This window comes from Gymnodraco acuticeps, unplaced genomic scaffold (assembly GCF_902827175.1).
Source record: "Gymnodraco acuticeps unplaced genomic scaffold, fGymAcu1.1, whole genome shotgun sequence".
NCBI lineage: Eukaryota > Metazoa > Chordata > Actinopteri > Perciformes > Bathydraconidae > Gymnodraco > Gymnodraco acuticeps.
The window spans coordinates 7,097-77,683 of NW_022990743.1; the positions used below are offsets into that span (position 1 = coordinate 7,097).

The window sequence follows — 70,587 nt, forward strand, 5'->3', positions numbered from 1 at the left end:
TTTTGGTCTCTCCACTGTACATTTGAAGGCTTAATTATAACCTGAGGAATCGGGTGTCAAAAGGAGATTTCTATCTTGGCCGGTTCTTCCTGTGAATGCTGCTGGGGCAAGTGCCAACAAAAGCAAGCACAGCTCATGTATAAACAATAAGAATATTTGGGGCTAATAAATAACCTCGGAACATCGACTTTTAACGATTTCCGCTGTGTGTGGTTTCTAGAATTAAATTACTGGACAATCACAACTGCAAATATTCGGAGAGACCTTAAGGAAAGCATCAGCAAGGTGGAACCTCTGTTTTTTTTAAAAAAAAGCAATGTGAGGATTTGTAATTGAAACAAATTGCCGAATTCTGGAGATTTCAACGGGTTAAAGGTAAATCAGACCTATCCGTTTTCGGGTGTCTGCTCAGGCTGCACGAGGGAGGGCGAATTCCCTCCCCCCCTGTGGTGAGCGGCACACGAGGAATGTTTAAGAACACAGACTTGTATTTTCTGTTAATCACACCATAAGCTCAAGAACTAAATTGAGCTATTAATGGAATGGGTCGTGGGCAGAATATTACGTTCACACTGTGTTTAATAAACTAACGGATTATGGAATTGGCTGTTGTTTAAAAAAAAAAAAAAAAAAAAAAGCACTGAATTAATTAAAACAATCGCTGCTCTCGGTCGGTTGAGCAGTTTTACCACTACATTTGCATAGTGGTTTTGATTGAGATAAGGTAGTTATTGCTCATCAATAGATTGAATATGGCTGAGAAGAGCCCATATTAAACAGATATTTCAGTGCTCCCGTTGACGTTTTCCGTAATTCTCGGACTAAATTAAACTGGATGATTTTTTGGCCAGGGCACTGATTTTGTTGCGAGTACATGTTTGTTTGTCTAATTGCAGTGTTTGTTTTTATTGTACTAACCGTTAAACATGGGTAATACTGCCTCCACAAACGATTCAGTTGGTAAGAGGAAAGCCATTTCACACACAAAGACACTTAAAAAAACCCGATTGCAGAAAACCACTACACGCATTTGTTTTCTCCTAACATGCCGTGGAATTGTCGGAAGAACTTTGGATTGGTCTAAAGTTATGCCGTTTACATCGTTACTTTGCGAACACTCACAACAGATTAATCAGAAAGGATTGATTCGATTTGATTGGCCTCTGACAGGTAGTTTTGATATGGCCGTGTTGTGGCAAGCATTTAAACTGGTGGAAGATAATTCAAATTGTTCATGGGATCAAGGATACATGACAGAATGTGTGAAAGCCTGGATGACTTTGGCAGAAAAGCGGGGTTATGAAGAAGAAAAAAATGCAAAATCTGTTGGCAGCGAGCGAGGCTCCATTGAGCTCAAGGCGCTTATTGTAAAGTTTCGCAATGTGCAAAAAGTTTTCATTTGCTTAGCCTAGAGGCTGTTTTTGATGTGAGATCAGAAAACATGTCCAGATTCAGGGAAAGACACGGTGAGAATGTTCCAGACATTGCAAAATCCATAATTTATGATTGGATTAAAAGACAAGGTAAAACTCCAACCCCATCTCAGCTCATTTGTATTTTGACAGACGCAGGGCTGTTGGACGGAGAGCAGGCTGTATCTCTCTGTACGAAAATAATTCCCGCGACAGAACTCTCAAATCCCGTTGCGAGAAACTCCGATGATGATCTGTTAATAACAGCTGCAGCTATCATGAATGAAAATAAGTTGAGATATCAGATAGGACAACATGGAGAATTAGAATCGGCACACGCCGAGCAGAGGGCAGCAGCGGGGGAGGGGAATGTTTCACATGGCAGTCCGCGATTGACCCCCGTCATCGCACTCAGCCACTCCTTTTACGAGATTACCCAGTTTCGCCGTACGGCAGCAGTTTTCCAAGTATGTCCAGCGTAAAATGTACACGACAAAGCAAACATCTCAGGATAATAATTCTGAAGAAAGTGTGCGCCCCGAAAATTCTGATAGGAGATGTTCCAGTTTGCAAACCCTGGACACCCGCTGAGGTCATTGATGTCACTAACCACGCTCCCAGTCCCACTAAAAGTCCAGATGAGTATCTGTCATGGTTGAAATTGGTTCAGTTTATAACTGTTTGGTTCATGATGTTAAACAGCTGATAATCTTAACATACAAGGCAGATTGGCCCACGTGCAGAGACGAGTTTAAATTTCCTGAGTGTACAGCCGCAGGGGACTGGCCACGACACAGACGCGAGACATGTGGATACAAAACGTCGCCGCATTGGCTATCAGAGCATGCGCTAAAACTCACACAGATTTCTCACAAGTGACGGCATGTGTACAAGACCCAGCGGAAAATGTCCCAGAATGTATCCAGCGTTTCATGACAGTGTGGGATAATAATGCGGGAATTAAAAGAGACTGTAATGATTTGTTTGCCATACAGACCTTGTTAATAATTTAATCCCAGAAACGGCTCAGGCCTACATGATGTCGACTCCCGAATGGCAAATTAAATCTTGGAAAGCGACTATCGCCACAATGCGTGCGTTGCATAGGAGCCAAATATTTCTTACTCCCAGAATTTCACAACTGCTTCAACAATTGCCTCAAAACACCCAGGCTTATCAAACGCAGGGACAAAACCACACACAGCAGTATCAAAATCAGGGGAGATCACAGGATTATCATAATAAGAGCAGACAGAAGCAGAACAAAAATCCCAAAAAGTTGATGCCATGTCATGTTTGTGCGGAGAAACCGATCACTGGGCAGGACAATGTGGTAAGCGGTGGGGGGTCCAGCAGCACACACAGCCCCCCCTCACCCAGCCCCCCTTCTCCCAGCCCGCACTTCCCCCCAACCTTCCCCAGCAGTCCGGACATCTGGCATTAATGCAGTCTCCACGTTATGACGGACAGAACCAGGGGCAGAACGCTCAACAAAGTGGATTAATAGAAGATAGTGGTGCCAAGAAGATATAGGGTCAGAATCACAGCATGTACCCATTCAAGCAACAACAATTCGCCTTTCCAATAACCCGCGTGAAGATCCAATATGCCCGTTGATTTTAGTGGTACGGCTGTAGATATTTTGATTGACAGCGGAGAGCCACCTTGTCTGCCGTGCGTACTAAGGAGAAAGTGTGTGAAGCAACCAATACATTTGTCACAACCATCGTGTGTTGCTGGAATTTCTATGTCCGAACCCATTTCAGAGAACACTAATGTTTCAATTAATGGATCAAACGTGGAAACACTCTTTCATTATTTCAGATGGAAGTCCTATTAATTTAATGGGCAGGGACTTACTATGTAAATTACAGGCAACAATACATTGCACTTCAGACGGATTGTTTTGACAATTCCTGACAGTAAGGTCTATCAGGCAGTCCAATTCATTCAATCATCGCGAGACAACCTGTATTGTTGGTCATTTTCCAGATTTCAATATGATTTCTGTTTTCTCCACAACAGGGATTCAGAAGATTGCTAGCATTTCTCCGGTTTGTGCGTCTTTAATGTCTCTTATGCGACCTGTGTTGAATTGTCATTGCACAGCAGCCTTTAATCCGTCAGATGACTACGCGCAATCAGTAAGAGGTTTTTGCAACAAATCAGATCGGTTGACAAGTGAACAAATATTGTTCACTTGCCGACAAGGATGTGTTTTACACCCCAGCAGGTTCTCCATGTTGAAGAAAGCCTTCCCTACATAACGGTGGCTTTACGCCAGGAGTAACCCAAAAGAGGTGGGGGCCATGGCAGCCCGCTGCCAGGCCCAGCTAGAAGCCTCACTTTTTTCACACACACACACACCACACGCCTAACGTAATTAACTTTGGAGGGGAGCATTTCCTGCTGCGTCTCGCGGAGCCAATTGCTCTTCCACAATGCACTTTCCTTCATTTACAACCAAACCCCCCCACAGAGTATGGCCCCCCCCTCAGATTTTTCAGAAGTACCGGCTGCATTATGGGCAAAACACAAGAACCATGTTGGTTTTGTTGCCTCAGCGCCTCCACATCGAGTAACACTTAAAGCCAATGCCAGATTGCCAGCTATCAGACAGTACAATTTGCCCCATAGAGCCATTTGGGGATTGAAGGAGTCATCCAATCTTTGCTTGATCAGGGCGTGTTAATTTACACAACTAGTCCCTGTAATACTCCAATTCTACCCATACCTAAACACAATCGCCCTGATGAGTGGCGCTTTGTCCAAGATTTGCAAGCTATTAATGCTATTGTCATTCCGACAGCTCCAATGTGCCGGACACCAATTCGATTTTAGCTTCTCTGCCCCCGGACTCTAAGTACTACACAGTGATTGATTTATGTTCAGCATTTTTCTCTGTTCCTCTGCATCCAGACAGCCAGTATCTGTTTGCATTTACTTTTAAAGGTAAACAAATCACATACACGCGCCTCCCACAGGGGTTTGTTGAGTCGCCTACTGTGTACGCAGCAGCTGGTGAGGAGAGATCTGGACACTTTGGTCCTGACAGGAGGTAGTACCTTGCTTCAGTACGCAGATGACCTGTTGTTAGCTTCTCCCAATAAAGACGCCTGTCGCATCGACTCCATTCTGCTCATGAAAAGACTTTCTGAATGCGGACACAGAGCATCCCTGGCCAAGTTGCAATACTGCCAGACTGAGGTCACGTATTTGGGTCACATTCTGAGGGATGGACACCGTCTCCTCTCGCCAGCAAGGATTTGTCTGTTGAACAAAGTACCACCACCTCGCACAAAGAAGGACATGCTTTCCTTCTTGGGCATGGCAAATTATTGCAGACACTGGATTTTTGAGTATGCTGCGATGGATTCTGTCCTGCGTGCTGCCACTCTGCAGGCTGCCCCTAACATTGTTCAGTGGTCTGAGGACATGCACACTGCCTTTCAGGACTTAAAGCAGGCCCTCACATCTGCTCCTGCCCTGGGGCTCCCTGACGTTTCACCTGCACGTCCATGAGAAAGGGGGCTTTGCAACGGGCATCTTGGTGCAGAAGCATGGCTCTAATTCCGGCCTGTTGCATACTACTCATCTCGACTTCCCCTGTGGTGCTTGGTATGCCTTCATGCCTGCGGGCTTGGCCGCAGTGGCGATAGTGTAAAACAATCCTCTCCCATTGTACTGGCCAGTGACTGTGTAGTACATGTCCCACATGCAGTTTTGCATATTCTGAACACCTCTGCTACTCAGCATATGACGGCAGCAAGGCGATCTGGTTATGAAGCAGTAATTCTTTCAAGTCCACACATCACTCTTAAACGTTCCCCCCCCCTAAACCCAGCTACACTGGTGCCAATTCCAGATTTTGAAATAACACATGACTGCGTCACAACGATTGACATGTCTTCCTCCCCCAGAGCTGATATGTTGCAAACCCCTATCCCTAATTCAGATATGATTCTGTACACAGACGGGTCTGCGAGCAGGCCGTCTGACACAGTACACTTAGCAGGCTACGCTGTTGTGAATGACTGGGAGAATTTAGAAAGCCGAGCCTTGCCAAATGGCACGTCTGCTCAGGCTGCAGAGTTGTATGCTCTGCTCAGGGCGTGCATTTTGGCTGAAGGTAGAGTTGCAACCATTTTCACAGACTCCAGGTATGCATTTGGTGTGTGCCATGATTTTGGTTGTCTTGTGGAAAATGCGCGGTTCTTAACATCGGCTGGTAAGCCTATTCAACATCATGCGTTAGTAGCTGAGCTATTAGACGCTATCCTGCTCCCTGCACAGCTAGCAGTAGTTAAATGTGCTGCTCACACAAATTCTAATGATCCTATTTCGCGTGGAAATGCGTTAGCGACACGCGGTAAACAAGCAGCAGTTTCCTCCTCTTCTATGGTGCTCCAATGCCCCTCGACACAACCCGCAGAAACCATTTGTTTGCCTTCCTTTAATGATGTCGCGGTTATGCAAGCCCGCGCTGATGTTAGGGAGAAAGATTTATGGCTAAGACGAGGTTGTACACTTGACGCTGAGTCCAGCTTGTGGCTCCACCCAGACGGCCGGATGGTCTGTCCCCGTTCATTCCTCCATGTTTTGGCACATGTTGCACATGGCAAATCACATGTAGGAAAAGGAGGGATGAATGGGATTATAAAGTCACAATGGTTTGCTCCAGGCATTACACTAGCTACACAGACCCTTGTAGATAGATGCATGATATGCCAGCAGACAGAAGAAGAGAAAAGGTCCAGTTCAGCATGAACATTTACCGCCCCCCTCGGGGCCCTTTGTAAATATGCAAATTGACTTTTCGCACATGCCACCATGCCAAGGATTCAAATATCTTTTGGTAATAGTGTGCCAGTTCTCCAAATGGGTAGAGGCCTACCCTACCACAGAAAAGAAGACGCCAGAACAGTTGTAAAGTGTCTTCTCAAAGATGTGTCCCTAGATTTGGTTGTTCCAGCAGGGATTAACAGTGACAGAGGTCCAGCATTCATTTCTAAGATAACCCAGAGTCTAGCTACAGTGTTAGGGTTCAAATGGCAATTGCATGTCCCTATCATCCACAGAGCTCAGGCCAGGTTGAGAGAATGAACTTGACTATAAAGGAAAAAACTCACTAAAACAATGTTGACCACAGGACTAAAATGGGTAGACGCGCTGCCGCTAGTTCTGTGCTCAATCAGAAACTCACCAAATGCAACGACAGGGCTTAGCCCACACGAAGTATTGATGGGAAGGCCAATGTTCACAGGATCTAGTCCTCCAGTAATGCCCCACAGACTCACTCTTTTGTGGACAGAGGATTACATGACTAACTATGTCAAATATCTAACTGACATGTTGAGAAGTTTCACAGGCAGGTGGCTGACAGGCTCCCCCAGCCTGGTGAGGAGCCCACCCACCCTTTTTCAGATTGGTGATAATGTACTAATCAAATCGCTTGAAAAAGATTCTTTGTCTCCCAGGTGGAAAGGTCCTTTCCAGGTATTAATAGTGACCAGAACAGCCCTGAGAGTACAAGGTAGAGCGGAGTGGATTCACGCTTCAAGATGTCGTCTCTCTCCTCTACCGGATGCTGGGTCGTGTGAAGGCAGTCACCATCATCGTCATTCTGGGTTTACTGTACCTGGCCAAGAACGCCCTGCTAGATGAAGCTGTGACAATCCCAACGACAGGTGGCGGAGGGACCTCGCCCATCTGAGGGAGAAAATAAGGTGCTCTTATCTAAGAGCGCAGACGACTTGACCACTCAGGGTCCAGGCCCTGAGGGCAAAACAACACCAACGGGCAAAGAAGTGCCTAGCGACAAGGACAGGTTGTATCCAAACACCACACAGACACTCAGTATGGTGCAAGAGACACAAGAGAGAGAGAGAAAGGAGGGGAGAGATAAGGAGGATTGTCTCCCTCCCTGATCATAAGTCAGAGACTATTGCCGTTAACTGCCCAAGTTCAATATGTGACTCATCTAACTGTATTATTGTGTTTCCTGTGTTCTCAGTTTACCAACATGGGAGTTATATCCAGAAAACCAGTACTCTTGGTTCAGGGTCGCACCAGAGGGGGTAAGAATGGTTCTTAACACCATCGAGAAATGCCCCCAGAACTGTGGTGTAGCACGATAGAACAGTTCGAGGCACTGATAAGGAAGGAGGTAAAATGTACAGTGCGGAAGCCAGATTACCGCATTCCCAATCTAGGTGATACTGCATGCACAGTTACTGGACCAAATAGCAAAACAAATGTTCCATCTACTCCACTTAAACAATCAGGAGGCGAGGTAGATTCTTCAAAAAAGGCCTTAATTACTCCTTATAAACAAACTAAAACTAATTCTGCAGTAAGTTAATGTTAGACTATGCACATGAACGTAATGTTAGCAACTGTTGGTTGTGCCAAAATATGCCAGAATCAATGCATTCTCCTATGTTTAGCCCAATTCCTTTCACAAAAGCTGATTACGGTTTAGTAAACTGGAATGACATAGCATCTAGAATTAGCGATGAGGCTGGGGATTGCTACACTCCTTCTTACCCAATAGACTCTGAAAACCTTTACAGTACAAGGGCTTAGTCTCTCTCATTGTTGATACAGTAAATAAAGATTACCTGCCTGACGGTTTCAAACGTTGATGTTTTTAAAATTAATATATATGAAGAAATACGTTAACCTAGCTTTTGAATATAGATTCCAGTTAGCTCTAGCTCAGACTAATTGTTCAGCTAACTTTACAAGTCCAACATGTACAATGCAACCACACACCCGCTTTGTTAGTGGAAGCGTTGGTAACAGTGGTGCCCTGGTTCGGCTCTAGGACAGTGGACTCCGTTGAGGTTAAAATACATGACTGTACGCAGCCAATACCCTTAGGCAAGCCCCCTACACGTGACTGCTCAGTATATGTTCCCCCAATTGTTGTGCATGAATGGAAGAATGTGTCCATCTGTTTCCAGAATGCAGTAGGATCTCACACCTCTCCTGATGTGGGACACAGCGACTGTAATGCCATAGTGAGAGTACATATAGCCAAAATTCCCGTCCCACAGAGAGTTTACTTAGTTTGTGGGGACCGGGCCTATGGATGTGTGCCATATGATGTTTTTATGGTACCTGTTATCTAGCCTACCTAATCCCTTTAATCCGTAAAGTAGAGGCTACTGAGATTGCAGCAATACTTCCCTCTCTACACAGGAACAGCAGGTCAATTACACAAGGACAACAGATAGCTAGCCTATTCTTGCCTTGGTACGGTATTTATGTTACTCAGCAGGAAATTGTCGCATTGTCTAAAGTGGTAGAATATCATTTAAATGTATCCAACACAGCGATGTTAGCTGAACACAAAGAATTGCAGGAAGTTAGGACAGTAGCACTACAGAATCGTATGGCGCTTGACCTCCTCTTAGCTGCCCAAGGAGGAACATGCAAGGTGATAGGAAGTGAGTGCTGTTCTTTCATATCTGATGCCACACCTGAAGTTATGGACATGGCTCATGATACTGCCAGGGGAATAAAATAATTGCATGAAACTCATGGGTTTACATTTGGGGAATTAAGTGGAACTTTTGGATCTTGGGGAGCGGGGCTGGTTAAATTTGTTGTTACTGTTTCAGTGTTTATCTTGGTTGTGCTAATCCTAGTGATCTGTTTGATCACTGTAGTTAAATTAGCCATACGAAGGGTTGCCAAGACCGCCCTCCAGGCCCCACAAAGGCTAGTTGGACATTCAACTGTACAGGACACAATATTAATGTACAATGCCGAGCTTCCGGACCCCTGGGTCTCCATCGTGATCTCCGACCCGTGGGTACCTCCATTCAGCGATTGAGATGTTGTTTAAAGTTGATATTCTGAATAAAGAACAGATGTTTTGATAAATGATTACAGTTGATACACTGGATTAAAGGACAAATGTCTGATTTGTCCTTTGCAGGTTGTGATACAAATAAAATGTCTGATTTTCCTTTTCAGATTTTGAACAAGTGTATTTGAATGAAATAAATGTATTACTAAGTGCCTTACTCTTGAATAAAGCGTAATGAAGTAAACGTAAAGTAATGTTAAAGATTGAGGACACTGTAACTTTACAGTTTACAGATTGATCGATTCATCACTGCGAATTTATACCTTAAACTAGGAACCTTAGCTGGATCTCTCATGATTCTGATTTATACCTCAATTGGATTTCTTATAATCCTAATTGTGTTTTTTAATAAGTAATTGCCTTAAAGTAAATCTTTAAGATGTAAGCTGATTTAGAATCTGTGTTTGATGAATGAGATTAACTGAGTGATAAATGATAAAAGATCTTATTTTTGAAACATATATTTTGCTATAATATTTTGTATCCCATGTGTTTATTATTGTACCTTTTGACAAAAATGCCAAGCACTGAAGAGAGATGATTTTTATTATGATTGACTGTGTTTAATCATGGTGATTTAAGTGTTTTTCAATCTTGTTCTATTTTTAATGTAATGAATGTATCTGAGCCCACCCAACTCTGAGGACGCCTATTGATTTTAAGTATTGACTGAAATATTCTTAGACTAATGTTAATTGGTTATCAATAGATTGATAAAAAGAGTGAATCTGTAAGAGAATATTTTCATCTGATCTGTTTATAGAGTCTTTTATGGTTCCTTAGAGTCTGTGATACTGCAAACATCTGCTTGTAGTCAGTCAGAGACTTCTCTGTAGGTTGAGGTCACAGGTCAAACGCTTCTCCGATATCCGTGGGGGGGGTTTGAGATCTAGCAGCATCTCTTTGAGACAAGCAGATCATTGTCTTGCATCGGCTATTGATTATACGCGGGCTTTCTGGAAGCCCGCCTCTCCTCGTGTTGGTTAGATGTTTTGTGTCTTTTGGTTCAGAGATCGCTGGTGGAGCACTGGGCATGTGTGAAACTTAGATGATCTCCCCGGCCGTATGTAATTAATGTACTGTGATCAATAAACTCTTCAGTGCTTTTGGCTAACAACGGTTCCAGACTCCTTCATTCTACCTCAACATTGCAACAACAGAAGAAGTTTACCTTCACACTACCTATGTTGCAAATGTATTATCTTTTCAATTTACACACGGCATCTATTGCACGTCTGTCCGTCCTGGGAGAGGGATCCCTCCTCTGTTGCTCTCCCTGAGGTTTCTCCCATTTTTCCCTTTAAACTGTGGGTTTTCTTCGGAAGTTTTTCCTTGTACGATGTGAGGGTCTAAGGACAGAGGGTGTCGTATTGTCATACTGATATTTTGTACAAACTGTAAAGTCCACTGAGACAAATGTAACATTTGTGATATTGGGCTATATAAATAAACATTGATTGATTGATTGATTGATAGGGGGGTCCGGGGGCATGCACCCCCGGGAAGACTTTTTTTTTTTAATATTGAAGTTAAAAGCATCAATCTGGTGCACTTTGAGAGCAACATTAGGAGATCTATGGACACCTCTCAACACGATATGAAACAGAACTGTAAGTAGATTTTCTTTTTCTTTATGGATACTTTACAAATCACTCCCCTTTCAAACTGTATTCTTGTTTATTAATAAGAACTTTTTTGTACTGTCATATAGTATTTTATACCTGTTTTTCACCTATTCTCTTATTTTTTTATAACTATAATGATCATATAAAGGTGTGCCTTTACTCACTGAGCTGAGGTTATCAGAGCCTCTCAGTCTTTCACGGGAGAGGCTCTCTAAAGCTCCTCCCCCCCGCGGCCGCTTACACAGTAAATTCCAATGTTAATAAAAGCACACTGTGTAGGTTTTTTGGGAGTTTGATTTATTTTAAATTAACACTAATAAAAAATTAAAACCTATAATTGCACACTACCATTATTTAAAAAAAATAAACATTTCACATAAACCTCTGGTTTTTACTGGGGCTGGGGCAGTTCAACTTGATTTGGGGGGGGGGGGTGCCATAGTTTATGGGCGCTGTACGCAATATAGGCGTAGCTCTGTTAGTATAAGATAATAAGATGTACTTTGTTGATCCAAAATCGGGAAATTGTGTTGTTATGACATTTAAAAAAATATTTTTTTTAAATTTCTAACTTTTTTTTTTTTTTCTCCCCAATTTTCGGCACCCACTATGGGTTGATGCCCCCTTAGCATTCGCCTATACTGCCTATGCCGAGGGCCGGCCCTGGCTGGGGGGGTATATACGAAGGTCGACCTATGAGGGGTCTCTGGAGCAGAGACCTCCAACGGTCACACATAAATGATCTGGAGTTTTTAGCGGTGTTCCTCACCCTGAAACGCTTTCTGCCTTTTCTCAGAGGACATCATGTCCTCGTGAGGACAGACAACACGACCACAATATCATATATAAACGGCCAAGGGGGTTTGCGTTCTCTCCAGTTACACATGCTGGCACGCAAACTGATCTTATGGAGCTGCGGGACGTCTCCTCTCTCTGAGAGCGACGCACGTACCAGCCTGCAGACTGGACTCTACATCATAATTGTGAGTCAGCTGTGGGTGCGTTACAGCCGGGCCGCGGTTGGATCTGTTCGCATCAAAAGAAACGCTCAATGTCAGCTGTTCTTTTCAATGCACGATTTTTAAACGCACCGTTAGGCGTGGACACGCTCGCGCACGCTTGGCCTCCGGTCCTTCTGTACGCGTTCCCACCCCTGGCTCTGATACCCCCAACTCTGGCCAGAGTGAGAGAACAACGCCACACACTGATCCTAATAGCTCCACACTGGCCTGCATGTACTGGCTGGCGGAGATATATCAGCTGCTGTGCGGGCAGCCGTGGCAGCTCCCGCTATGCAGGGACATACTGTCTCGGGCGGGGGGGACGATTTTTTCACCCACACCCAGAGCGCTTGGCACTATGGGCCTGGCCCGTGAGTGGTATAACCTGAATACAGTGGGACTGCCTCAGAAGGTGATAAACACTATTCAGAGTGCAAAAGCTTCCTCCACCAGGTCCCTCTATGACTGTAAGTGGAGGGTGTTTTGAGGAGTGGTGCCTTCAAAAAAGGACACATCTCTTTTCAATGTCCTGTCGGGGTGATTCTATCATTTCTACAGGACCTGATTGATAAACACAGAGCTTTCTCTACGATCAAAGTGTACCTGGCTGCTATTGCTTGCATGCCATGTGGGGCTTTGAGGGAAAGACGGCTATCCAACATCCCTTGGTCTGCCGTTTATGAAAGGCGCTCGCAGGCTCCTCCCTGTTTCCAGGTCACTGGTGCCCTTATGGGACTTGCAGTGGTTTTAGATGGGCTCACTCGACCTCCATTTGAACCCCTGGAAGAAGCTGACATGAAACACCTGTCACTGAAGACAGTGTTGCTACTGGCTCTGGCATCTGCCAAGCGAGTCAGTGACATTCATGCGCTCTCTGTACATCCTTCATGCACTCAGTTTGCCCCGGGGCAAACGAGAGTGTTGCTGAAGCCCAACCCTGCCTTTGTACCTAAGATGGTTGGCTCATGTACCCCCATTGACATTGAGGCATTTCCTCCGCCACTGTGTTCCTCTGAGGAACAGCGGCCGAATTTGCTGTGCCCAGTCCGTGCTTTACGCACCTATATGGACAGGTCAAAAGAGTTTCGATGCAATGACCAACTCTTTGTATCCTGGGCTAACCCTCATAAGGGCAAGCCCGTTACCAGGCAACGGCTCTCCCACTGGATTGTGGAAGCGATTGTTCTGGCTTATACGAGCCAGGGTTTGCAGGCACCAACGGGCCTGCGTGCTCATACTCGTGGACTGGCTACATCCTGGGCTTTGTTCAAGGGTGTTTCCATCCAAGATATTTGTGCAGCAGCGAGCTGGTCCTCACCGCTCACTTTTGTCCGCTTTTACAGGCTAGATGTCTCTGCTCCAAGTGTGGCCCGCGCAGTGCTGGGCTCCGTGTTGAGACAGGGTTCTACCTGTTAAGTTCTGGTTGTTTTGGTGATTTTCAAGATAAGCATGTCTAGCAATACGGGAGTTTCAATATCCCATAGTGAGACATCGAACGGAGTGTTATGAATGAGAACTATAGGTTACTTACGTAACCCCAGTTCTCAGAGCAACATGAAGTGAGATGTCTCACCAGACGGCCCTTCTTGCTAAGGCGAAGCGAGAAGAGGTGCTTATTTTGAATGACGTCAAGATCACCAGCCAATCAGGATTGGCGTAATGAGATTGATGCTTCTGTTTGCATACGCGTTGAGGCGCATCCCATAGTGAGACATCTCACTTCATGTTACTCTGAGAACTGGGGTTATGTAAGTAACCTATAGTTTTGAGTCGGTTTCTTACCCTAATGTTTGCCAGTAGACAGCCAAATCAAACAATTGTTTAAGCTAGTTTACAAACACTTTGGTGGCTAACACATAAGAGGCTTCTCAATACTCAAATTTCCCCTCCTCGACTCCCCTCCTCGGTTCCCCTCCTCGAGAGTTAGACCCGCCCACAGGAGATGCGAGCGGAGGACCGAGGAGGGGAAGCAGCAGACGTTTAAAGAAATGAGAACTCCTCTCCTCTGAGCGGTCATTTTAAAGAGAGGTCCGTTCATTATAGAGGCTTCTCAATACTCAAATGTCCCCTCCTCGACTGCTCGACTCCTCGGTCCTCCGGTAGTGACCCGGAAATGAATTTCAGAGCGCCATTTTGAAGGACGTCTCATTTCTCTAAATGCACACCGAGGACCGAGCATCGAGCGTCGAGGAGGCGGATGCATTTCCGGGAACGGTGGAGGCGTGACGCACGGCCGGACTTATCTCAGCCAATGACAGCTATGCATGCATCCCCTGGATATTATTTTAGAAACTGCTTTCATCGCGTCGCGATGTTTCCAGAGAGAACAGCTGTGAGGTCCGTGCAGAAAGCAGAGCAGTGTGTATAATATATATCACTCAGTATAACAGGCCTACTCTCTTTATTTGCTTTAGTTTAGTAGATATCTACAAACAAAGAGTCGATATTTTTCCAAGACCATTGCTTCACATAATAAAATACACAACGGCTTATGCTTTAGGAGCTGTAGGTGTGTGTGGTACAGTGTGTAGGTATGTGTGTGGTACAGTGTGTAGGTGTGTGTTGTACAGTGCGTAAATGCGGCGGACAGACGGGTCTCAGTTGGTTTGGTGTCCTCTGCTTACTTTTAATACTTGTAAATACAACTTTTGGCCCGTAATTTCAATTCCCCATGTCAGCGACCAGAGAGAGGGGGGGATATATCCAGTCTCTGATTGTGTTACGTTATTATGAGAGTGCTCTCATACTTTAAATTGTATATATTTATATAAATATATTTGTGTGTGTGTGTCCGCATCTGTAGCCTGTTATTGTCTCATATACCGCACTCTCAATGAATTCAAAGTAAATATGTGGGGGAACAATGTTCAGCTGATCTAACAGAGATACAGCACTATGCCAAAACACTCGACAGCTGATGCAGCTGTTGCCACGTAATAATGAACGGACGTCTCTTTAAAATGACCGCTCAGAGGAGAGGAGTTCTCATTTCTTTAAACGTCTGCTGCTTCCCCTCCTCGGTCCTCCGCTCGCATCTCCTGTGGACGGGTCTAAGTCTCGAGGAGGGGAACCGAGGAGGGGAGTCGAGGAGGGGACATTTGAGTATTGAGAAGCCTCTTATTACGTGGCTGCATCAGCTGTCGAGTGTTTTGTCATAGTGCTGTATCTCTGTTATCAACTAATACATTGTGGGCAAAAAAAACTCATTGTAAACCCAAATGTAAAAATATTAATTGAGTAAAAAATAAATAAATCATACAATACAGCTTTATTTGTAAAGGACTGTAAAACCTCAGAAAATAAATTAATAGATTAAATAAAAAAATCACACAGCTCATCTCACAAACCATAAAGTAAATAAAAAAAACAATAAATAGGTCAAATAAAATTAAATCGATTTACATACTGGTTCACTATATTGTCAGAGTTATAGGGCATTCGTCACCTTGTTTGAACATGTCATTTCAAAATCATGGGCATTAATTCTGAGAATCTGAGAATTATTATATTTTTTTTTTTTGTTATTATTTTTTTTTTTGTACTTTGTTATAATTATTCATTTGAGTGAGAAAAAAAAAAGAGAATATATATATATATTATTGTTGTATGTTTTTGTTTCTGACATGTTCAATAAACTGACTAAAAACAACAACAACAACAAAATAGGCTCTCAGAAGTGTCTAATTCTCTTGGAAGACTTTCCACAAGATTTTGTAACTGGCCTGCACTGATATGCTCCCATTCAGCCTCAAGAAGGGGTACAAACTAATGTTAAAAAAAGAAGCAATTAGGCAGATAAATAAAAATGTACTTGAATAAGTGTTCTAGATATTATCCAAATGAAAACTCTACAATGAAATTGCAAGTATGTGAAATTACACCCCAGTATAAGTAGACAGAGGACCAAGTGCTGCCCTGCTCTCACACAGGTGTTGCTCGTTCAGCTAATTTGGCAGCTAGTCTACAAATGGTGTCATTTCCTGTGTGATCTAGATCATTCAGTCATGGGGACTCAACTCTACCTAGGTGTGATAGTCGTGGCTCTTTTTGCAACAACTGTTGCTAATGCAGGTATTCTTAGCACATGCATGTAAACATCTGCTTTTGTTGGGGAATGTATGGGGAAATATATAATAATGATTTGTTTGCAGAAATCAAAGTAAACTGTGAAAAAGACTCCATAAGCATCACATGGAGGATCCATCCGATGCTGGTGCCATTTGCAGCTCGTCACTTCCTCGGAAACTGCATGGCATCCCGGTTAATGTTCTGCCCCAGCGGAGAGGGGAACGCTGAGTTTAACTACACACTAGATGACTGCAATTTTAAAAGACTGGTAATGTAACTGCCATGTTTCACCAGAATATCTCTCAGCCTTATTAATGTCATAATGAGCTTTTTTTTAATTCTTCAGATGAAAGGGAAAAAGCTCCTCTACAAAAATGAGTTGACTTTCAGGCCCCAACCAAGGTCGAGTCCTGCATCTTATGTGTATCCCATCGAGTGTGTTTATCCAAGGTAGGAGTTTCGTTCTTATTTAAATTCAAGTTTAAAGCTGATATATGGGATAAATGTTGTTAATATATTTCAGACCTAAGGGGTGGATTCCTCCTTTCCTGAACGCGGGGTCAGGTGTTGCCGAAGGCCGGGGAGGTCTGAAGTTCCACATGCTGCTCCTAAATGGTGAGGGCTCATGCTCCCAAAGGCAAAACACTCTAAAAAAGCACACTAAGCAGTTTTTACTTTTCCCGTTACAGAAAGAATAACAGCGGTAGCGGAGACAAATGTCATCGCCCTGGGCTCCTTCATGCCAATATGGGCAACAGTGGCGCAGGAGTCCCATCAGCCATTGCTGCTGCTCATGGAGGAATGTGTGGCAGCCACTACGTCTGAGCTGCAGGCTAACAGCAATGTGTACCCCATCATTACAAATAAGGGGTGAGATCCAGTCTCTGATTTATTTAATTGTTTTCTGGAGTTTAGTCCTTATCGCTTATCTGAATGTCTTCAGGTGTCTCTTGGACAGTGAGAAGGGAAACTCCATGTTTCTCCAGCGGTACCAGTCCTCTGCAATCACCCTCTACCTGCAGTCCTTCAAGTTTGGTCTTGGCGAGGAGGTGAGGGTGTAAATGGAAAGTGCTCTAAAGAATATTTGGTTCCTAGCTAAAATGTATGTTTCATCTGCTCCTCAGGTGTACATTCACTGCAAACTGCTCGCATGGGATCCTGAAGTTCTAAGTGAAAGCAAGAAAGCTTGCCACTATGTAAAGGAAAATGAGAGGTAAGGGAAGAGTTTGATATGTTGGAAGTATGTGAACATGTTCTTGCCAGAAGTTTAATAGAATGAATGCAACTGATGCCATGTGCAACAAGTATGCACCATTAGCCAAGGCGGCTAGCTTATTTTAGTATAACATATCCAACTTGAAGTAGATTAATGCATGTACTTTGATCAGTATTGTGCTTTTTATATATCTATAACAAATGATCTCTAACTAACAAAGTATAGACAACAATTGTGACAAATGATAATTGTAAAATATTTAAGAATAACAATAGAATATTTTTTAAAAGGAGTGGCACTCAAATGATTAGCCAACCTAATGAGATGGGCCTAAATTTAAAAAAAAGCCCTGAGCTTTTCTGTTCACTTTTTTTCTGCACTGTAGATGGAAATGTATCTTTTGGTCCTTTTTAGCAAATGTTATTAACTTGATATTTATTTTATTTTTTTAAAGCCATGCTGATGTATTTGAGCCTTGACTGTTGTTGCTTCCTCAGATGGGAACTCCTGGATGACCCCATGCAGAGCTCCATTTGTGACTGCTGTTCTAGGACCTGCAACACCCGCTCAAAGAGAGGAGACGAATGGGGTATCGCTCTTATGCCAACTTGTATGCTTTTTGATCTAGTGTAGTCTTTTTCAATTTGAAGTTATATATTTTGTTTTCCACCTCAGAATCCAACGGCTTCCGGCACACTTCTGTGTTAGGACCCCTGATCATAATGGATCCATCGCAACAAAATACCCACAATGCATCAGATGTTTCCATTGCTGACCAAGATTAATGAGTATTTATTTATGGTATTTGTCTTGAAGTTTTGTTCAAAACTTGCCATAAGACTAACGTTGCTAAACGTTTTCTCAACAGGAAGTCCAGTCTAGGATTGGGGAGACTGAACAGAGGGCCCAGTGGTGGACGACATCCATATGCAGATTAAAGTTGTCTATAATGTCTGTATAAATAAAACTGTTGTTAACTCTTCAACTGTGTCCATCTGTCCTATCAGTAGAATTTTACTAATTATGTGTGACTTTTGTCATTGAAAGATACTGTCAAGTTCTGTCAATTATAATGTAACCTTTAAGTCCTCAGACAAATTGTAATGGCCATATGAGTTGGAGTATAGCCCTGAATTTTTCTTTCACTTTCCATTTTACATTGAGCTCTGCACATGATATCAATTCTGACATTACATACACCACCAGATTCAAAAGCTATTAGTGATCTGTCTGGTATTACAACTATGGCAATTGTTTATGTTGAGCTTCATTTGAAAAGACAATTCTGATCTGAATTTATTTTTTAGGCATTAATGCCTGCAGTTGAATGTAGCATAGTTTACTTTCTGGCCATGAATATAAAATCAATAGGGATGGCCTGCATGGCATGTGTTTATGCAGTTAAAAGATTACATCATAGCACCAACTCTAATATTCAGATGTGTGTGGATATTTTCTCACTGAATACAACTTAAATGAACTGAAACATTTCAGATATAAAAATATCACATTTGAATACAGGACATCTGATAAAGGAATACTACCTTCCCCCAAATGATTTGTTTAGAAATGACTCGCCTTTTAGTTCTCAAAGAAAACTTTTTCTTGCATGACTTGATGTTGAACAAAGAATCCCAACGTATACATATATTAATGTTAATATATATAACAGCAAAACTAAATCAAAACCTCAGGAAGACAACCAATGCACTATCATCCTTAAAGTGTTTTAAATAAGAATTGAAGGTAGTCAGACAGGATAATACATTGATTAACAAATGGTAATTTTGTGCTGCTGATGAAGCTGAATGAAAAGGAATTGGGTGTAAGGACTAATGTGATTGGATGCTCCCCATGCTGTAATCAGTGTGCTGGCTGCTGCAGCTGGGCCTGCTGACAGGCACCAGGTGAAAGACGTCATGTTGATTGATGCCTCTCAGGAACAAGGTATAAGAACATGCACTGTGTCAGTAGCAAGCATGCAGTCATGATGGTTTCATTTTGTCAAGGTGCACTGCTTCTGAGCTTGGCAGCTGCCATGGCGGTATATGCAGGTAAGACTGGAAACAATTAAAGTCATGTTATTATCCTTGACTCAAATAGTTGAGTCTAAAGCTAATTTATTTGTGTTGCAGACATGAAAGTGGACTGTGGGCCAGATTTTGTGACGCTGATGTGGACAGAAAGCCAACCCCAGGCCGACACGTCGCTTCTCCGTCTGGGTAGCTGTTTCCCAACCAGCTTCTCAGCAGGAGAGGCCTACTTCTATGTGGATCTCACTGACTGTAACTTTAGGATACTGGTATGTGTGTATATTGTAGGAGCAAACACAATAGTGGTGGCTTAAAGCCCACCTCTGCTCCGCGCCGTCCTTTAGATGAGCCTGGTCAGATTGATAAAAGAGGGAGTTCAACACACCGGCATAAAAGTTATAACAATAATCTGATTTTAATGGTAAAAAACACCAATACAAGTTTACAGAGTACTCCGGACTCCCAGTTCTACTGCTGTGTGATACAGGTATCGGGACCAGCCAGTCAGAAACAGGGGGCCCTTTGCATGAAGAAACAACAGTATATATGGACATATTTGGGGCGGAGATCTACTTCTTATCTTCCACCGGACCCAACTCCTTTAATTTCCCAGGGAAGGTTTCACACAAACTATTCTTTTAAAACAATCAAACATTGTACACAGATATATTGGTATTGTACACAGATATATTGATGCTTGGGATTATTCGCCCCAGAAATAACCTTGGAAAAAGAACATGTGTGTGTTAGTGAGGTAAAGTGTGTGTGCATGCTGATAAGCAGAGGCGTATGTGTGTGTTGCTGATATCTGGGTTAAGGAGTTTATGTGTGTGTGCTGCATGGAGACTGACACACACACCTCGTGTGTGTCAGGGTCTCTGGGTCATGGAGTGTAAGTAAGAAGGTTTAGATATATAGGATTACTTTAAACAGTCCCAAATAATACATGTTCACTTCAATACAGTTCAAGATAATACCTGTTTACTTTAATACAGTTTAGAACAATATCTGGGTGCTTTAATATATATATATATATTTTAAACCTGCAAGCTGTGAGTCTTCTATATTTCCTACAGCTCTCTCAGGGGGATCTTTGTCTCTCTAACAGGTCACCGGGGATGTGCTGCTGTACAGCAATGATCTGACCTACGTTGCTTCTGAGGATTCTTACAATTTGGCTTTCACTCACCCAGTTGTCTGTGCATATGAGAGGTTAGTGTTCATACCAACTACAACATAAGGTGCTAAAGGGTGACCCTTCACTAACTATTCCAATGTGGCATTTCCATGGCAGCATTTTCTATACACATTCTGCTTTATTTTGTGCAGGCCCAAAGACTGGTATTCCAGCCAGCAGATCTATGACCCGGTGTTTAAAACCTACGGTCTAGGAGATCTGCAGTTTACCATTGGCCTTATGAATGGTGGGTAAACAACATGTGAAACTCTCTACAAACGGCAGCTCTCCCTGACTTTTGTAATTTAATGACTCTTTTCCTTTTTACTGCCCTAGACGACTTCTCAGGCCCCGCTGAATCTACAAGCTTTCCTCTGGGCTCCATCATCCCCATCATGGCTAGTGTGGTGCAGAAGACCCATCAGCCCTTGCTGCTGCTTCTTGAGGAATGTGTAGCAGCTACCACACCAGAGCTGCACCCTGAAAGCACCATGTACCCTATAATCTCCAATAAAGGGTACTCTAATGGCAATAAGCATTGACTTAAAAAATGTGTTTTGGTAATATGCTAATTAATTTTCTTTAACCCAACAGATGTCTTTTGGAAAGTGTGTCGTCACAATCAAAATTTGAACCGAGGCAAAAGTCATCGGAGATGCGCCTATCACTTCAGACCTTTAAGTTTGCCATGGGAGAAGAGGTAAATTGGCCTTCTAAATTGTACATTTTTGTTCAGATGCAAGGTTTGATTGTGGAAACTGAGATTAATTTATGACTCCTATATTTTCCCTCTATTCAACAGGTCTTTATCCACTGCAAACTTTTGGCTTGGGATCCCAATGGTCTTGACAACACTAAGAAAGCCTGCCACTTTGTCAAAGGGCATGGGTAAAAATATTACATCAATATATCAGAATTTGAATTGTACGTTTATTTGTTTTACATGAGATGACTTATTCAGCTTTAGCCCAGTCTACTGAAGATACAGATGGATCCCATTCATAACTGTTCAAACTTTGTGGAGACTTTATTTAGAAGAGTTGAGATGCATTTTAATCTTTTCATCCAATCTTCATGAACTCAGTTGGGAGTTGCTGGACAACTTGGCCCAGAGCAATCTTTGTGACTGCTGTGAATCGAAATGCAAGTCAAGGAGGCAGAGGAGTGTTGCGTCAGGTATGTACACAACTTCTGCTGTATTACACTTGATTTGTTGACTTGTACTAAAATATATATGTTTGCAGAGAAATATGGAATGGTACAAAAAGCAGTCATTGGGCCATTTACCATCACAGATGTGAATTCCTGAAGGTAAGGGTTTCATATTTCAATATTCATTTATTCTGAACGGCTACTTTAAACTTTGTTCTCCCAACAGGAATGGATCCATTTCCCTGACTGGGTTCTTCAATCTGAATTCGGGTTTTATTGTTTCGTAAGCTTAGTGCGAGCCTGTCTCTTTGCATTTCAGATTGTATGTTGCTAATAAAATAATGTATCTGAACCACTTAATTGAAGTTCTCAAATTCTTAAGTTTGACTTGCCTTTTGTGTGAAACGGTTTAAACTAAGCTGTTTTACTGAATCATGATGACCTAATTTCTGGCTAAAACAAAGATGCACACATCTGGTTGCAATAAATGGTTTGTTTTGGGAACATTTCCAGGTCTGTTTTCAAAGGTGTCTTTTTTCCTGTGATGTGTCAATTTCCCAAAAATATTGATCACATTAAATTAATCTTGAAAGCAATTGGATTACATTAAACGTAGTTCACGTCAATAGCTCTTAACAGTTGATGTAGGTATTTTTATTCTGTATTCTTCAAGCAGGTCAAGGCTAAACTCAGTAATTGTGGTTCAACCTGTAATGTTAACACACGCTCTAAATTGTAGAATGGCTTTACATACATAATACATAATTCACTCCAATTCACCTTAGAAATATGTTGCTGTTTTGTTCATGACTAAAGAGACAATGATTTAGCCCAATATTTATTGAACTAGGAGAGAAAGGTTTTTTTCATTTTTGCATACAAAAGTATTTCAAGCGACTGAACCGATAAAGGTAATTTAAAAAAAAAAAAAAAACCTGGGATCCCCCTTAATACCTATAGGCGCATTCACACCGCAGTACTTTTCCCACAAAGGTTCATGAGAACTCTTTAGTTCTCATGAACTAAGTACAGATCACGTTCACACCGGAATAAGTCCCTGGGGGAGGATTACAATAGTATGAAGCTGCACTCTCAGGACCGCACTCCCACGACCCTAGTTGTTTTGCGTATTGTGTTGTGTACTTACCATAGACTGTATATATAAAGCAGGGTTGCCAACTCTCACCCATCTGGCGTGTGACACACGCTTTCACTGTCAATCTCACGCTCTCACTCTGCCCAAACTATTCTCACGCCAAAAACAAGATGAACCGGCGATCGTTTTTGGTTGGTTATTTACAATGTTGAGTTGACAGCTGCTCAAGCTGTCGATCCGCTCCCTCCCCGCCCCCACCACTCTTAACAACGTTAACAGACAGCAGAGCAGTGGGAGCTGGTTGGTCAATCCCCGACCCGTATTGCGCATGCGCAGATCCGTCTTAATGCCAGGCTTTTCATCAGTCGACGGCGAACTCCACAGAAGGAAAGGTGGGTTTGCATAGTGCACTTTATCGATATCGTTGAATATGTTTGAAAATATGATTAGAGTAAGATAACCTATTCTATTAAGGCCACATATTTGTTTATAAAGTTTGTTAACATTTTAGATTTGTTTGTTTAAACTTTAGAATTTATAGCACATTAAAAGATTGTCACTTGACTTTTATGCTAGGTTTGAAGGGCGCTAAAGTTGTAATTCAGTCCCCTAAATAGCTTAAGCTATGTTAACAGCTAGCTTTTAAAGAATAAAAGAAACATATATTATAACAATAATGGTGTTTTATTATGCAAATTATTTGCTAACTACTATGTATGTATGTATTCAAGACAGACTTTGTTAAATAAACTGGTATTCCAGATGGAGAGCTTTGTGAAATACTTTAAGAAGACTAAAGAGAGAGAAAGAGATTAGGGACTGGCATTAGCCAACAACAGTTCAGAGGAAAACAGGGGCAGAGGCAGCAGAGTATCCTCAGAGGAGACAATGAGGGAAGATGAAGATGAGACACAAGTGCAGGTAACTTGGCTAGTTCACAATATCATACCCCAAAGGTTTCACAGGTAGCCAAGGCTGCTAGCGAGCTGTTTTTATTTGATTTATTGTAACATTTGCTAGCAAATAACTACACAATTGTAGATTGCTGTTTACACATTTTTGATTCCATTATGCTTGTTATTTGTTATGATTTGTAACATGTTAAGTCAGTGTCTACACTTGTGTTCAATACACTAATTCAATATCTAAATCTCTTCCTCATAGATAGACCATAGAGAGAGAGTGTGAGGTGCTGTGTGCATAAAAAAAAAGGAAGAACGCAGGGGCAGCTCCAAGTTTAATTCCCAGTGGACCATTCATCACGCCTGGGACTACACCTTTTCATTTTTGGTGTTCCATATGCAGGCATGAATTAGAATGCAGACACCAGGGCAGAGCTGATGTGATTCGCCATATCAATAGGGAATCACACTTGAAAAAACAAAAGATGGTTGAGAGCTCTTCAAAAATGAATATGTTCATACAAGGAAACGCAAAGCACTGAGATGGGTCAGCTGGAAACACAGGTGATAGTATACAAGTTGGTTAAGTACAGTGATGTTATGGTTATTTAGTAGGGTTTAAGTCGCAGTGATTGGGGTTACATAAACTTTGCCTAACCTGTAAATCATTAAACTGATTGATTAAATACGTCAAAATAATATAAATGACCTGACAGCAGCATACTCACCTATGTAGATATATGATTGTGTTTTATACATTCATTACACAACCACAGACCAGAAGAGCCGAAGTGAAGGTGACCATGACAATGGTGCAGCACAACATCCCATTGGCTTTTTCGGATCACCTGAGTCCGCTGTTCAAGGAGTGTTTCCCTGATTCCAAGATAGCCAAAAAGTATTCCTCAGCCAGGACAAAAACAACAGCCATCATAAACAAATGTGTAGCCCCCTATTTTATGGATGAGCTTGTGAAAAATCGGTGTGATCATCCCTTCTCTTTGGCCACTGATGGGTCCAATGATACTGGTAAGTGTGTTCATGTTGACCATGGGTCACACAGAAGTAAGTAAGTGTTGAATACATTTGTGTCGTCACAGGCAGAGAGAAGTTGAATCCACTGACTGTCAACATTTGGAGTTCACAAGGTGTGATTCAACGATTTCTTGACATGGGTCTGACATCAGGAACCAGCTGTGGCACTGCTGAGGCCATATTCAACAAAATGAATGAGGTGCTGGAAGGCCACAGTATCCCATGGGCCAACTCTGTGGCCCTTGCAGTTGACAGTGCTAGTGTCAATCTGGGAGCCAGGAATTCGATTAAGAGCAGGGTCCTGGACCAAAATCCATCTATCTACGTTCTTGGCTGTCCCTGCCACATTGTGCACAATAATGCACACGCTGGTGGCTTGGTGTACTCCGAGGTAATGACTTGACAGTCACAACTGTATTTTTTTCATTTTTACTGGGATGGCCACTTTGTACATATTGTATAAGTATTAACACTAACACATTTATTTTGCTAACCCTCCAGATGTCGGGCTTTGAAGTCGAAGATTTCTGCGTCGATCTTGCCTACTGGTTTAAATCCAGCACCAAAAGAAAGAACATGCTTCATGGCAAGTTATCCTCACATAACACATTTATTCTACTCAAAAGCATTGATTCAGAAATAATTTGAAGGGCCAATCTAAAATACATATTTTGTTCTATTCCGAATTCTGTGTGTTTTGTGACACCACGTACATGGAGGTACTTCAGCATTTTAGCATTAGGTGGCTCAGTTTGGATCTGGCTGTCAACCGCATACTCCGTGTCTACAAGGCCCTGACAAGCTACTTCAGATCCACTGGTTTGTAGTCCCATATTCATTATTGATGAAAAATGCAAAACTACAATTTTCTATTTATTATTTTTGAACGTTTTTGTCTTTTAGACGAAAAGCAAGCCAGGTGTCTGCGGCTCCGTGCCTTATTTGAGGATCCATTGACAGAGGTTCATCTCCTCTTCTACCAGGCACTTCTGCCTACATTCTGCCAGTTTAATTTGTTGTTCCAGAGGCAGCACCCATGCATCTATCTTCTCCATGGGCAGGTACATCATTTTACTGTTTGAGTTAGTGTAATGGTAATGTCAAATAGTATAATTGATTCTTATCTTAATGTTCATGGATGGGTGGGTTGTATATTTTCTGTATTTCAGGTGAGGGCATTCATCCGAAAGCTAATGTCCAAATTCTTGAAGCCTGCAGCTTTCAGAACAACAAGCTTGGAGAGTGTTGATCTTCAGGATCAAGAAAACCAACTGCCAGGTGAATACAATTGACTGTTATAGCCTATATTATTTGACCCTTTTATGACAACTGAAATAATCTACAGGTATATAGTATGGGCAAAATAATGCATGGTAGTCTTTTTTTCCTTTCAGACACCCAGCTTGGCATTGGACTGACTACAAAGTCCACACTGATAAGGCTGCATGAATCTGGTGAGATTCCCTCAGGTGATGTCACCAAATTCAACAAGGCAGCAAGAGGCTTCCTGCTTCGGTCTACTGAATATGCACTGAAGAAGCTACCTCTCAATGACCCCCTGCTGCCACATGCTGTGTTTGTGGACTTCAGGCAAAGACAAAACTCCCATGTGGATGATGTGCTCTACTTGGTCCAAAGGTACAATTACTGAACCCTTATTTTCACTTTACCATTACTGCATTTAAACAACGTGAGAAGTTAATTAAAGATAAATGGTGATTTTGACAGGCTTTACAACAGTGGTCCCCAAACTAAGGCCCGCGGGCCGGGTACGGCCCGCCTCCACATTTGGCCCGGCCCCCTGAACAATACCAGAGACGCATTATGATTTTTTTTCTTTTTTTTTTTTAGTCTGGCCACGCGAATCCTAGACTAGCCCCTGTCAAAATGTTGTGACCTGCTCTATCGAAATCAGTCGCATTGACCCGAAGACACCTTTTGAGTTGTATACACTGTTGGAAAGAGGATATTCCTAGCTTTCTAATGATATCAGGATTGTTTTTGTACTCCAAATATTAAGCGAAATATGTCACATTATATAATGACTGTCACCGAGTCATCATTTTGAGAAAAAGGCCTTCAAAGTTGTCTCTTCTCTGGAATCCATCGATCTGATTGATTATTAGCGGAGCAAATGATCAAAATACTACCGAGGGAAGATATTTTCGTTTGGAGGGGAAGCTCGCGAGTGTGTGTGTGTGTGTGTGTGTGTGTGTGTATACGTGTGCGTGCTTGTGTAATTTTGCGTTTGTGTGTATTGTGTTTGTTTCCCGGGGAAAACACTCACGAGAAACACCGGCTGTTGTTATGCCTGCTGTGACGTCAAGTTACTCCATTCTCCGCTTGTAATTATGCCGAAGCTTCAAAGTTGTATTTATCATCTGAATTTGCCGAAACAAGTTTAATATTCTGAAAGCCAAGACTTTGTTTAATTGAAATCAGATGAAAACAAACTGTAACGGACCCTACAGTGTTATCTATGATTACTATACTCTTACATTCATAATTTCAGCGGAGTGAGGGGGGGGGGGCGGCGCTGCGGAAGAGCAGATTGCGAGTGGGAAATAAATAAATTGGAAATAAAAGTTTCATATTCTGAAAGCCAAGACTTTGTTTGTTTAAAATCAAACAAAACACCCGAACCCCGAAAAAATAGTTTTTTTTACGTAAATCCACGTTTATTTTTGAGAGATTCTGCTCTGACAACTAAGCTAAACTTTTACCTTTTAAGATTGTGCACGGCACAACAGAAAGTTACAGTAATTTTCAATGGACTTTTTTTCTGTGAAGAACCCAGAGAGGGTTATTTGGTTATTATTTATTTCATAAATAGTGTTATTTATTTCATTAATAGTGTTATTATTTATTTCCTGACTTTTTTTCTGTGAAGATCCCGGAAAGGGTTATTAATATTTGGTTATGTGTGGCTTTCTAGAAAACAATAAATGTTTACGTTTAGACACCCATGCGATCGTCACACTTTTTCTGTTACAAACTGACCCGGCCCCCATCAGAGAAGGGAAAAGTTATGTGGCCCTCACAGGAAAAAGTTTGGGGACCCCTGCTTTACAAGCAGTTGAGATGGGTGAACAAATACAGCTTGCTTAGATATTACATTGGGAGATTCTGTTATTGTAAAGGATTATTTATTTATATCTGGATAGAGAATTGGTTATTGTTTTATGTATATTTATTTACAGAATTCAATAATCTAATGGCAAAATAAATGTCTGAATATTTTTTTTCTATTATAAATAATGTTGTTGCAATTGTCTTTGCCCAGATACAAACACCTTCTTCCTTTTGAGGACCCAAGGGAACAGGACAGGATTTCGGATGAGTTCCTGGAGTACCAAATGCTGGAGGAAACGGATATCCCTGACATGGTCTGGAAAGGTGCCCTGGTGAGTGTTGGAGAGGAAGAACAATTCCATCGTATGGACATGGTGTGGGCACACTTGACTACGCAGAAGAGCCGAGTAACTGGTAAAGAACAGTTCCCCAGACTTGAGAAGGTGGCCCAGCTTGTCCTATGCCTACCTCACTCTAATGCGGATGTAGAATGAGTCTTCTCAGTAATTGGACTGAACAAAACAGAGTGTCGAAACAGACTTGCACTTGATGGGACACTGTCATCCATTATGTGCATCAAAGGAAGTCAGATTGAACCATGCTGCTTCAAATACGAACCACCAGTAGAAATGATAAACAAGTCAAAGTCTGCTGCTTATTGTTCTACTAGGCCAAAATAGAGTCACAATAAAACAGTGGAAACAAACATGTGTTTGACTTTCATTAGTGAATGAAACTTTGTGCCCTTTATAGTCTATGTCCAATATTGTGTATTTGTATATATTGTATATATATATATATCCTATATATATATATATATATATATATGGTACGGTCCCGCTACGGACTCGATAGCAGTCATTTAGTGTGCATACGTGTAATTAAACCCATGATATCAAAATCTCACTCCAGCCAGGTACCCAAAGTTGGCAACCCTGTATAAAGTAACATATATCTTATATTATTAATATATATATAAATAATTCTGATAAAATGTTATTCCAGCGTCAATAAATGAGTGTTAATCCCAGTGTGTTTAGTGTACATCATCACATGTCATTTCACGGTTTTCAAAACGTTAGCCACATGCTAATGCTAACCGGAAATGAAGAATCTTCAGAATAAAAGTGTTAAATTAATAGTTAGTGTGAACTTCCAGGTTTTTCAGAATAAAACTTCTTTAAATTAAAACCCTGTATTTAATTTAAATGACGTCATATCAACATTGAAACATTGAAGTTTGGGAGGGAGGAAGGAAGATTAGGATTAGGTAAAAAGGTAGGGAGTGGTTAGGGTTAGGATGGGGGGAAGGGAAGGGTTAGATTGCGCACTGCATTGAGGGGCTTCAGGCGTTCATGTGAACGTGCTCCGTCACGTGCCACCGTGACGTGCTCCGTCGGACCTGTGTGTGCGGTTCTACAAGTGCAGTCCTGTAACTGCTGTCTCCGACGCTGCAGCTTCATGCTACTCGAGGATTAGACAAATGAAGCCGCTGACGTCACTTCTTCTTCTTCTGCTTTGGGTTTACTGGCAGGCCGCAAACCACTTCACGGCGTATACTGCCGCCCAGAGCCATATAATAGATAATATAATAGGTCTTTTGAAAACGCTTTCTTATATTTATTGTCCCTAATTTTCATTGTTTTCTTGAGAGCTGCATTTTCCTTCCTGATTTTTCTTAGTGCAGCCTTTGCTTTTTTGGTGATTCCTTCTTGGCTCTTTAATTTTCTCTTTAATTGTTGTAATAGATCTGTTTGACTGGCTGCTGGTTCCCTCGTATGCTGACTGGCTGCTGGTTCCCTCGTATGCTGCTGGCTGAGTGGGTGGTGTCCGCCCTCCCTGTCTCTCCTCACTAGCCATGTCCTCTCTTTCTTCACCCCTCTTCTCCTCATCCCTTCTTCCCTCAATCTTTGAGACTAATGTAAGTAGAAGACATGGCACTGTACATTTTCGAACATTTTAAATATTATACCACTTAAAAATAACAAATATTACTTTTGTTACTAAGAGTTCATACTTATTATACCTGTGTCACCTTTCACACTATAGCTGTGATCATGAGCTATGGGCTTTGTAGATACAGGTCCCGGGGTGAATCGTGGTGCAGGGGCCCTTCTCTTTTTGACCACAGGGCGATGCACGAAGATGGTGGGTATAGCCTCTGCTCTCAGCCTAGTCTTGCCCTTTTTTGTCTTGACAAACTAGTCTGCATCAAAATGTGCCTGCGGAGTGACTTGAGGTTACTTCACACACAGAACAACTGTGTCTGAATCTTGTCTGCCCACATACATATTCCATAGTGGTTGAATACACAGTATTAGGAAACACTTTATACTTACTGGACATGTTATACTCATTACATACTGTATATAAAATATGACCAAGAATGTGAGACAACTTTATAGAAATTCATATCACATCTGTTACTTATGCCATTTGTCATACTTTGTTAAACTCACAAATAATAAAGTTCCATAACTTCAGTTGGGAACAAAGACCACACCTTATCTCCCCAAGGCAATTTCCCATCCAATAGGTGTGCTATATACAGGGCTGCACATAACTGGTGCGCAGGTGCGCATGCGCACCTCCGCCAAAAAAAGAGCACCGGGTCATTTGAAACAAAGCGCATTTGCGTACCAACATTGAGAGAGGGAGAGAGAAGGGAAAAGAGAAAATAGAGGATAGATGAGAGAGAGAGAGAAGAGAGAGAGAGAGAGAGAAAGATATTTGCGAGTTGCATATGAACCATGATATGAACTCAGGGCCGGCTCGTAGCACTGGCTAGATGTTCGCCTAGGGCGCCAGACCCGGGGAGGCGCTGCGCTGGCAGCTCTGGGAGGGAAAACAACATTTTGACCGTTGGGGCTCATCCTAATTTTCGGCCTTGATGTAACAATATTCATAATTAAGTAAATGTAACACCCTTTTCACCCCGGTTACACGTTTCATTTGCCCTGTACGATGGGCGCTGTAAGTGATGAAAATGGGGGATGTTGGCTTATCTGGCGCCCGTAGCTCACAGCCAAAATGCGAGGGAGAGAGGGAGGGTGCACCGGTACCAGCGCTGTTGTTATTATAATCTGGTGCCGTGCTAGCTGCTCTAACGGAGATAAGAAGAAGATGTTTCTACAATGATGTGGAGGGAGAGTCCTCTCCAGTCAGACTGAGAGGCTGATAACTACAGCTCAGTGAGGTAAAGGACTCTGAGTGTTTAGATAGTTCACTTTAGTCTAAGTTCAAACGGTTTGGTCACAATTTATGTAAACACATATTTCCAAGGCACTCCTTTATAATTATTGGGATAAACAGGTTTGAAATCATTCCAATGTATATACTATAGGACAGTAACCAAAAATATCCTTTAAAACTGGAGATTTAAAAAAAATGCATAAATAAATAAATGTTAAGGTAAAATAAGATATGAACAACAACATAAATAAAATAAGATACATTCATTTGTTATTGGCTATGGTAGGTTATTGGTTATGTTCACATACTTATTTGATTACATCCACTTGTCTAAGATGACAACAGAGACTTTCGACCCAAACCCAGCTGTTGACTTGTGGATGCAAGCAGCTAATCACAGACTCAACCAGAGAGGAAGTAGTAGGCCTACATCATCAGCTACCATGTCTGACAGAGAGGAAGACAGTGAGGAGAACAGTCAGGAGGGTAGTGATGACAGCTTGTAGGATTACTGGTCGTGCTAATGTTGTCTTGTGTTCACCTCTGCATGTGTGTTCTGTGTTCACCTCAGTGTGTGTGTTTAGTGCCGTGTGTCTGGCAAATAAAGTCAAGACCCCCTCAAAAGTTACAGTTTATTTCATTTTAAGGATGAGCACCAAGCAACATCTCCAGGTGCTCCTTTGAGAACCAGGGCAAAAAAGTTATGTGCACCCCTGGCTATATAGGTGTGTATAACCCTTTCTCCTGTCTGTTTATCCCTCTTTCAGCACAAGAACCAGAGGGGGATTCAATGGAGCCTGAATACCTGCACTGAGACCCTCACCCTGCACCCTGAGTCTCAACTCTGTGTTTTTCAAGCCTTTCCCTGTTTTTTGTATTAAACAAAACATTAAGCTTTCCCAATGGTGTGGTTTTCGTTTTGTGAAAAAGTGCAAATGCAGTGTTTGTATATAATTACCTCACATATTGTTTTGCTGTTGGTCGTGAAATTGCTCCTGCTGACTTGAGCCAGCCATTTTTTCCTCCGCTCTGTGTCAGTGGGGGAAGCCGTACATTCGTACTCCTTTCTCGGAGCGATTTGAGCATCCCCAGGCAGCACAGCAAACCAGGACAACACGGAGGAAAAGGCACAGACAAACTGCATGATATGCTATTCAATGTTTATTGAATTCCATGTATTTGCAATGGATGTTCCTAAAACAACACATTTAACATCATCATCATCATGCTGCTGCTGCTAGTCCTTTGATAGTCACCTGTCGGTCTCCTGTCCTTTCTGAAAGCCATAAAGATTACATTAGTCATTTAGATAACTTGTGTCCTCAATTACCACGGGATTACTGAAACTACCATGAATTTAAGAAAATGGTAGACATTAATCTAATCTGAATTTTAAAGCATTACTTTAGATCCTCTCCCTCTAAATATATCAATAAACATTAGAAAGTGATGCTCCTGACTACCATACAAGTTTAAGAAGATAATATTGGTTTTAAAGAATTCAAAGCTATAAATAAACAGCAACAGGCTCTTTAACCAAGGCACTGTTAGCCTAACATGTAAACTAGTTGTTCACACTAATCCTAATATTATCACTTAATATTAGCAAATTCACATTGCCCGCCATGAACTTCCGGGGAACGATCCTCGTCTACATGAACCACGTGACGATACCGTTGTTGGACTTCCGTTGTCGTAACTCTTCTATTATATGGCTCTGCTGCCGCCCAAAGTCCCCGGCCGGAAGTCCCCGGAGTTGGGGACTGGCTTCAGTAGAAGCTGCTGGGACTCCCAGCAGCTTCTACTGAAGCCTTCCGAGTAAATCGCCAGAACGCCGACACCTCCTCATCTCCACCGCTCCCATGTTTTATTTTGTGTTGCCATAAGTTAGTCTCTCTGCGTTTCTGCGCTGGGCTAATGCTAATAATGCTAATGCGAAGATAATAAAATGGCGGCTTCACAAAACTTTTTGGGAGGTTTACGGGGCGTGGTTTGCAATCCGCCCAACCAATCAGAAATATAGCTCTTTTCTCACAAGAGAGCCGCGAGTGGGGGTAAAAAGGTTCTCATGAACTAATTTTAGTACCGGCTCTTTTTGGTGTGAACGCGACAAAAGAGTTCTCATGAACTAAGTTCTCATGAACCTTTGTGGGAAAAGTACTGCGGTGTGCATACTATGGAAGCAAACAAGAGACAGAAGTATTCGAATTGTATTAGACACCGAATTTATAGCATTGAAAATAATTACTTTGAAAATCATGTATCTGAATGTTTTTGCTCCGAATTTACCTATGTGAAATAAAAATGTAAAAATTCAAGTGAAAAAAAATTCGAATGTTCAAATTCAGATCCCAAAAATTCGACGTCAAAAAATTCGATGTCAAAAAATTCGGTGTATAAAATTCGATGTCAAAAATTGCGATGCAGCATCATCCGGGCTACTCAGACAGGATAAGCAATCGAGCCCCAATGCAATCAAACTGACTTGGCCTATCAGAGCACGGCTTTGTCAGTCATGTGATCACAACAACCCGGGAGAAAAATGACGGAGAACAGCGGGGCTCGCCGCTCGGGTAAGTAGTCAGTTTGTGCTCTTTATCTTACAAGCAGTGAGGGCTCGACAGCATTTGTATCTTACATTAGCTAAATGAGTGAAGTAGCCTTGTGCCTTGCTGTTAGCAAGCTCCGTAGTTATCATTAATTGAAGTGAAGTTTTTTTATTTGAATGTGTTTTTTAAATCCAACAGTGTACTACAAAGATAATCAGGTTATGAATAAACCGTTCTAAATTCATCAACATTGAAATAAATGTATTATTAAAATAATATTTAACTGCTATCAAAACTTAGTGCAACTGTGGAAGCTTGCTCTGTCCGGTTGTCTCACTGAAAGACAAAGGGTCGCAGCTCTCACTATGTGATGTTGCTTGGTCAAATGTAACCTTTTGCTAAGAAAGTACACTCAACATCACTGATGTGTAGGTGATCTAGTATTCACTCATGTTTAATGGCATGTCTATCAGTGTATTGGAGTCATTACTTTATGCATTCTTTGTAAAGCATGAAAAAGGTGTACCTTGGAATCCGTGCTGAAGTTCTCTGCTGCTAGGAGTCCAGATCTGTCTCTCCTCCTCTGGTCAAGGTCTGTCTCTCCTCCTCTGGTCCAGCCTGTCTGGATCACCTTGAGGACACTTTGAACAAACAGATGTAAAGTTACATGCATGGGTTACAGACTTCTTTACATGCAAACAACTTTTTATCTTCTTTTAAAAACAGGTCATAATCTTATTGTTATACTTAAGAAATGGCTGGATATCACAGTCCTTATACTGTATCAGTTTGATTGAGTATTATTGTGTAGGTCCTTTTTATTTTACTGTTACTTTGGATGAGGTTTTCATGAGTCAGTCAAATTAATTTGTTTTCATATGCCATATTCATATGTATCACACACGTAAGGGTAAGACACAAACCTATTGAACAAATGCAATGCAATGGATAAGCTTAATTTCCACTGAAGTCACAGATAACGTCATATATAATATTTAAACAAATCATTTCCTTGTCACTAAAGCATTGACTACGCTATTCATCGTCCTTAAATGCAGGAATTAAGTTACATGTTCTGTTCTACAGCCACGATGAGGCTGTTTCTCAAGTGTGAGGATAATACAATTAAAAGAGGCATTGGTAATAATATTAAAAACAACAATGTTTGGGTCGTTCGTCGGATAGGCGGTTAGCTGCAATAAATAACTCCAGTTCAACAAACCATATTACAATATCTAAGGGAGCGTTATTATCTTGAAATGTGACGTTCATATTTTAAAGATACACATATTTCATTGTGAGGTTGATTTAATATACACTAAGCCTCTCTTCAACAATACGTTGAAGTTAGCTAGTCTATTTTATGCTATAGTAGAGCATAGCGAATTTAAATGAACCTTAACAATGCATACAGTAACCTAAATAGCAAACTAACTATCTAACGTACAAAGATGACCTTATTTTAGCAACCTCGCACAGAAGCCTTTTGGTATACAGTAGCATCCCACTTAATGTTTTACACTCTTGGATGCTACGCATAGCATCGTTAGCACAGATGGAGCTACGATTGCTCAAATGCTACCCCAACTCTAAACATTCATTAACGTTAGCTTAATAAAAACACCAGTAACATAACATAAAGTACGCAGGGTTCACTTACCGAAGAAACTGCATTCATGGACGGTCCGTTTTAACCGCAGATCAATCCTATATTTGCAGGACGAATAGTCCACCAGGAACCAACACAACAAACACGGCCGAGTTCAAGTAGTGTTCTCCTCATGAGCTGAGCCGCTGTAGCATCACGGAGCTAACGGAGCTAGCAGAGAGGAGCTAGGAGCAGCAGCCCCGTTGTCATGAAGGGGGAATCTAACTATATACAGAATATGTTTTTGTAGATCCAGGCTAGAAACATGTTCATTTTCTGATGTTAAGTTGGACATTTTAACAAAGGGTCTACGGGAATTGCTCCCATCTGCATCCATCGCCTACAGTTTGCAGCATTGGGCTTCACCGCACTGTCCCGGGGTTTGCCGCTTGGCTCTGATAGGCCAGAAGTCGGTTTGATTGCATTAGGGCTCGATTGCTTATCCTGTCTGAGTAGCCCGGATGAGGCTGCATCGCAATTTTTGACGTCGAATTTTACACACCGAATTTTTTTACATCGAATTTTAAACACCGAAATATTTGACGTCGAATTTTTTTCACTTGAATTTTTGGGATCTGAATTTGAACATTCGAATTTTTTTAACTTGAATTTTTACATTTTTATTTCACATAGATAAATTCGGAGCAAAAAAAATTCAGATTCATGATTTTCAAAGTAATTATTTTCAATGCTATAAATTCGGTGTCTAATAAAATTCAAATACTTCTGTCTCTTGTTTGCTTCCATACTATGCGCCTATTGACACTACGAAACACACTTTGCAGCCCAGGGATCATGAGTCATCAAAGGTCTCTCGGCCAATCAGGAAAGAGAACCGCTATTTGCGCAGAGGGCGGGACTATGAAGCCGGCTAAAATAACCCCTCTATTAGCATAACACTTAAACTACTTCTAAACAAGGCGAAAGGTAATGTAAGCAAAATGAGAGTAGATATCTTCTTGGTAAAGTTTAATGTAAGTTTTGAGTCGGTTTCTTACCCTAATGTTTGCCAGTAGACAGCCAAATCAAACAATTGTTTAAGCTAGCTTACAAACACGGACTAGGGCTAACAGTATAAATGCACCTATTAGCATGGTTAATGAGAAGCTAACTTTATATACACTTTAAGTTGCCATACCTAACTGTGTGTCTTGTCATTGCAGTATTCAGCTAGATGTATAACTATGCGCAAAGGTGTGGGTGAAATGAATTTACAACTAATACATTGTGGGCAAAAAAACATCATTGTAAATCCAAATGAGTAAACAATTAATACATCATACAATACAGCTTTATTTGTAAAGGACAGTAAAACCTCAGAATATAAATTAATAGATGAAATAAAAAAATCACTCACAAACCACAAACCACAAACCATAAAGTAAATTAAGAAACCAATAAATAGGTCAAATCAAATTAAATCGATTTACATACTGGTTCACTATATTGTCAGAGTTATAGGGCATTCGTCACCTTGTTTTGAACATGTCATTTCAAAATCATGGGCATTAATTCTGAGAATCTGAGAATTATTATTTTTTTTTTTTTTTTGTACTTTGTTATAATTATTAATTTGAGTGAGAAAAAAAAAGGAAAAAAAGAGAATATATATATATATTATTGTTGTATGTTTTTGTTTCCGACATGTCAGAAATCAATCATGGGCATTAATATGCTCTCAGAAGTGTCTAATTCTCTTGGAAGACTTTCCACAAGATTTTGTAACTGGCCTGCACTGATATGCTCCCATTCAGCCTCAAGAAGGGGTACAAACTAATGAATTAATATAATGAATGTCTGAAAAGTTATCATTTGTGAATTGTCATCTTGTGTTTCCAAAGGAGTAATCTAAAATGGACTGGTTCCACTGTAATCAGTGCTTTACAAGGAGTGGGTCGAAGTTTGCCGTGAGCAGCTGCGGCCACATCTGCTGTGAAGCATGCATTACATCTGGTAAGTAGGGGTGTGAATTCCAAGTTACAACACGGTAAGATATTGTATCGATTCTTTGGAAAACTATATGACAATTCGCTGATATCACAAAGTATACCACAACGCGACTTTCACTTGATTAAATTCAGTGGCACGCCATCGATATGACAATATATCACAGTACCATGCAAGAAAAAGGTTACATCAATAACAACTCACAAAAAGCTATCAAAATATTACTTGACAATTAGTGTTTTTTCATAAAATGACTTGATACATTTTTTAACAATATATGTTAAAAGTTGATGGTGTATATTGATTTTTTTTACTTTGCTACTAATAATACTACTAATACGCTAAATCGATTTGCTTTCACTTTTTAAGCAAAATTCTTTAACATCGTGGCTTCAATTAGACATTTTCCGGCCCCTTCTAATGATGTATCTTCCCACAGAGCAGTGCAGTGTCTGTGGAGCCACCTGCAGTTATCTGCCCATCACAGACCAGGTTGGTGAGTTTAACATCTCCACTGCAGCTTACTGTCTGAAACCAGAGAATTACCTTATTTTATCCAGCCAACTTATTTTATCTTATGTATTTCAGATGAAGCCTCAAGAAAGGGTGTTTTTCAAAGATCCTGTGAAGCTCATCCAGTCCCGGCTGGAGCACATCTCACAGGTCTGTCTCCTCTGTGCAGCATCCCCCAAGAGCCCTTGCTGATTTCCTATTTAATTGCTAAAGAGGCATGTTAAATGTCATTCAATTAATAGTCAGTCAGTGAGTCATTCAACAAGACCTTGCTTCATTTAGAGTGTTAGGAGACACAATTAAAAGCATCCCTGAACTATAATCCAAAAGTTTATATTCATTACGTTCTATTTTTACTGAAAGAATACCTAATATCAGTCTTCATGCTCCTCAGATTGCACTTTTTCAGCGGACACAGATGGAAAGAGTAACGGCACACTTCAAGCATAAGTCTGTGGAGCTGGAAAGGCATCTGAAGGAAGTCAGTGAGCAGGCTTACAGGTGATTCTAGAACCTATTATTGTTCCTCTGTGGCTGTGAATATAAAAACCCTGGTTGTAACGCTTTTCTTCCCATCCCAAGGCAACTCTCCGAGCTTAAAAGAGAGAACGCTAACTTTAAAAAGCAGCTTTCAGAACTGAAAAGAGAGACTGCTGATTTGAAAAAGCCCCTTTCTCAGCGGCGGGTAAGTGTTCCAAAGTCTAGAAAATAAAATGTTCATGTTGCCAAAATGTTCAGGAATAGTCAAATATCTAATATAGCTTGCATACTTTTTCTTTTCCAAAGGTTTCACCAGGACAGTTTCAAATAGATGGGTAAAACAAATGCTCATATCAGGACTATCCTCATGAACCTTCTAGTGTTCAAATGTTTTGAAACAGTTGAGTAATCACGTTTTTATCTCATATATAGAAATCAAAGAATGTCACTCCCTGTGGCTGTCACCTCCCCAGGTAAGTTGAATCGTTACAGTTCATGCTTTTGTTGTTTTATATCTCAATTATTTTGATTCAAGGTAATAAGCAGCGTGTTTCCTTTTGCTAGTTACCCCTCGTCCAAGAACCATGAGGTATGTATTACATCATTGTCCTGGTGGATTTCCCTCTGCATAACATATCTACACTTCATAAAAGGAGTCCAAATATTGAATGCTCAAACATGTTGTCCACAGTTACATGGGCTCAGCGGAGTCTCAGGTGTGGGCTAGAGACAGGGGTCATAGTCTATCCTCTCTCACGGTAAGTCTCCTTATTGTAGTATTTTTAAATGAACTGTATTTATAGCACTTTCTAGTCTTCTAATGTTTTGTAGAAGTCAAAGTCAACTTCATTGTCAATCTTTCAGTTTGTGTGTACAGGCAGAGAGATCGAAATACCGCTTCCCACAATCCCGAATAGAAAAACAAATATATATATACAAATATGTATAAAAATATGTATATACCTATATATACACAATCAAAAGACACATTTATACATATGCACACAGTAACACCTAAATAAAAGCACAACAATCAATATATACAAAATAACAGCCACTTCAATATCTTTGAGAATGTACATTAGTGCAAGACTGTCCATAGCGGCGTAAAAAAAAAGTATCTTGTGCTGGATTTGAGTGTGTGTGGTGTTAAAGTCCAGGACCAGTGGGGTCAGGGGGAGAGAGGGGAGAGTTCAGCCTCCTGACGGAACTTCTATAAACAAAAGTATTTCTTAATTTAAAAAAACTGACAAAAATATAACTATTTCCTAAAGGGATTGTAAGAGATAAGATAAGACTTTATTTATCCTGAAAGAAATTGTTGTGCCAGAGTAAAAAAAATGGTGCAACTTTTAGGAGATTTAAAACCATTTGACAATACAAGAATCTTAAATCAAGGTCGATCAATAGCTTTTATCAAAGCGTTCAGGGAGGTTTCATCTCAGGTCTCCATCCACTGATGAAGACTGAACTGTGGTTGAAACCTCTAGGAGAAGCTAGTCAGTGGATCTTAAGTCGAGATGTTTTTGTGAGACAAACATCTCTAAGGGTCAAGAATGATTGTACTTGCTCTAAATAATTACAAATCCATAGACCAGGTGGTCATTAGTAGTTTTAGGAGTAACAGATTACACATCATGGGATTACATAATAAGGATACAAAGAATTCCCTTAGATTTATGTACATAAAAAAAAAGACTTAATTCAGATTCATGTTACATCTAAAGAAAATCGGGGATTACTAGCAGGATTACAATGTTACTAAAAAATCCCAAAAATATCATATAGTGTTTGTTGTAAAAGGAACAGATGTCATGTCTTCTTTGTGAGCTCCTGTTCTGTAGGCTAATACTTTAGGTGTGAATCAATACGCCTACTGCCTGAATTAGGTTTTTCACTTTCTTTGGTTCATTTGTTATTTTTTTTAATCAGAGGGTGAACTTATATGTTTATAAAATAGTGTGTATGAACTGTAAGTATTCAATTAAAATGGAGCATTTCCTGTCAGCTCAGATTTTATTTTCTAAACTGTAGTATGTGCTCATGTGTTTCATCGTTGGTGTATATGCTACTGCCTGAATATGCTCGATGAAAGGCAGTTTTTCCAATAATAAAATCTCTGAGCAGAGGACACATTTTCAATACTATATATCTTTGTTTCTTATTTTTTAAGTTAACATAAGGTTACTGTTGTCTTACGTAATACACTTAAGTCAAAACAAATCTTATTGATAATATTTTGTCTTGTATTTATTTTCATTGCATTTGATATTGAGGTAATCCTAAGTAACAGAAAGTAATCATGTTACATTACTTCTATATTTTGACACTCAGATTAGGTTACTGATTTATTTATTTTACAGCTAAATAATCATTTTAACGGAATACATTTGTACAAGTAATCCTCCCGACCCTGGTCATTAGTAATTCATATTCAGCTATCAATTAAAATGTTGTTTGCTCTTTGTTTTTTTCAGACTCCTGGATCAGCTACCTCTATTCACAGCCACAGTTCACTTCATGGACATGCACACAGTAAGTGTTGTGAAGACGCTTTGGCTGTAACATGCAGTCCTTCTTTAATCATTAATCCTTTCACCTCTGTCTTTGAAAAGGAACTCCCATATCCTACAACACTCCTACAAGGTAAGAAATGCTTTACGAATAACTTGTGAAACTTTGTATCACATTTTCAAGAAGGGAGGATTTTCTCGTGTAGTCGTGAGTCAGTCCAATTCTGTCCTCCCCAGAACTCAGCGTCAGACTCCTAATGCCTTCCAGTTCCCGTTTATGAGTGGATTATCATTACAGTCACCCAGGCACTGATGAAGCTGGGATAATTTTGTCAGTTGATGTTGACAGTTGACATCAGCTTTGTTTTCTTAGTTAAAGAAAAACATGTTTTTGCCCAGTAACAGTTGGATGTTGATTTAATGTCACAATTTATCATTGTTCCATTGACGTTACCCTGTGGTTCCATATTATCATATTGTTATTGATTGACCGTTAATTGACCGTTTTACTGCCATAAATTGATGTTCAATTTATGACAGTACAATTGTATGTGTTTCTACAAATTGCTTTTGCTTGGAGTTTACATTGATATAAAAATAAATGTTATCCGTCAGGATCAGTTGGTTTCATTACAGCACACAAAAAAACATTGCTCACACATGAATAGAAAGGCAAATCCTTTACTGGTTTCCAGTGACACAATTGTGCAAAATTTCAAACTGGATGAAATACATGGAAGACATCTGCAAAGGAAGACACTAAGCGTTGTGGACATTTTCCACCAGCATTAATGCTTCATTACTAATACAATGACAAAGTGACACTGCTTGATCGACTTTATTGTAATCTAAACCAGATATTTCTATTGAGCTAACTGACACCATTAAAACCCACTTCAACCACTGGAGGGCTACTAACAGAGTGTGGAGTTTCTCTGAACTGATTAGCAAAATGTATAGTATTTGTTGGTGTTTTTCTTTGGATTCAATTCTATTGCTACTTATACAGTACGTGGACACCCATCTATTATTTTATCTGTCCATCAAGTATAAACACCCTACAGCTATTAAGACAAAATAGACATCAAAATACTGACTGATAAATTACTGAGAAAAAAGAGAATTGAAGTTGGCAATTCTGACATCTGTATAATGTGATTGTTCCTTTTCTAATTACTGTTAAAGGTGCAGTTGAATGCAAATTACAGAGTTTACAAACAGTAAATCAGGTTTTATAGCAGTGTAAAAGAGAATCGGGGAATGTTTGTCAGACATAAGTACAATTAGATGTATCATACTGTTTTGTAAAAGGCATGTTTATTACTTTCAGTGTTAAGGGTTCAAATAACATTTTGTGAACAAATTGGATGTTATGAATATGGCAGCAGCCTCTAAAACCAAAGTGCAAGATGTCAATTTAAAGTGATCATGTCCAGTGTGCTTTTCTCGACAAGGAATTATTGGCTGTAAAGGAATGATTAAACACAGTGACCTTTTAACAAATGTATCAACAGACATTTTTCTGGAGCAGTTACTGCTTTAGTCAGATACCAAAGGTACAACCAGTTTAAATTAAACTGCTACAATAGCATACTAACAACTCTGTAGTAGTGATATCCAGACAAAAATAATTAGCTCAAAAAATATAGCAAACCAGTGTACAAGTTACTGTCCTATTTACAGCAACAGAGGCAGCACAATTATAACTCATGTCCAAATATATTAGGAAAAGCAGGAAATTCAGCATATATAAAAACTCAAACCTCACTTTGGGCTTGTGCTGGGAAGACGGGATGGTACAAACCGGACAAATTAAAGCAATTTAAACCAAAGTAGTATATATGCTTGTTGGTGCAAAGGATGCAAGGAGCACACCAACACCTTTTATAAATGTTTGGTTCCATGGTCTTAATCAGCGGCAATGGGTTCTTGTTCAGTCCCTCCCGTATCCTGACCTGCAAACCAATCTCGCACTTGCTGGTAGCTCATTTTTGATTTCTTGCATAGAGTGTCAAGGTCTTTTTCATGTAGTTTGCCTGTTGAAAGATAATATGTCAGCAATGGCTGGATATCAGGGGAATCTACACTTGTTGCATTTGCTTGTGATTTTCGTTTGCGGCCACCCCCAGCCCGAGCAGATGTCCCAGAGCCATTCCCGTTAGTTAAACCACTGCTACTTTGCTGGGCTGCAAGCTCTGCCAAGAACTGATCGCGGACGCCCTTCACCCAGCGTAGCTGGCCGTTTTTAACGGCATACCGCGTGTCCCCAAACCACTGAATGATATCTGCCCGGGGTAAACTTGTAAGCTTCACAAGTTCTGTATAATCTTCACTCTTGGGCCACTGGCAGCGTAAGAAGTGCTGCTTTAACATATCCAACTGCTCCTTGGTCTTTCTTGGTCGCCCAGATGGAGTGAGGGCAGGGGATGTGGATAAGGGAGCCTTTGAAGGTGTTTGTGCGGGACTGGCTTTGGCTGAGTGGGCTGACTTCTTTGATGTGCTGTTGCTTGAAATCGGTTTATGAGGCGAGGCAGTCAGTGGTGGGCTTCCAGGGGGGGAAGAGTAGGGAGAGCATTTTAATATACCTGATGGTTCCTGTGGAACATCTGGCTCAATCTTGCAGGTCTTTGTCAGCTGCAATGGTTGCTCTTCATTTTGTTCCTCGTCTTTCAAACTGTCCCCATCACCAGAAAGCTCCTCCATAACTTCATACCCTTCTGCCTCAAGGACCCTCTCCCCAAATGCTTCAAGGCTGTTTGTTAAGAAGGTTTGAAAGAAATGTGAATTTCTTATCCCATTTCCACGGGCTCCGTCCTGGCCCTTCACACCGTCCAGTTGACTAGTCTTTTGTGTGATAAGTGGGATAGGTTGAATTTCTTGATCTTGTTTACCTCCAGTGTTTTGAGAGTGATTCTGTGCTGCAGCTAGGCTTCCTCTACCAACCCGTAGCTGGTACCGGCTGTCACTGAACCATTTCCGAATGTCGTTACGGCTCAGCCCCGTTTCTTCCTGCAAACGTCTAAGCTCTACCTCCGCAGGCCAATTCTCTCTCAAAAAGCTTTTCCGAAGGGCAGCGAGCTGAACTTTAGACTTTTTGTAGCGCCCATGGCGGTGCTGTCGTGAAGATGACTCTGAAAGGTCAAGGGAGACATCAGCTGCTATACCTGCTGGCGTGTCTGCTGGTGGGCGGTAGAAGTATGAATCCTGAGGAGGGGGGAGGGAGGAGCTGAAAAACGGGACATTGGGCTTGGCTGGTTTATAGGAATCTGGTGACTCACACTTTGGTTTCTTCTTCTGGGGGCTACAGATGGCCCCCTTTACTTCATTGATATCCTTATCCTCAATTACCAATTCCTCAGAACTGCTGCTCTTACTCTTCATTTTGGCTTCCTCGTTTGTTTCAGTATAGTCATCACAAAGATCAGGCACTGCCAGCTTTTGACGTGTCTCCTCGATTTCTTCTGAAGACCAGCTGATACCATATTTAATTCTCTGCACCATGAACCACACCTTTACTTTATCCAGTGGCAAGGCACATACCCGGGCCAGAGTGGTTACCTCACAGGATGATGGGTATGGAAATAAGTTAAAGGCTTGGACCAGCTCTGGGATTGTGTCAAGTTCACGGGTTTGATCCGACTGTGTCCACACCAGTTTCAGTCCCTCCGACACTAGAGGCAGGCACACAACAGAGTTGTGGTTTGTGGTGAAACTAGCCACGCCACTCTCGTTTTCAGCTGAGCTGGCAGAGTGGCGCAAATCCTTGGAGGGGCGTTTGGGTACAAGTTTTACTTCACATTCTGTCTTTGTTGCTTTTCCTTCAAAAGGCCCCTTCATGCCCATAAATAGTCCATTTTTGCCATTATGTTCACTGTAGGTCGCCATCTGGGATGTCAAAATAGGCTCTTTCACCTAAAAAAAATCAAAACAAAACACTGATTTAGTCTTTGATGTTCTTTTTAGTTGACAAACAGTTTTTACTTCATAGATGGGATCACTGTGGGGGGATTAAACATGTATGCTAAGAAATGTAGCAGAAAGTATAGACTATGATGTTTTCAGGACTTTTGGGTCTCATTCATTCTTAAAGTCAATTATCTGACAGCTGGTTACCCCCTCCCCCCTACTTTGCACTTCTTATTCTGAACTCCCAGCGAAACTTGTCGTATACTCTGTCGAGACTGGGTTCCCCTCCCCCAAAGTGTAGTGCCTGACTTTTGTTTTGTGTGAGTGGGGGGATTGGTCGCAAAGGGTGGTGTGCGTGGGGATCTGTGAGAAAACCATCACAGTCTACTTTCTCACCCCTTCCCAGTCGGCCTTTGTTCCACTCCCAAGTTCTCAGTCCCGAAATATGAGTGTTGCCTCTTCACAATGGCAAGATACCACAAGAGAAACCTGTGGAAGACAAAATGAGTTGGATTAGTCACACTCAAGTCCAAGTCGAGGCACTCAAAGTACTTAAACAGTATCAAACACCAAGTTCATTTGTTTGTTTTCATTCTGAAAAATGGTTTGAAATACTAATTGAATATACATGTATTAATTAATTTAGCAACAGGTGTTAAGCTATCACAAAAACACATTATGCAGTGAAATGTCACTTTCATCGAAGGATCAATAAAAGGATTTTTTTAATTAAATAACCTTTTTGTCCCATTTCAGTCATTACTTTATTATATGAATAGGGGTTTGTAACTACTTATGGTACAGTTTCTTACAAGTAACTATGTAGCATTGCCTTTATTTGTGAGTTTATTTATTTGAAACAGCTGAGGGAAATGCCCATTCAGTTAGGTCACGACATGGCTGACGATTAAGGTCGCTTGAGTCACGTAAGAAATGTTCGAAATGTACAAAAAAACATTAGCAAACAATTGTGAAACCAATGTATTAGTCATTCGTGACACATTGAAACCCACGGGGGTGAGATCATGGAGTGGCCTCCTCCGTGTTTCATGTGTTTCCTCACAGCACTGTACGAGTTTAAGCGTATTATCTTTGTTTTAGCGTTAAGAAAAAAGCTATAAAAGTTGCTTTCGGTGTCCATCACAAAAGCAGCCCAGTGTCTACCCCTTTATGGCGTACTAACTAAAACGCTTCACACTGCACAGGCGCACTTCGGCGTCAGACACGCTTCAGTGAAACATACAAATAAACTTACCGAAAATGCCAAAATAACCCGCTATCTCCTTGGTCCGTTTCAGCGGAAAGACATGAGAAGAAACCCGGAGTTTCCCCTCTGCCACTCCGTTCCTTTATGGCCGAAGTTTAGGGGAAGACCAGGGAAACAATGCCGTCCGTCTGTCGGTTTGACCCTTGTCTTATTTATCAAGCACCTCGATGGATTACTGTCGGGATACAAAGATGCGAGGCGACCAAGTTTGTCGCCTTTTCGCAGGAGTTCAGTCGTTGGTCGTATGGCGCACAAATCTCTCAATCCGGGAGATTTAGGTCTCAGTTTGAGTCGTCGTTACTTCGTCCTCCTCGGTCCATCCGTTGTTGCTTTTGTTCTTTAACTGAGAAGTGTTTTCGCTGTCCGGTCAGATCGAGGCGAGGCGGAGCTGAGGACCAGGAAGCCCAGAAAGGCCCAACTGACTCTCCCACAGTGACGGAGGGGTGGGTGTGCCAGTCTGGGAGAGCAGACCGTGGATTGGAGGGAGGAGGCGCCTGTATAATACATCCGTGGCAGTAGGCTAAAGAGTTTCACGCCAACCCCCTCCCCCCCCCCACAAAAATCATTTTTAACCGAGTCTCATCATAGTTTTTAATTTCAAATATTACATTAATCCATCTCCTACTGTCCTAACTTAGAGCATTGATAACAATAGTTAAATGTTTTAAATATATCCCCTTGTAGCCTTTCCCAAGATTTCTAGGGGCCCTTGGACCAAACTTATAGTGGTTATAAATGATTAGTCCAGGGCCATTGACACCACTGAAAACACCATATTCTGGAAATGTGGGCTACTTTTGAGCCAACAATTCACTAAAGCATTTAAATTATTGAGAAATGTACCTTTTAGAAAATGAAATAGAACAGTTTAGTTAAAGAATAAACATAATCTTAACATTTAAATCAGTAGAACCATTTAAAATTGAACTGGGGGACTTGTAATATGTATCTTTACAACCATGGGTATTGCTCTGTATCAATTCCTAATTTATCACCAAAACAACGATTAGGAAGTTGGATTTTTGTTGTTTTATGCACAAGATATAATCAAACAATCAACCCTCTTCCAGTGATAATGTGTCCTTGAGCAAGATGCTGAATTCATATCAGCTTCAGACATGATATTCTGTCAGTGAAAAGAAGGCAACTGTATTATAAATATATCAGTCAGTACATTTCGCTCATTATTTCTGCTTGATTATAGAAGATTACAGACGGTTTCAAAATCTGAAGGGGTTTAACCATTTTTATGAAAGATGTCTTTTTTTAAATTGGTCACATCAGTTTGAACATGCGATTGGTATGATATTTCACAATAAGGAATGGGAAAAGAAAACAACAGAAAATGAAATATCTTTATTGTTGTTATAAGTTGTTATAAGGTGGTCAAATACGTAGTTGTAGTAAAAGTAGTGTTAAACGTTTAAACATTTAATTGAAATATAACAATCAAATGCTAAAAAATATTGTTGTCAGTATAATAAGCACAAAAAATACATTTATACATGTCTTTATAGTAAATATAATCGTTATATAGTTAGTGTTTTGTATAACTCTTTAAAAAATACATACTTAGAAATGATAATGATTTCACTTCTTTTTTTTTTGTGCCTTCACCCAAAACTGACAATAGTGTCAATTCAGGAAATATGCTTGAGTGTTCTTCATATCTACCTCAAACTTCATAGAAATACCTTCATTGCATTAATCAAGTAAGAGTACATTTATATTTCGACATAGTGACAAAAATAACTCCTGTTAGCTGGGAGCTTGCAGTTGTATGTAATGGAAACATTATACTGCGACTTCAGTACAGATATAGGAAATGTTTAGAAGCGGTTACTAGCCAGGGTGAGCACAAAGCGTGGCAGGTGTAGGAATGAAGGCGTAACGACTGATAGCCACGAGAGATATGGGACCTGGGTCAGGAGGAATTTTAGGGAAGTGTAATCAGTTACACTCCTTCCTGGAAATAAACAGAGGAACAATATATTATAATCAGGGGGCTTTATGTCAAAGTAAGTTCAAATCAAAAATAACACAGCTGATACAAACTTACCATCAACATCTTGAAACCCATAGCGTCTTGCCAGGTCACATGTGAGGAGTACTTTCCCACTCAGAGACATCAGGCTTTTATCTTTCAGGCAGGAAAGAAACCAAAAGTATGCAAATGAACAAAACTCAAACCAAATCAGTCGCACTAGTAAATGTTTTCAAGAATGCATGTTACAGCAAATATGATATATGCACAGTGTTCCTTATTTCACATGTACCATCTGATATTGTCCTACCTTTTGCCAGGTTGACAATGCACATCCCACTCAATTCTGTAGTTTCTCCATTGGTAAATGCATCTTTGAGCTTGGAGCAAAATAGAATACAGATATTTAAAAAATCTCAAAGAAGCCAATATGGATTGGCATACCAACCATTTGCTTTAAAGAGTCTACCTTGGAATCTGCACTCTCTGGGGTTTCTTTCTCCAATATGAGCTGAGAAACCAACTCTGTTTGTACCGCTCCGGGCCACAGACTGACAGAAGCCACTCCCCTACTTTTCAGCTCAACAGCCATGTCTGCTGCCAACCTGTCACACTGGAAACAAACCACAATACCAAAATCGTTTTTTATGACACTGACCAATTTACACAGCAGATGTATTTATGTTAACATAATCTAGGTCTAAATTAGAACTTACAGCTGCTTTACCAACACCGTATGGCACATTGAAGAGATACCGCAGCCCCCCCATGGAAGAAATGGTGACGATCAAACCCTGACCTTGAGCCACCATCATCCGGGATGCATGAACTGAGAAGAAATAGTGTCCTCTGGCAGATAAATGATGAAATGAATAAGAATCAATCAAAACATTTTTGAATCACACTTTGTATATTTTCTGAGCTTCTACTGGCAATACATTAATGCTGAACTCAAAACGAATAAGAGACACAAACACATTGAGTAACAGCTGATGTCTGGGAAATTGTCACTGACTGGAGGATATGACTAATAGACATACAAAGCTTACCTGAGGCCTGTATTGTTTATGGAATCCCAAATGGTTGGATCGGTTTCCCAAAACTTCTTCCCCATGTTCCCGAAGATCGCCTGGAATAACACATCATTTTAAAGTTCCGATAAAAAGGTCACATAGTGGGCATTTTATGGTTGGTGCTGTTTAAAGTTGTCAAGTGTTCCACAAGTTTTTAGCATCTGCTACAGCGTCGCTGGTATTGTGTGTGTGTGTCATGGGTAAAATGCGGTCAGAGTGACAACTAGTGTAGCGGGAATAACCACATCATTGGTTTTGAGTTCTTTGCCAGATGTTTTTCAGTCTGTCTGTGCGCAGGTTTGTCACCCGAATGTCATCATAACCATGCATGACGCAGTCACGGAAATGTACAGGTGTGATGTTGGGATCAAAATGAAAGATTTGTTTGAAATGGATTTCGTTCCAGCAAGAATGCTAGAAATACATAGTAGAAAAAGGCCATAGGCTCCCACTATTTTACAACCGTGATCCAATTTGTTGCGATCCCATTCAAGATTGTCTCTTGTTCAAGTATACGATACATGAAGTGGTGTTTCATGTCAGTTTTGTACACCTACCTGCACTCCAGCATAGGCATTGTTGACCAGGATATCCAGCCTGCCATTCTGCTCACGCTTGATCCTCTCAAACAGGTCTTCAATTTCTTTATCATTCGTGGAATCGCAGATAACTGGCACACAGTTTCCGCCCCTCTCCTTAACCTGTTTCGAAAACAAACACATCCATTGTGAACATTGGATACTTATCCTGACTGCAATATTTCAGGTGCAATGTCTTCTCAGTCATCCACCAGCCTAGGTAGCGAGTGATAAGCTAAGGGGCAAGACATCTCTAAGCGGTTGACCAATCACAACAAAGCTGACCAGCTAACCAATAAGAGCAGACCGGGCACATAGTCACCTTAGACAGTGTAAAGTACTAAATATTGTTGCCCTGAAGATTAACAATGGTAATGCAGAGCCACCTATGGTAATGTACAAACATAAATATTTCTCGACAGCCAATGACGGAAACAAACGTTGAACTTGCGGCACTAACTGACAATAAAGATGCAACTTATCAGTTGTTGTTTCTGAACAAGCACGGTTTGTTTTAGTAACGTTCAGTTAGTGCTCGACACACAAATGGCTGCTACAGAATTCAAAACATAGTTAGTGGTTTGTTTAAACTCTTGCCTTGTCTACAGGCTGATATTTGGAGTTGCTGACCATAATATATCGTAGCAGTAGCCTGCATATTAGATGTTTAGGGAATATCAGAGTGCACAATAGTATAGGGACCATCATTTAGGGAAGGTTTGGCCTATTGATGGCACCATATGTCAGCAAGAGTTGGGTTAATGCCTATTACTTTTGGCTTGCTGCCTAGCTTTCTAATACAGCCCTTTTTGGAAATTCATGCTCAAGTTGTCACCTGTGCAGCGGTTTGTTTGAGAGTGTCCTCCTGCCGCCCTGTGATGTAGACTGTGGCTCCTGCCTCAGACAGCTGGAGGGCGATGCCCCGGCCAATGCCTCTGGAGGCACCAGTTACTAAACATACCCAGCCAGATAAGGACATTTTCCCTGTGGGAGAAAGGACCATGACATACAATAAGCACTAAGATCAAATACACCATGTAATCTAAGACTACTTAAGGTTAATAGACCTCATTTAAATATGACCAGAGGTCAACTGGAGCTTAGAAGAATTGCAACATGGTTAGTGGGAGTTATTGCACCCAGTGTCCAGAGTTCACTTGAAATCTAAAGGAACTATTTCACAAGTGAATTCGACCCTGTCACTGTTACTCAGCATTAGGTGTGCAAAGTGCAATGACACAGATATAAAAAGTGATCATGATTTATCGGCAACAGGTTCAACAATTATAAATCACATAATTTTAAAAGTGCATGTACAATAGTAAATGACGAAACTGTTAAATGAGGTAAGTACACGTTTCATAACCAGAACAATATTATGAAACAATACATTTTTAATAACGATTTTGCTATTCACGAGGACGTTCTTGTCCTTATAGGCCTAACAACAATAATGTGATAACGTAAGTCGAAGAGCAATTATTTCAGGAGTAACTGACGTGTCGTCGAAATTATTAAAACAGTGGCGAGACTGCTGTTATAACACACACCATATATTGTATTCTCCACACATATTGTAAACTTTTAAATCTCTAGAATAAAAAATAAATGGCATAAAATACACCAGAAAGCCTACCTTATTCCACAGAAAACGTGGGGAATAGTTTCTCAAGAACCAATGATATTTACTCGGAGCAAAGTTACCAGGAAACGTTTCGCTAGAAATATCACGGCTGTTGTGCGTTGCAGTTTTGATTTCCTTCTGATAGTGCCTCAGGCTGCAACGATGAGCGATGTTATGGGACAGTTACAGCTACGAAGACGGGATCAATTTCTAGCATAGTATCGCGATAATACGCCAGAATGAGCAGAGAGTGGAGAGGTTATCTGAGGATTCACTTGCACTTACTTCCGGCTTCGCTTTGCCTGCATTTTAGGCAATTAAACCTGTGTGGCAACTATTTCGTTAAAATAAACTATCGTTGTTGTCGTGTTTTACACAAAATCTACTGTCCTGTTAAGTAAAACTCCGATTTTATCTCGTAGACTGTTATAGGCTGTTGTGGTGTAGTTTTGAATGTGAACTATATCATGTGTAATGTTGTCTTTGGTATATTTGAAACATTCAACACACGATGGCGCTAGAGTCTGTGTGAAGATTCAGAATCGGTTTTATTATCAATTAGGCTTAACAATAAGAGGAATTTGCTTTAGTATATGTGGTGCATACAGAGACACAGAAAGAACAATACGTAGTAAAACAAAATAGGACTGTTATGACAGCTATTTAAAAATAATTGTTTAACAAATTAACAGTATTTACACATGACAAATACTATACTGTATTTAGAGTGGAGAGCTGTGCTGATTTAAACTAGGTAGTATGGAGAAGAAATGTACAACATATACAGGATTTACAAAAATAAAACACAAACTGTTGTTCGCATGATGTGATGTGCATTAATGTAATGCATAATGTTCTTCTGGGGTAAATCAAAAGTCAGTGTCCATGAGGGTCCTGTTCCTTGTTAATCAGGCCATTAGCAGAGGGGAAGAAACTGTTCAGGTGGCAAGAGATTTTGTTCCTGATGGAGCGCGTCCTGCCAGAGAGGAGGGGGGTAAACAGTTTGTGTCCAGGGAGGGGTCGCCACTATCTTCCCTCAGGTTCCTTGAGGCGTGCAGTGTATATATCAGGGCCTATTTGTTTAACAGTAGCCAAGTAGAACGAATCAATAAGGGTGCCTTTGATACGGAGGAAAAGCTGCATTTTTGGGGTCTTCCCCGCATGTTGGGTTTGCTGTTGTATTACCATAAAAGAACATGCACTGGTAATACTTCACTTTTCTAACACTATGCTGCACATGCAGTCATTTACATAGCCGATATGAATCTGATACATATAATGAAGGAACTGATCCAGAGGAATGTATTTCTCTGCTATAATGTGTAACTAATTATGGTTCCATTTTGTTGTTCCAAATCTATCTGTTGACACATTAGTATGTGTAATATTAGCTTGTCTGGCATAAATATTTTTGCATAAAAGTTAGGTCAATAGTTGGAAAAGGTTTTTTCAAGTCTCTCAGGTGCAGTGTTGGAACTAACCCGTTACAAGTAACGCGTTACTGTAACGCCGTTATTTTTTGGCAGTAACTAGTACTCTAACGCATTACTTTTTAAATTCAGTAACTCAGTTACCGTTACTACATGGTGCGTTACTCCGTTCGTTTTTTTATATAGTCAACAGCCAGGCGAACAGAGATGATAACTGTACTTAAGTACAGTACTTGAGTAAATGTACTTTGATACTTCCTGTGTCACATGCGGAGACGGGCTGTGGGCGTGTTTGTGTTGTTTACTAACAAGACTATCATGGCGGCGGCGGAGCTCAAGTCTAGTTTCTCCACCTGGAGATATTCTCACTATTTCACTTTTGTCGAGCGCAAAGAAAAGAACGTTTTAGTTAAATGTAAGTTGTGTCTTGGCGGGTCAAAGATCCTATCTACTGCCCAAACCAGTAATTCAAATCTCTTAAAACATCTGCAAAAACAACATGCTGGGACGAAGCTAGTAGCTAAAACCACAGAGACTCAGCCGACGCCACTCCACCTCCACCTAAGCAACAGCGGCTGGATTTTAACCAAAGGACTGTTATCCAGGGAAAAGTCGATAAAGCCATTGCACGGTATGTTGTAGAACACATGCAGGCTATTGCTACAGTGGAGTCACCCGCTTTCAGGGAGCTAGTTAGCATGATACCATGTCCGGGCGGCACACGGCATATGGGACGGAAAACTTTTTCCAACTACCTGGAGAAAGAATATACAAAAATGGAAAGCCAGCTAATATCGATGCAATCCAGATTGCATATAATGTATGTCAAGTTGATCAACAGATTGTATTATTCTCCAATGCAATAACAGTACTGAAATGAAGGCTATAAGGGCATTAATGGGAGACAACGTTACGCATTACTTTTGGGTGTAAGTAACTAGTAAAGTAACTGAGTTACTTTTGACATGAAGTAACTAGTAATGGTAACTAGTTACTGGTTTTCAGTAACTAGCACAACACTGCTCAGGTGTAACATAATTCTGTTCCCTGTTGTTTTGTTGTGCCAGTTAAATATGGTGAGGTTAAGAGTGCCCTAGAAGGACAGCTCTGCCCCCCTCCTGCCAATCCCATTCTTATAGGACCTCTGGACAGTAGTGCCAACAAGATATGGTTTGGATAAGCATATCTACAGTAAATGCCAGAGGGAAGGGGTCGCCACTATCTTCCCTCAGGGTCCTCGAGGGAGATGGGTCTGGATGCAGACCATGGGATGCAGACCGCAGGCAGGGGGCGGTTCCTATAAGGGGAGGATCCTATAGGGGGGCGTTTCCTAAAGGGTTATGAGCCACGTGTTTACTTGAGAGTTCCTAGTCACGTCTGTTCTGTCTGTTAATAATAATAATGTATTTGTTGTCGAGAGGGTAATGGCGTAGCTCGTTTTAATCATACTTATGTTTAAGTCCTGCATCCTCCACAACTGCACAGTGCTACTGCTGCATATGTTTTCCTATAAACAGACCAATGCTTAAGTTATGGAACACTGCCGGGAAAAGGAGTTACGCCTTCCTAACCAGCTCTCTCCTTCCGCTGTCATCGGACACAATGGGCTGATGTCTTTATACTTGAGTAATTTGTGCATACAAATATTGTTCATATTCTCATATTCTGGAAATGTGGGCTACTTTTGAGCCAACAATTCACTAAAGCATTTACATTATTGAGAAATACACCTTTTAGAAAATGAAATGGAACAGTTTAGTAAAAGAATAAACATAATGTTAACATTTAAATCAGTAGAACCATTTAAAATTGTACTGGGGGACTTGTAATATGTATCTTTACAACCATGGGTATTGCTCTGTATCAATTCCTAATGTATCACCAAAACAACGATTAGGAAATTGGATTTTTGTTGTTTTATGCACAAGATATAATCAAACAATCAACCCTCTTCCAGTGATAATGTGTCCTTGAGCAAGATGCTGAATTCATATCAGCTTCAGACATGATATTCTGTCAGTGAAAAGAAGGCAACTGTATTATAAATATATCAGTCAGTACATTTCGCTCATTATTTCTGCTTGATTATAGAAGATTACAGACTGTTTCAAAATCTGAAGGGGTTTAACCATTTTTATGAAAGATGTCTTTTTTAAATTGGTCACATCAGTTTGAACATGTGATTGGTATGATATTTCACAATAAGGAATGGGAAAAGAAAACAACAGAAAATGAAATATCTTTATTGTTGTTATAAGTTGTTATAAGGTGGTCAAATACGTAGTTGTAGTAAAAGTAGTGTTAAACGTTTAAACATTTAATTGAAATATAACAATCAAATGCTAAAAAATATTGTTGTCAGTATAATAACCACAAAAAATACATGTATACATGTACATGTCTTTATAGTAAATATAATTGTTATATAGTTAGGGTTTAGTATACCTCTTTAAAAAATACATACTTAGAAATGATAATGATTTCACTTTTTTTTTTGTTGTGCCTTCACCCAAAACTGACAATAGTGTCAATTCAGGAAATATGCTTGAGTGTTCTTCATATCTACCTCAAACTTCATAGAAATACCTTCATTGCATTAATAAAACTGTTTGTGGCCAGGGAGGGGTCGCCACTATCTTCCATCAGGGTCCTCGAGGCGTGCAGTGTATGTGTAGTTCAGGGCCTATTTGTTTTAAGTAGAAACAGTAGCCAAGAGGAAAGAATCAATTGGGCGCGTTCACACTTTTCCCACTTTAGTTCCGATATAGTTCCGAAATGTCGCGTTCACATCAAAAAGTGCCCGAACTAAAATTAGTTCATCAGAACCTTTTTTACCCCCTTTTCCGTCCCTGCTAGAGAGCAGGGACTTTCGTGGGAGAAAAAGGTTCCTATGTCTGATTGGCTGGACGGAATGCAAACCACGCCCCGTAAAACTAAAAAAAAGTTTTGTTATCCTCGCATTAGCATTATTAACATTAGCCCAGCGTAGAAACGCAGAGAGATTAATTTATGGCAACACAAAAGAAAACATGGGAGTGGTGGAGATGAGGAGGTGTCGGCGTTCTGCCGATTTACTCGGAAGGCTTCAGTAGAAGCCAGTCCCCAACTCCGGGGACTTCCGGCCCGGGGACTTTGGGCGGCAGTATACGCCGTGAAGTTGTTTGCGGCCTGCCAGTAAACCCAAAGCAGAAGAAGAAGAAGTGACGTCAGCAGCTTCATTTGCCTAATCCTCCCCCAGGGACTTATTCCGGTGTGAACGCGATCTGAACTTAGTTCATGAGAACTAAAGAGTTCTCATGAACTAAGTTCTGATGAACCTTTGTGGGAAAAGTACTGCGGTGTGAAAGCTTGAAAGTATTTTTCGTAGATTTTCAAACGGGTCAATTTGACCCTGAATGTAACAGGAGGGTTTTAAGAGTGCCCTAGAAAGACAGCTCTGCCCCCCTCCTGCCAATCCCATTCTTATAGGACCTCTGGACAGTAGTGCCAAAAAGATATGGTTTGGATAAGCATATCTACAGCAAATCCAAGTAAGTAAAAATATAGAAATGCATTTAGTCAATCATTATACACTTTACGGGAAGCGAAACACAGGACATGTAAACATAGGAAAAGCCAAACAAATCAAATATCGAAATACGACAGCATTCAAGAACTTAGTTTTATGGTTTACACACAACTCTTTACCAGTTTAAAGTGCATGTTTGCTGAAGAATAAGTAAATGATTCAGCAATACTTTATCTAATGCAATCATTTGCTCACATAGCTTTTAGCTTTCCGTAAGGGCGGTCATTTGTTTGTGCCTACTTTTTTGGGGAAGTCACCACCCATCATTCAGTGGTGTATAAAAAGCATCAGGTATTAGAAGAACCTGTTAAGACAAACAGTGCAATGACTGCGGATCATCGCTTCATTTTGATTCCCTTCCTTCTCTCCTGTGTCTTTCCAGCCCAAAAAAGTTGTGAAAAAAACCTTTTAATATAATATTTTTATCAAAGCATTTTGCAGTGGACATTTTTGTCTCGAATGACTAATTTGCGTAGTCGATTTGTTACACAGTGAATTAAAGACCGATTTCAAAAATGTAAATTGGAATTCCAAAATAGATCGAGAAAATAGCCTTGTTACAAAAAATCAGGCCATTTGCACCAACACAACCAAAGTTATTGCAAAATGAAAAATGACCCATATGGACAAAAACGTCCACAGTGATACGCGGGTTAAAACAATATCTGTTGACTTTAATCCCACTTTTGATCTCACCTTCAGTTCAGAGATCAATTTATACACAGCATTTGAAACATAACCACAGTCATTCTTTTCTACTGTGTCTGTTCCCCAACATTTATATAAATCCATCAGAAGCTGGGATTTAGAGCACTTTAAACCTTTAGGAACAGTCCACCATAACAACTTCTTATGACAGTGGAGGGAGACCAAAATATTGTAGCGACCCTGTATAGGATGCTGAGGGTGTCACTCAGGCATCCCCCGTCTCTCTGCCAATCATAGAGCTGCACAGTGATGCTGGTTGAGGTGCGGGCCTGTGGTTGGGGGAGCAGACGGGGGAGGGCGGGAAGTTGTGACGTAGACACTGTTATATATATGGGTATGTGTAGGAGTTAGTGTTAGTGTGAGGTTGAACCCACAAGCTGTTCCTGAACCTGTGATCATCTGTAAAGAAGAAGAGTTATTAAAGCCTAATAACTAGCAGCCTGTTTCCGACTCCCTTTGTGATCGTTACAATATGTTGAAAAAAAAAACTTGTCCTTGTCGGCTGAGTCATCATGCTCTTCCCCCTCCGACGCGTAAGCCAACAAGGGCATTTGGTACGAAGGGGAAGGGGCAGCTTTTCCCTCAATGGTGGAACTGATGAGTCTAACACCCAATGAGCGGATACAAGGCACACAACAATAATACATTTTATTTTTAGGCGCCTTTCATGACACCCAAGGACACCGTACAATGTTAAAAAATAAAATAAAATAAAAAAAGACAACAACCACATGTCACCAAAATGGCAATAAAAGTAGCCACAGAAATTAGAAGAGACATTATTAAACCTTTAACACATAGTTCTGTAGAATACAAATAAACAAATCCCTTCAACAATGGGCTAAAAATATACAAATCCCTTAAATTATGGGCTAAAAATATACAAATCCCTTAAATTATGGGATAAATCAAGTCCCCAAAATAATGGGCAAAAATATACCAATCCCTTAAAAAATGGGATATTAAACAAAGTTCTTCAAAAAATGGGTTATTAAAACAAAGTTCCTCAAAAAATGGGTTATTAAAACAAAGTTCCTCAAAAAATGGGTTATTAAAACAAAGTTCCTCAAAAAATGGGTTATTAAAACAAAGTTCCACACCGGCTATATCAACCTGTTTCAGCGGAGAGTGGAGTCCCCTGTGCCGTCTTGGCTTGCCGTGTCTTTTTCCCCCCAGCCCGCTGACGGCGGCTTCTGGGCTGCCTGCTAGAGAGATGTCTTCTGGATTCTCCTCCTCCGGCCCGCTGATGGCGCCTTCCGGGTCGATGCTGGAGAGATGTGCTCCCCAGATAGCAAAATATGATTGAATCAATGTTGAAATATGGTTAGGCAGAAATATTGAATCCATGTTGAAACCCGGACATTGAAATTAAACAGAAGGGCAAATTGTTTTAATGTTGAATAAACGTTGGACTTTCAACCATAACTGACATATAATCAATGTTGATTCAACCATCATCTAAATAGGAATCTACATGCACATTTTTGGTTGATTTGACATTGAATCAATGTTAGGAATCAACATTGATTCAACCATCATCCAAATGGGAATCTACATGTAAATTGTAGTTGATTTTATATTGAATCAGTGTTAGGAATCAATATTGATTCAACCATCATCTAAATGTAAAACTTACATTAAAATATTCAACTTTTCTAAGCATACTGTAACACATTAAAAAAGTGAATGTTTTTCACCAATGAGTTTTCTGCATATAGGTCTACATCTTAACAGACCATTAACAAGTGCAACATCAATACTGTTGTAATGGCAATTTCCTTTTCCTATGTCCTATATATTTTTGCCGTTACTTTCACAGAAGGGTTGAAAAGTGATCCAGACGCAGACACAAACAGATGATTTTCCGGTCCTTAGTTGTGGTTTATGATGATGTTTATTCGTCTTTACATACCAGGGTTAATTTAGCGTTCTAGTGATTCTATGAGCATCTGCCGGGCTGATGGAATCGGTATGCTCTTCTCCTACTGTGTCCCCTCCTCTCCTGTCACCTATGACCTCCTTATATACACCCGGTGCAGCTAAACCCCGCCACCCAGTGTTCATAAATAATATTGCACTATACATATAACTTAAATAAACTGACACACCAACATCACCCACAAAATGGCTCCTACACACCGGCCCCTAATTGGCTTTAGTATGAAAACAAAAACAATTACCAATAAATAATAAAGGAGCTATACAAATGGTGTGTATGTGTTAGCATGTAATTCTTAAATAATTTTTAGTTTATTTTCTTCTCCCTTATTTTAAGGGTCATCAGTCTTTGCTGTTCTTAGGTTGAAGCAGTAGTGTTGCCATCCCGTCCAGCGCCGAGAGAACCTGTGGGTTATATTTTCACCCAATTCCAAGTCTCTCCTTATAGGGCTCCTGCATTGATGAGTCAGTCACTTCTTCAGGTCTGTCACTTGGGTTCAGCCGGTGCCCTGCTACCATAGCAGCAAAATCGCAGATGAGCTGCTCGGTAACGTGTTTGTTGTTAGGCAAACTGGGATTTTCTTGTCTGAATGGCAAGTCTAGAGTGTCCATCTGACATTTTCACTTTCTCGGCCACAGGCTTGGCTTCTTCCTCAGGCACTGCGTCAGATTGGTGTAACTCGACATCTGCTGTGAAGTCAGGCATGCTGTGACAGGAGTCTGAAGTCGGCTGGCTTTCAAAAGGCTCGTCTTCTGCCTCTTCATAGTAATCACCTGAATCCCGACCCTCATCTTCTTCTTCTTGGGGGGCCTCAGTTTTGCCTTCAACATCCCTATCACTGTCTCCTTTGGCATCTGCTACAACATCTCCATCCTCTTTGGCGTCTGCTACAACATCTCCATCCTCTTTGGCGTCCGCTACAACATCGCCATCCTCTTTGGCGTCTGACATGTTTGCAGAGTGATTCATAATGTTCAGGAATTGTTTGTCTTCTCTGGACATTTCCTCTGTTTCCTTGCTTGTATTTTCCTTGAAATCATGCTTGTATTGTTTGACCAATAGCTCCTCTAGGTGTACCATGGCTATCCGATTAACAGCAGCAGCAGGGTGGCCATTAGCATCTCTGCTGTCGTTGCTTCCTTTTAGGGGACCATAGAAGACCCACCCCAGTAGGGTCTTTGCAGCGTACGGTCCTTCTCCTTGGCTATTGATCAGCTCCCAAGGTTCCAATACCTTAGGAGAATTTGTCCCAATGAGTAGGTCAATGCCAGAAGCAATTTCATTAATTTTGATGTCCTTTAAGTAAGGCCATTTTTCCAGATCTTCTTGTAGAGGAATATTGTGCTTGGAAACAGGCATGGTTTTATGTGTAAACACATCGGATAGTTGAAGGAAATTGTTTTCGTCCAGACTCGATATTTCCAAACCTGAGATATGATGACTAGACACAATCTTTCTCTGATTCATTGTCTTTAGGAGAATGTTAGTCCTTTGTCCTGTAAGGTTTAGCCTCCTCATTAAACTTTCTGTGCAAAAGGTGGATGAACTTCCATGGTCCAGAAATGCATAAGTTTGTAACACTTTGTCCCCTTTGTGGCTCTTTACTTGTACTGGTACAATGGAGAAGATGGAGTTTTCATCACCGGCCCCAATGTGACCACATGTATGAGGTGAGATGACACTATTACTTTCCATTGGCTTCCCATTCTGTTTTGTGTGTTCTGCTTCCTCTCTTTTGCCTTTTTGTTCAATGTGGAGTATTTCAGGATGACTTTGATTGCACACATAACATGTCAAACGACTGTGGCAGTGTTTGCTCATGTGTCCTATTTTTAGGCATCCAAAACACACCCCTTTTCCTTTCAAGAAGTCCATTTTTTCTCTGTGTGTTTTCTTCAGGATGTGTGGACACTGCTCCAATGAGTGACCACTTCTTCTGCAGAACAAACACAAATGTAGGGAGTTGTGGCTTGATGGAGGTATTTTCATTCCATTCGTTGTTACATGTTCTAGCACTGGTGTTCTTGGGCAGGTAATAATTGTTGCAAAACTACTTGCTCTTAGGCTTGGTTTTCCCTTTGAAAAGGTAGAGATAACAGTTTTGATAGCTGCAGTTGGTTTATCATCCTGGATGCTTCCAAACAGAGGATCTGACAGTATCTTCACTTGCCTCTCTATGAAGCTAACAAGGTCAGGAAATGTAGCTCGATGCCCACGCTCTTCCTGTAGCTGACATGCTCTATTCCTCCACTTGTCTCTGAATTTGTAGGGTAGTTTCTGAAGTATGTGTTTCATGTTTGAAACAACATTCATTTAATCCATATAGGTGAGATGTTCCATTGCATTGCAACAACCTCTTAGGAACAAAGAGAAGGCTTGCAGTGCTTTCACATCTTCGGCTTTGATCATTGTCCAGGTAAATGCTTTGTTCATGTATGCAGTGGCGATCTTATGTTCATTACCAAAGTGCTCTTTAAGCAGCTGTTTTGCCCTTTGATAACCTTGAGCTGGAGGCAGATGTTGGCAGCTGCGCACTAGGTCCTGTGGTTGTCCTCTAGTGTATTGCTCTAGGTAATGCAGGCAGTCACTTTCATCATTAGTTTTCCGCTCTACTCCTCTTTCAAATGCACGGATGAAAGCTTCAAACTGCAATGGGTCACCGTCATAAACAGGAATGTCTCTTGGAGGTAAAGTAGAAGTGAGATGTTGTTGAGCCAGCATAGCAGTGTTGTCATTTTGCCTCTGGATTAGGTTATAGATGTCACCTTGATTACCATTGTTGATTACAGGTGGTGTGATGTCAACATGTCCCTGCACATGTGTCTGTATACTTTGTCTGGGAATAGAGGTTTGGGCTTGATGAGGCAAGAATTCAGTGGCCTGTACGTTAAATCTTGCTGTAGGGTTTCTGTAGTAAGAGCTCATCCCATCTGATGCTCTAGAGGTGTGTCTTGATCCCATGCTGAGCACGTTTAGCCTGGCATTGGCTTCTGCCAGCTTAGTTTGTATATCCAGTTGTTCCTTTTTCCGTTTCACCTGTTCTTCCTGTTGTTCCAACTGTTGTTTCTGTTGTTCCAACTGTTGTTCCAACTGTTGTTTCTGTTGTTCCAACTGTTGTTTCTGTTGTTGTTTCTGTTGTTCCAACTGTTGTTTCTGGTGTTTTAATTGTTCCCCTTCTACATCAAGCTCATGTTGTTTGTTCAGTGCTGCCGCCCTTTAGATTAAAGCCGCCCTTTCTGCCTGGGCTTTAATTCGAGCAGAAGAGGTAGATGATGCGTGTGATGAACCAGGTTTGTATTTTGACTGAGGGTGTGATGCCTTTGAAATGCTGTCATCAGGTCCGATGTCATCTGAGCTGACACTTTGTTCTATGGCACTTCCCACAATAGAGTGTCTAATTGCCTGTCCACTCTCAGATAACCACACATTTGCATCTTGTATAAATCCATCAAATATATGCATCTTTTCTTGCAGCCACTGCCTTTGCTTTCCCATTTCTTCTTCAGGCAGTTGAAGGTCAGTTAATGATTTGTGATTTTCTTTTAGTTCATCACACAACTTCTTAAATTCAACCAGTTTCAACTGTATTTCCTTTGCATTGTCTTCTGAGCTCATAAGTTCTTTCAGTACTTCCATTAACTTCTTTACTTGTTTGTAACTGAAGTTTCTTGCTTTTTGGCAGTTTGTAATAAACAATTCCAATCCTTTGGCAGTGTGAGTGATAATCCTTTTTTCTCTCACAGATTGCAGTCCAACAGCGCCATCTTGTGACGTGACGTCAGATGTCACAGACATGATTAATGTTCACTGTCCCTTTAAGTTTCGTTCTCAGGAATTGTCCGTTAGCTGACAGCGCGCTGTTTCAAACAGCTGACAATGTCGCAGCACCACATCCATTTACTAAGCCATTGTCCAATACAGCTTAATATCTCTTTTACAATCTACTTATCACGCTGCACGGTGCACATACCCGGCCGCTTTCCCAGTCCTCTCTCAGCCTCTTCGGTCCTCGCAGGTGGGAACAATCTCCAGCTAATTGTGGCGTGTGCAGCTGATCCGTGATGAGAAGTCGATGGTGCAATAATCCAATTATTTGTTTTCCCCGAAAACGATCCTTAATCCAATTTGAAGTGAATCCAATTGTCCAGTTTCACTCAAAAGTACGATTCCACTTAATGTAATGGCAATTTCCTTTTCCTATGTCCTATATATTTTTGCCGTTACTTTCACAGAAGGGTTGAAAAGTGATCCAGACGCAGACACAAACAGATGATTTTCCGGTCCTTAGTTGTGGTTTATGATGATGTTTATTCGTCTTTACATACCAGGGTTAATTTAGCGTTCTAGTGATTCTATGAGCATCTGCCGGGCTGGTGGAATCGGTATGCTCTTCTCCTACTGTGTCCCCTCCTCTCCTGTCACCTATGACCTCCTTATATACACCCGGTGCAGCTAAACCCCGCCACCCAGTGTTCATAAATAATATTGCACTATACATATAACTTAAATAAACTGACACACCAACATCACCCACAAAATGGCTCCTACAACTGTACTGAATGAAGTGGTCCAAACTTGTAAACACACACTACACCATGTATTGTTGGCAGACGGTTTTATTAGCTTGTTCAAAATGACCTTGAATTACCATATTTCCCAAAATGTATGAAATCAAACTAAAAATGACAGAAAACATGATTTTAATATTCAAATTTATTTTAGAAAACAGGCAGCAATGCGTCCCTGAGCAAGACTCTTAACCCGTTATTGCTCCCAAAATGCTGTGGAATAAATGCAGAGGACACATCGTATGTGCAAATATACAGTGACACAAGATACCCCTATAAAAAAAAGAGGGTGTGTAAGAACCATTGGTGCAACTCCAAACAAGAACAGCCTGAAGCTTCAAGTCTTCCATGAAGACTGTAAGAACAACAGTCTATCGTCCATGAAAGAACAGTATTGTCTATGAGGCGGTAACCTTTGTACTGTATGCACAAGGAAAACACAGAGTGTGGTGGGGTACCCTAAGTTGGACTTGCGTTCGTTTCACTTGCGTTCGTTTCACTTGGGTTCCTTTCACTTGCGTTCGTTTCACTTGCGTTCGTTTCACTTGCGTTCGTTTCACTTGCGTTCGTTTCACTTGCGTTCGTTGGGATGCCTCCCTCGCGCTCTGGAGCATAACGAAGACACTTCTTCACAGTTTCACTGAAGCCATTGTGGGTCAGCTTGCGGTCGAACTGCCGAGCAGCAGCTGAAAGACAAGATTACAAAAATAAGCGTGAGGAAGAGAGAGAGTGTGTGTATCCCATCCCATGTGTGTGTCTGTTTGTATGTGTGTGTGTCTGTTTGTGTGTGTGTGTCTATGTATGTGCCTGTATGTGTATCTGTGTGTGCATGGGTGTGCATGTGTGTCTGTCTATGTGTGTCTATGTATGTGTGTATCTGTGTGTGTATGTGTGTGTATATCTGTGTGTGTATATCTATGTGTGTGTGTATATGTGTGTGTCTATGTATGTGTGTGTGTCTATGTATGTGTGTCTATATGTGTATCTGTTTGTATGTCTGTTTGTATGTTCATGTGTGTGTGTGTGTGTGTGTGTGTGTGTGTGTGTGTGTGTGTGTGTGTGTGTGTGTGTGTGTCTATGCATGTGTGTGTCTCTATGTGTGTATATGTGTGTGTGTGTGTGTGTATATTTATAAGATAAACTATATTTTTTGATGATCCGTCACATACATTGAAAACAGTTATTATGCCGACTTACATGCCACAGCCTCAGAAACCTGGAGTCATCCTCATGCAGAAATCCAGACAGGGAGGAGAGCAGCACGTCGGCTATGGACGTCACCTTGATCCTTGAGTGCGAAAACATATCTTTGTTTTACTTTGGATGCTTAACAGCATAGCCACACAACAATTTATATCAAAAGGGCTCTTCCATGACTGAAGAGATTACCATTTTGAAGCAATTGAGGCTTCTGCGATCCCACCTGTATCTCATTAGCACAACAACAAGGTGCAATAACATTAACACTGCTGTTCCCTCCCCAAACACAAGTATCTTAATAATAAATCTAAATCTATCAGGCTGACCCCCCGCCCCCCAACACACACAGAAAATCCACTCTAGTATGATAATAAAACACCAAGAGGCTTAACCGACTCACCTGGAGGTCATAGGCGGTGAAGAGCTGAACTTCAGACACTTCGCCTTTTGCGTGCCGCCTTCTTCCTGAAGAAGCTCAATAGCATGCCGATCCAACTCCGCGTAAAAGTGGTTCTTCAGGTTGAGGTTCGTTATCCTGTGAAACTCTGCACACATATAAAATGACTATTTAATTCAGAGTACAATGTATATGTGGACTGAAGGCAGCAGAGATAAACAGAAACATGACATGCTAAATCTGAGTAAACATGCCAAAGTTATCAGTGACAAACAAAGGCACACAAAATTATTATATAGTTGTAATATCTAAAATATTTTCACCTATGACTCCATTGTCAAGGCAGGTCAGCGTTCCAGGGTCTCTCCAACAGGTTGATCATTGATGATCTCATTGCGCCGCAGGGCAAAGGTAGTCTGCATTAACTTTGCAATCGAGGGATGGTTTTTTTCTAGGGTCCTGTGTGTGCAGTGCATGGCGGCGCCAGGGTATGGCTGGGGTAGGCTACAGCCATACCAAGAAATGGCTTAGCCCTACCTTAGCCCGACCATGAAAAATTATGTTAAAGTAAGCATGTTGAGAACACGGATTGCGAAAATCTACCAGTCGTGTCCACAACACACAAACTGATCCTGCTGTAACAACAAGTGCACGTTACTGCCGCAATATGGTTGAGACCATTCGGGCTTATGCTAGAGGGGTGCAAGGAATAGTCTAAGTAGTGGGGGAGTTTTATACACTAAAGGTGTGGACATTCTCTCGCGTTAAAATATCAGCGCGGCCGCGGTCAGATCAAAATGCCTCCGAATGAAATTTGAATAGATGGGACCCCGGAAGCGGAAAATTATACATTGAAGTCAATGGAGAGAGAAAGGTTATCTTTTGATCCCGTTTGAATTGTGCCACGAATGACACATATGATGTTTGTCAATTTAAAAGAACATTTTACAAGTCAACAAAATAAAAATGTGTCGTAAAACTGTGAAGTTACACATTTTTTAGTGTGAAACCGCTCAGTGAACTACAGGTCTCTGGTCTCGCACAAAACGCGTCACCATCACAAAGACGGCCGTCACGTTAGCAAATATCACCTGTTTCTTTCAGGATGAGGCGAAAAGTAAAACGAGGTGAACATCACTACAAGTCTGGGCATGTTGAGAGCTGTACATACACGAAAGGGGAGTTAGTCGGTTCTGTAAGAGCAGCAGGACCGGCTTTACAAGGTTTCGGTGAGTAATATGAGTGCAATGTGTAACGTTAATGTCAGCTAGCTAACATTAGCTAACAAGGTACACTAACGTGTTTTGTTTTAGTAACTAGTTTTCTCCTTAAGAAATTCGTGGTCTCTGTGTATGCTGTGGATAACATTAGTGTTCACAAGAACAAGGTACACTCCCGTGTTTTGTTTTAGTTGCTCTTCAGATTGAAGCGGACAGTTTTATATCGACTATACTGTATGTGTGATCTCCTTTTTTTCGTTGTGTCATTTGAGTTTATTTGCTGTGTGTAGATTCAAGGATTTTGGTTATCTAGGCACAGCTGTGTGTGACTCCCTCTGGTACACTGGTATGTGTTTTCCTAATGTAGAGAGCATTGATTAATTAATAAACTACACACTGATTCTAGATCCTGACCAAATCCTTTTTTATTGTTGATCAAATGTTTTTCAAAAATGTATTCATACACATTTAGAAAAATACAATGTACAATCACAACCAATACAACACAAATTAGAAAAAATACAGAAAAAACAAACAATAACAACAATCAGACAAGAGGACAAAACTATGGAAAAATAAACCCTCCCACCCCCAGATCCGGACCATCCTTGTATTATTGCTCATTCAATCTATTATAGCATGCTAACAAATGGTACTTACTTTATTTTTACAGATCTGCATGGGAGATGATGGCGCGATGCAGAGCGCTGTCTGTGATTGTGCACAGGGGATGTAGAAATGCAGCCACGCTGCAGCATTGGCAATATTTGCCATGTGGCAGATCAGCTCCACAGATGTTGAGTGCCAGTCGAGGAAGCCTGGCACTTAAAAAGTAGTCCAGCCGGTGTCTCAACTTTACCAACAGCGAGAGGAGACATACAACCCACTGGCCAGAGACATCGCCAACTGTCAACTGGGGGGTTGTAAACGAGGCCGAAGGGGTGAAGGCTTTTGTGGAGGCCTATCGGGTGACAGTGTTCGAATCGAGTCTGGTCTCTTTGTGAGTGAGTCGGGTGTTTTGGGAGCATCACCCGATGGACTTGTGCAGCCATCTGCCCTGCTGGAGGTGAAGTGTCCACACAGCCAGAGGAACATGACCATCGTGGAGGCAGTCCAGTTACCATCCTTCTGTCTTCGTGAGGAGGGTGGGTCATATATTCTCAAGGAGAATCACCCATACTGGCACCAGGTCCAAGGGCAGCTGCACATCACAGACCGGAGTCTCTGCTACTTTGTTGTGTGGACCAACGAAGGAGGCGATCATCATCCCCATCCCCAAAGACCCTGCATGGCATGGAAATCTCCTCCTGGAAAAATTCTACACCCAGCATATGCTCCCTGTGTTGGCCAGTAGAGAGGAGGACATTTCAATAAACATACTCTTAACACCCTCGGACTCTGCGTTGTGTTTCGTATGTGTGATGGGGTGTTATGCAGAGGGGAGGAAAACAGGACACAGCAGATTGGGATTGTGGTGGAGATGCTGAGCAGTTATTTAATTGTTGCATGTAATTATTATTATACTGCGTGCTTCTTAGTTATTCCATCTTTTGCTGTAACATGGATCTGTATGTAACTCTATATTTACTTGTTATCTACCACACTTCCTTCTACATCATACACCATCATTATACATGATGGTGTATATAGGATATATATATTTGTATACATATCTGTAAATTGTATAATTTTATTTAAACATCTTTTTGATCTCTCTGTCTATAAAACACAAACTGAGTAAGATTGACAATAAAGTTGACTTTGAAACATATATATATTCTTTACGAAAAGAGTTGACTGTCAAATGAATCCAAATGAAACATTGGACTGAACTACAACTACGCCTTTAAATCTCTACGGACTGTTTTTCAGTGGGATGGCAAGTTCCTATCTTTAAACATTTATTAGTTTTTTCTCAGAACAGATTTGATTTTCTGAAGTTAATTTAACTTTGCCGACCATGTAAGGTCATCATTAAAAGGTACAATCAATTTGTTTAGGGTTGACTAAAATAATGAAAAACATTCATTTGGATAATTTACTGACAGAATAAGAAACTCAATGATGCTCTACTCACCTGTTCCCTTTTTATAAAGTGAAACAGTTGAAACGATAGATTTTAGTAAACTTAAAAACAACCTTCTCCAAAAACTATCAAGGAATATACCAAATACTTGTTTTAGAACTTTATTACATATTTTTATATAGTTTGAATGATCCATAATTGACAGAAGCTTGTGTTTACACTGACCTGTTACTCATATATTAATGTCTTTGTAACTTCGGTAAACCACTACCTCACTAATTTCTTTCATTCATCACGGTTCAGTAAACTAAGTGATACATGAACCAGTTTAATCATTATAATAACGTAGGATTGCAACTCTTTGAAACTGTAGGTGGCTCTTAAAAGAGCCGTTGTGTTTGGGTGTGCTGGTCTCAGGTCAGTCTAAGCCCTCTCCGCGGATGCGGCGGGCCAGCTGGATGTCCTTGGGCATGATGGTGACCCTCTTTGCTTGGTTCATCTTACTGGGGGGCAGCTACATGGATGTCGGTGCAGTCCACAATCATTGTGCAGTTGAAGGCAGAATTAATTTATTATTGACTCAGAATGAAGCACAACTTCATGTCATACAATACAATGACTTTATTTGTAATTGTGTAAAAAAATATGAGCATTGATTAGCAAGCAGGACCTGCAGGAACAGAGAATGGTGATGGAGCTGGGAAGAGAGAAGAATAAAGAAAACAGATCAACTTTATTATCGGATATTAAAAATTCAATTTCAAAACAAGTTGCCGCTCCTACAGTTTTCTAGTATGTAAAGATGATTTCACATGACCTATGCAAAATATCACACTCAATACATGTGTGTCTCTGGGGGGTGCATTGTGCCTTTGATGTATATAAATAATATACCATAACCAAATACTATTACGTACAGTGGAAATCAGGTTGCCAGAGCAGGTCAGTGTGCATGTTCCTCAACGTCTCAGCAGTTACAGGTGTGGTAAAGAAAATAAAAGAGAAAAAGGTCAGTAACAACACTTTAAAGTAACAACACTTTGAGTAATTATCTCTTCTAACAATTTTCTCTCAATAAGCACACAACGACTGTCTTTCCAACAAACAGATTGACTCAATCTCACTGTCATCACAATGAAACAAGTCCAGAAGAATGTCATGCAAAGCTCCCTGCCTGCCTTCGACTCTCCCTGAACTGCTTCCTTAGCACCCGGTGGAGGGCGCAGTAGGCTACTCTTCAAAAGTTTCACGAAATACTTACCATCATGTTTGGTTACTGTTTAACATTTTGGTTTACTTCATGTAATAAAATAATAACTTCATGGTAAGGCTACTAAAAATGACAAGGCTAAGTAATGTAATGCTAACTAACGTGCTCGCTACTCGTCGCTACTAGCTAGGTAGCTAACTTGACTATGTTCCATGCACAACATGTATATTACCTATGATATTACCTGATATGTCTGATCCAGCGACTCCTGGTCCTTTCATCAGACGGGAAGCGATAGAACGAGCAAGTGGTATGATCACTTTTGTGATTACAACCTGGTACAAAGCACACAGGCATCTTGTAAAAGTGAACCAACCACTTGGAGCATTATCGCCGGTGACATCACTTACGCGACCCAGAATGCGATTTGGGATTTGTAGTCTTTGTAGTCGCGTATTTTTCATAGTCTTATATTTCAACAGTTTTACGACAAAATGTGACTTTTTTGACATGGAAATTATTGTTTAAGATTGACAAACATCATATGTGTAGTTCGTGGCACAATTCAAACGGGATCAAAAGATACGTTTTCTCTCTCCATTGAATTCAATGTATAATTTTTCGCTTCCGGGGTCCCATGGACCGGAAGTAGATGGGCGTGACTTCGCCTCTCTATAGACCTACAGCCAATCAGAGCAACGAAACATTGGGTCTGCTGCGTCATGCATTACTGATATGTCACGTTCACAGTGAAAAGTCCCCAAACTCGCGCCGAGTAAATTGCAGACAGACAGCAGAACTTCTAGGATTAATTGTATATTTCGGATGGATAGATTTGTTCTTAAACGCCCTCGCATTGAGGTACGAGTCGAACAGGTGCCAGAGTCACACGACCCACCTGAAGAGTGAATAGTGAGTTTTGAATATATTTTGTAATAGTCATTTGAAAATGTGTTTTGTATGACAATAGAGACACAGGCCACCTGTTGTGTGCTGTGTCAGTCTCTCTCTGTTACCTGTGTCTGTGTGTCTCTCTCTCTGTCTCTCCTCACCTCCTCTCTCTCTCTCTCTCTCTCTCATCTCTCTCTCTCTCTCTCTCCTCTCTCTCGTCTCTCTCTCTCCTCTCTCTCTCTCATCTCTCTCTCTCTCTTCGTCCTCTCTCTCCTCTCCTCATCATCCCTCTCTCTCTCTCTCTCACTCTCTCTCTCCCTCTCCGTGTCAATTCTATATGCCAACTTGTCTTGTTTCTGCCGCTGCGTAGCGTGTTGTAACAACTATTAGCAGAATAGGCTATTGTATTGTTTAACTCACACCTGTTACTCTCGATGTAATTTAGCTGATAAAAGGAGACTAATAAAAGCTAATAAAAGCCTCACGCTTGG

General features: G+C 40.9%; 5 protein-coding genes and 1 long non-coding RNA gene across 12 annotated transcripts; 4 read left to right on the forward strand and 2 right to left on the reverse strand.

Moving 5' to 3' along the window:
* The first annotated feature begins 15,906 nt into the window (after nt 1-15,906).
* Nucleotides 15,907-18,175, forward strand: LOC117556657 (zona pellucida sperm-binding protein 3-like). Of its 2 annotated transcripts, none has more exons than XM_034232116.1 (10): nt 15,907-15,985; nt 16,066-16,250; nt 16,329-16,432; nt 16,506-16,597; nt 16,672-16,852; nt 16,926-17,031; nt 17,107-17,195; nt 17,696-17,787; nt 17,874-17,986; nt 18,067-18,175. In XM_034232116.1, the coding sequence occupies exons 1-9, from the start codon at nt 15,919-15,921 to the stop codon at nt 17,981-17,983; spliced, it is 1,026 nt and encodes a 341-aa protein (XP_034088007.1). In that variant the 5' UTR covers nt 15,907-15,918; the 3' UTR covers nt 17,984-17,986; nt 18,067-18,175. The 2 variants fall into 2 exon arrangements, with proteins under 2 accessions (XP_034088007.1, XP_034088009.1); XM_034232118.1 differs by having other exon boundaries at nt 17,874-17,982; nt 18,067-18,141.
* An 839-nt stretch (nt 18,176-19,014) lies between these two features.
* Nucleotides 19,015-21,920, forward strand: LOC117556648 (zona pellucida sperm-binding protein 3-like). Its single transcript, XM_034232102.1, has 10 exons — nt 19,015-19,252; nt 19,334-19,500; nt 20,340-20,443; nt 20,561-20,655; nt 20,745-20,925; nt 21,003-21,108; nt 21,211-21,296; nt 21,493-21,584; nt 21,653-21,719; nt 21,787-21,920. Exons 1-9 carry the CDS (start codon nt 19,156-19,158, stop codon nt 21,715-21,717), a joined length of 993 nt encoding a protein of 330 aa, XP_034087993.1. The 5' UTR covers nt 19,015-19,155; the 3' UTR covers nt 21,718-21,719; nt 21,787-21,920.
* Nucleotides 21,921-24,540: 2,620 nt separating this feature from the next.
* Nucleotides 24,541-26,042, forward strand: LOC117556606. Its single transcript, XR_004570602.1, has 6 exons — nt 24,541-24,587; nt 24,659-24,984; nt 25,095-25,412; nt 25,497-25,654; nt 25,763-25,871; nt 25,988-26,042. It is a non-coding gene; the product is annotated as an uncharacterized LOC117556606 (long non-coding RNA).
* A 9,846-nt stretch (nt 26,043-35,888) lies between these two features.
* On the forward strand, nt 35,889-41,081 carry LOC117556659 (RING finger protein 212B-like). 6 transcript variants are annotated; one of them, XM_034232123.1, is made up of 13 exons: nt 35,889-35,981; nt 36,896-37,007; nt 37,441-37,493; nt 37,590-37,664; nt 37,909-38,015; nt 38,097-38,199; nt 38,301-38,329; nt 38,427-38,467; nt 38,559-38,583; nt 38,686-38,752; nt 40,472-40,529; nt 40,610-40,640; nt 40,745-41,081. In XM_034232123.1, exons 2-13 carry the CDS (start codon nt 36,908-36,910, stop codon nt 40,818-40,820), a joined length of 765 nt encoding a protein of 254 aa, XP_034088014.1. In that variant the 5' UTR covers nt 35,889-35,981; nt 36,896-36,907; the 3' UTR covers nt 40,821-41,081. The 6 variants fall into 6 exon arrangements, with proteins under 6 accessions (XP_034088014.1, XP_034088011.1, XP_034088013.1 ...); XM_034232120.1 differs by having other exon boundaries at nt 40,472-40,640; nt 40,745-40,931; XM_034232121.1 differs by having other exon boundaries at nt 35,913-36,028; nt 40,472-40,640; nt 40,745-40,931.
* A 91-nt stretch (nt 41,082-41,172) lies between these two features.
* Nucleotides 41,173-46,120, reverse strand: homeza (homeobox and leucine zipper encoding a). The gene is made up of 3 exons (XM_034232119.1): nt 45,669-46,120; nt 44,810-44,902; nt 41,173-44,419 (listed from the first exon to the last, which is right to left on the reverse strand). Exon 3 carries the CDS (start codon nt 44,390-44,392, stop codon nt 42,416-42,418), a length of 1,977 nt encoding a protein of 658 aa, XP_034088010.1. The 5' UTR covers nt 44,393-44,419; nt 44,810-44,902; nt 45,669-46,120; the 3' UTR covers nt 41,173-42,415.
* Nucleotides 46,121-47,021: 901 nt separating this feature from the next.
* Nucleotides 47,022-51,172, reverse strand: dhrs1 (dehydrogenase/reductase (SDR family) member 1). Its single transcript, XM_034232095.1, has 9 exons — nt 50,952-51,172; nt 50,151-50,299; nt 49,295-49,438; nt 48,714-48,793; nt 48,381-48,513; nt 48,134-48,277; nt 47,975-48,044; nt 47,740-47,820; nt 47,022-47,646 (listed from the first exon to the last, which is right to left on the reverse strand). Exons 2-9 carry the CDS (start codon nt 50,292-50,294, stop codon nt 47,510-47,512), a joined length of 933 nt encoding a protein of 310 aa, XP_034087986.1. The 5' UTR covers nt 50,295-50,299; nt 50,952-51,172; the 3' UTR covers nt 47,022-47,509.
* Nucleotides 51,173-70,587: the final 19,415 nt, after the last annotated feature.

Bases quoted from the DNA above. Each gene is read 5' to 3' on its own strand.
- LOC117556657 (XM_034232116.1), top strand. From the start codon at position 15,919: ATGGGGACTCAACTCTACCTAGGTGTGATAGTCGTGGCTCTTTTTGCA. The intron at 15,986-16,065 runs GTATTCTTAGCA...ATTTGTTTGCAG, and splicing joins AACAACTGTTGCTAATGCAG to AAATCAAAGTAAACTGTGAA. The intron at 16,433-16,505 runs GTAGGAGTTTCG...AATATATTTCAG, and splicing joins ATCGAGTGTGTTTATCCAAG to ACCTAAGGGGTGGATTCCTC.
- LOC117556648 (XM_034232102.1), top strand. From the start codon at position 19,156: ATGCACTGTGTCAGTAGCAAGCATGCAGTCATGATGGTTTCATTTTGT. The intron at 20,926-21,002 runs GTACTCTAATGG...TTAACCCAACAG, and splicing joins CCTATAATCTCCAATAAAGG to ATGTCTTTTGGAAAGTGTGT. The intron at 21,297-21,492 runs GTAAAAATATTA...TCATGAACTCAG, and splicing joins CACTTTGTCAAAGGGCATGG to TTGGGAGTTGCTGGACAACT.
- dhrs1 (XM_034232095.1), bottom strand. From the start codon at position 50,294: ATGTCCTTATCTGGCTGGGTATGTTTAGTAACTGGTGCCTCCAGAGGC. The intron at 48,794-49,294 runs GTAGGTGTACAA...GTGTTATTCCAG, and splicing joins ATGCCTATGCTGGAGTGCAG to GCGATCTTCGGGAACATGGG. The intron at 48,045-48,133 runs GTAGACTCTTTA...TTTTGCTCCAAG, and splicing joins CAGAGAGTGCAGATTCCAAG to CTCAAAGATGCATTTACCAA.
- LOC117556659 (XM_034232120.1), top strand. From the start codon at position 36,908: ATGGACTGGTTCCACTGTAATCAGTGCTTTACAAGGAGTGGGTCGAAG. The intron at 37,494-37,589 runs GTTGGTGAGTTT...TATGTATTTCAG, and splicing joins ATCTGCCCATCACAGACCAG to ATGAAGCCTCAAGAAAGGGT. The intron at 38,468-38,558 runs GTAAGTTGAATC...TCCTTTTGCTAG, and splicing joins TGTGGCTGTCACCTCCCCAG to TTACCCCTCGTCCAAGAACC.
- homeza (XM_034232119.1), bottom strand. From the start codon at position 44,392: ATGGCGACCTACAGTGAACATAATGGCAAAAATGGACTATTTATGGGC.